Below are 68,500 nucleotides of genomic sequence, written 5' to 3'. Positions count from 1 at the left end.
AGTTGTTCACTGCGTGGCCTTGGCACTGAGCACCTCAGGGTGCCCCAGGAAGGAGGTGATGGCCTTTCCCACCTTGTAGTTTCCACTCTTTCACTGCAGCCGACAAGCAGTCTGCATAGACACCTTCAGACCAGGAGGACCTCCCCCAGCTCTCCGGCCTTGGCGCCCACCCATGACCCCTGCAAGGCCAGTCTCTGTGGCGCCGCCGCCCTGCCTGCCAGGCAGCACTAGTACTCCACGTGAGCAAGCTCCTGTCTCTCCCATTTGTCTATCATCCATATTTGTTATTTACCTATTGTTGGCGTTTATCACTCTGTTGTAATTTGTCAGTGCTCAGATATTTGTCACTGATCACCGTCACGCCTGCATGGATTGCTGCTAGACCTCAATGGTCTGTGAGTGGCCCTGTCTAATCACTGTGGTGTTCAGATTGTACAGGATTCCCTGGGGGGCTGTCAAGCTGCTCTGTCCTTGTGACACGCCCTGTTACTGTTAATTTGATTTTTTTTGCCACTTGAGCTAACATCTACTGCCAATCGTTTTTATTATTTTAATTTTTTTTCTTTTTCTTCTCCCCAGAGCCCCCCAGTGCATAGCTGTATATTCTAGTTGTAGGTCCTGGTTGTGCTGGGTGGGATGTTGCCTCAGCATGGCCTGATGAATGGTGCCACGTCCTTGCCCAGGATCCAAATTGGCAAAGCCCTGGGCTGCCGAAGCAGAGCGCGCAAACTTAACCACTCGGCCATGGAGCCGGCCCTTCATTGTTAACCTTCCTGGCACAAGGTGTCCCGCCCAGGCTCCTCCTGGGCCTCTCTGTCCTGGCCCTGGAATCAGCCGTGTCTTTGAGGGGCCCTGGCCCCTTTTGGTGGAGAATGGTTTTGAAGCCCAAGATCTGAGTGCAAAGCATGCTCGTTGCTGTTGAGATGCCTGTGCTTTTAGGCCTATCTGTGGACAGCTAGTGAGGACAGAGGTGTGTGCACACACTTGCACATGTATGAGAAATCACGACACCATCGTGATACCCCAATCCCACCCCATCTCCCTGGGCTATGTGCCTCCCTCCTTCCATGTCTGAATGTCCCGTCTTCCACAGTGAGAAGAAGCCCGACCCCAGCAATATCAGTGTATTTGCTCAAGACGTTCAGTAGTTTCAGAATTGCTTTGCCATGACTGCAGGAAACAGACAGACCCACGAGACAGAGGCAGGGTTGGTTTGCCTTCTTCACCCTGCGTCTGCGGCTGGAGGCTCACCGTCGAGTGCTGTGTTGATCAGTCCCTTGGGTGAGCGCCCTCTTCAGGTGGTGGTTTTTTCATTTGGAATACAGTTGAGTTCACTTCTTTCCGTCTGCTTTCAGTCTTAGGACCCGACTTCCCATCCTTTTTAGTTGGTAGGACGTGACCATGCTGCTGGAAATCAGAAGTGTCCCTGAAGCTGTGCTCAGGGAGGTCGCTCCCTCCTGTACGTCTCCCCTGTTTTTAGTAACTCACGTCATTGTTTTCTGGTTTATCCTTCATGTCTTTCTTTTTGTAAAGGTAAGTAAATACTTGTTTACTTTACTTCCCTTTCTTTCTTAGACAAAAGGCAGCATTCTATATATTCTCTATTGTACTTCGTTTGTTTCACTTCTGGAACATCTCCTGGAAATCACTCCATCTGTTCACAGAGATGTCTCTCGTTTTTTTGAATCACATAGTACGTCATTATGTGGATGACCATAATTTGTTCAGTCAATCTCCTGTGTCTGGGCATTTAGGTCGTTGCCAATATTTTCCAACTTCAAATAATGCTACAAGAAATAACCTTATGCATTTATATTTTCGTATTGTTTGAGGTATCTTTAGGGTAGATTCCTACAAGTGGAAATGCTGGGTCAAGGGTAAATGCATATTAGTTTTGCTAAGTATTGCCAAATTCCCCTCCACAGGGGTCGTTCCATTTCACACTTCCATGGAACCAACAGCATGTTAACCTTTTTCAATTTATAATCTGATGGGTGAGCAGTGCTGTCTCAGTATAGTTTTAAGCTTCATTTCCCTATGAGTGAAGTTGGATGTTTTCATAGGTATAAAGGCCTTCTGTTTTTGTGAACTGTCTGTTTGTATCTTTTGTCCATTTTGATGTTTAGTCATTTTCCTCTCACTTTAAAAATTCTTCAATTATTAGGGATATTTGCCCTTTGTCTCCAATACATATTGCAAGTAACTTCTCCCTGTTTGTCACTGGCCTTTGATTCTTCTTATAAAGTGCTTTTTCCATGCAGAAGTTTTCTCCATTCCGTGTCTTCAGTTTATCAGTCTTTTCTTCACTGCATCATAGTTGGGAGGCTTTTCCCACACTCAGGAGGTCAGCCCTGTGTTTTCTCTCAGTACCTGTGTTTCACTTTACATGTAGATCCCTGATCCATTTGGAGTTTTACTTTTCTATAAAGGGTGGGCCTGATTTTGTCTTTTTCCAAATGGCTGTCTGCTCACTAAGGGTCCATCTTTGCCTCAGAGATTTGAAGTCACAAACTGAACTTCTGCATTTCAAGTTTTGGCAGTTATTAATACAGCTGCTATAAACATCTGTGGGCAGATTTTTGTGTGGACATAAGTTCCTAGCTCCTTTTGATAAATACCAAGGAGAGCAATTGCTAGATCATATGGTAAGAGTATGTTTAGGTTTGTAAGAAACTGCCAAGCTGTCTTCCAAAGTGGCTGTTTTTGCGTTCCCACCAGCAATGAGAGAGTTCTGTTGCTCCACATCCTCGCCAGCATTTGATGTGGTCAGTGTTCCAGATTTAGGCCATTATACTAGGTGTGTAGTGGTATCTTATTTTAATTTGCAATTCTGTGATGACATATGATATGGAGAATCTTGTCATGTTTGTCATCTGAATGTCTTCTTTGGTGAGGTATGTGTTCAGGTCTTTAAGCCCATTTTTCAATCAGGTGGTTTGTTTTTTTAGTGTTGAGTTTAAAGAGTTCTTTGTATATTTTAGATAACAGGCCTTTATCAGATATGTCTTTTGCAAATATTTTCTCTCAGTCTGTGGCTTGTCTTCTCATTCTCTTCACATTGTCTTTCACAGAGCAGAAGTTTTTAATTTTAACAAAGTCTAGCTTATCAATTTTCTCTTTCACGCATCATGCCTTGGGTGGTGTATCTAAAAAGTCATCACTATACCCAACTTATCCAGATTTTCTCTTATATTATCTTCTAAGGGTTTTATAGTTTTGCATCTTACAGTTAGGTCTATGATCCGTTTTGAGTTCATTTTGGGGAAGGGTGTAAGGTCTATGTCTAGATTCATATTTTTGCATGTGGACATCCAGTTATTCCAGCTCCATTTGTTGAGGAGACTTTGTTCTATTGTATTGCCTTTGCTCCTCTGTCAAGGATCAGTTGACTTGTTCACGTGAGTCTGTTTCTGGCTCTCTCTCCTGTTCCATTGACCTGTTTGTCTGTTCTTTGCTAGAGCACACTGTCTTGATGACTATAGCTGTATAGTAAGTCTTGAAGTTGGGCAATGTCAGGCCTCTGAATTTCTTCTTCACCATTGTGTTGGCGTTCTGGGTCTCTCCCTCTCACAGAAGCTTTAGAACTGGTTTGCTGACATCCACAAATAACTTGCTGGGATTTGATTGAGATGCGTTGAGTTTATAGATCAAGTTGGTAAGAATGGACATCTTAACAGTATGTGGAATGTCTCCCCATTTGTTTAGTTCTTTGATTTCCCTCTTCAGAGTTTTGTTTGTTTCCTCTTATAAATCTTGTATATATTTTGTTAGATTTACACCTAAATATTTCACTTTTTTGGGTGCTACTGTAAATGTTATTATGTTTTTAATTTCAAATTCCAATTGTTCACTGCTGGTACATAGGCAAGCAATTTTTCCTGCATATTAACCTCATATCCTGCAGCCTTGCTCCAAGTGCTTATTAGTTCCAGGAGTTTATCAATTCTTTCAGAATTTCTACGTGGACGGTCATGTCATCTGCAAACAAGACAGTTTTATTTCTTCCTGCCCAATTTGTATACCTTTTTCCCCTTTTCTTGTCTTGTTGCATTAGCTAGAAAGAGAAGGGACATCCTTGCCTTATGCCTGATCTTAGTGGATCTTAGTGGAAAATTTCATGTTCTTCACCATTAAGTATAATGTTAGCTGTAGATTTTCTGTAGATATTCTTTATCAAGTTGAGGACATTCCCCTTTATTCCTAGTTTATTGAGTTTTTATCATGAATGCGTGTTGGATTTAGAAAAAGCATTAGATGCTTTTCTGCATCTTTTATTATGATCATGTGATTTTACTCTTTTAGCCTATTGATCTGACAGATTACGCTAAAGATTTTCTCATGTTGAACCAGCCTTACATACCTGGGGTAAATCTCAGTTGGTTATGGTGTATAATTCTTTTTATACATTGTTGGATTCAATTTACTAATATTTTGTTGAGGATATTTGCATCTATGTTCATGAAAGATATTGGTCTATAGTTTTCCTTTCTCGTATTGTCTTTGTCTGGATTTGGTATTAGGGTAGCGCTGGCCTCATAGAATGAGTTAGGAAGTATTCCCTCTGCTTCTATCCTCTGAAAGAGGTTGTAGGGAATTGGTATAATATCTCCTTGAATATTTGGTTTTTAATTCTTAATTCAATTTCCTTAATAGATTTAGGCCTATACAGATTGTCTGTTTCTTCTGGTGTTGACTTTTGGCAGATTGTGTATTTCAAGGAATTGGACCATTTCATTTATATTATCAAATTTATGTGCACAGAATTGTTCATAATATTCCTTTATGATCCTTTAATGCCCATGGGATCTGTAGTGATGTCTCCTCTTTCCTTTCTGTTGTTGGTAATTAATGTCTTTTCTCTCTCTCTCTTTTTTCCTTTGTTAGCCTGGTTAGAAGCTTATCAGTTTGATTAATCTTTTCAAAGAACCAGCTTTTGGTCTCATTGATTTTCTCTACTGATTTCCTGTTTTTGTTTTCATTGATTTCTGCTCTGATCCTTCTTTTCTTCTGTTTACTTTGGACCTAACGTGCTCTTCTTCTAGTTTCCTAAAGTGGAAACTTAGATTATTGACTTCAGACCTTTCCTCTTTTCTAATGTATGCATTCACTGCTGTAAAGTTCCCTTTAAGCATTGCTTTCACCTCATCCCACAAATATTGGTAGCTTGTGCTTTCATTTTCATTTTGTTCCAATTATTTTTAAATTTTTCTTGAGATTCTGCTTTGATCCATGTGTGATTTAGAAATGTGTTGTTTAATCACCATGTATTTGGGGACTTTCCAGTTTCTCTCTGTTATTGATTTCTAGTTTAACTTCATTGTGGTCTGAGAGCAGATGTTGTATGAATTATTCTTTTAAATGTGTTCAGGTGTGTTTTATGGCCTGGCTGTGGTCAGTCTTGGAGAGTGAGGGCTTCAAAAGGCTGTGTGTTCTGTTGCTGTGGCAGTCTAGAGATGTCAGTTATGTCCTGTTGATTGATGCTGCTGTTGAGTTCAGTGATGTCCTCACTGATTTGCTGCCTGCTGCATCTGTCCATTTCTGAGAGAGGGGTGTTGAGGTCTCCAGCTATAATGGTGGATTCATCTATTTCTCTTTATAATTCTATTAGGTTTTTTTTCTCATATAGTTTGGTGCCTTGTTTTTAGGTGCATACACATTAAGGATTGTTGTCTTCTTAGAGAATTGACCCCTTTATCATTATATGATAATACCCTTATTTATCTCTGATAACTTGCCTTACTGTGAAGTCCATCCTTTCTGGAATTCATATAGCTACTCCTGCTTCTTTTGATTAGTGTTAGCATGGTGTATTTTTCTCCATCCTTTTACTTTTAATCTATATGTGTCTTTACACTGAAAGTGAGTTTCTGTAGACGACATATAGTTGGGTCCTGTTTTTTGATCCATCTCTGGCTTTTTTTGTGTGTGTGTGAGGAAGATTAGTCCTGAGCTAGCATCTGCCACCAATACTCCACTTTTTGCTGCGGAAGATTGGTCCTGAGCTAACATCTACACCCATCTTCCTCTATTTTATATGTAGGATGCCTGCCACAGTATGGCTTAATAAGCAGTGTGTAGGTCCGCACCTGGGATCCAAACCTGCAAACCCCAGGCTGCTGAAGCAGAGTGCATGAACTTAACCACTGTGCCACCATGCCAGCCTCAGATCCATCTCTGGCTTTTAACTAAGAATTTTCTATGATTCCATTTTCTCTCTTTTTAGCATATCAGCTACACTTCTCTTTTGCTTTTTTCTGAAGTGGTTGTCCTAGAGTTTGCAATATTTATTTATAGCTAATCCAAGTCCATTTTCAAATAACACTATACCACTTCATGGGTAATGTGAGCACCTTATAATCCCAACAACAACAAAATAATCCTAATCCTGCCCTCCCATCCCTTGCATCATTGCTGGCATTCATTTCACGCACATATAAGCTTACAGAAGCATATATGTACATGTCATATATACATAAGCATACATAATTAGTGTACATTGTGTTATTTTGAACAAACTATTATCTGATCAACTAAGAATAAAAAAGTTAACTTCTTTCTTCTTCAGTGCTCTTCCTTGTTTTATGTAGATATGAGTTTCTGACCTATATTATTTTCCTTCTCTCTAAAGAACTTCCTTTAACAGTTTTTGCAAGGCAGTTTACTGGCCACAAATTCCCTCAATTTTTGTTTGTCTAAGAAAGTCTCTATTTCTCCTTCATTTTTAAGAATGATTCCACAAGGTGAAATTACAGAATTTATAGAATTCTAGGTTGGTGGGTTTTCTCTCTCAACACTTTAAATATCTCACTCTACTTTCTTCTTGCTTGCATGATTTCTGAGAAGTCGGATGTAATTCTTATCTTTGTTCTTTTACAGGTAAGGTGGGTTTTTTCCCTCTGGCTTCAGGATTTAAAATTTATCTTTGATTTTTCTGTAGTTTGAAAATGATATATAAAGGTGTGGGGGAGGGGGCTGGCCCTGTGGCTGAGTGGTTAAGTTCACGTGCTCCACTTTGGTGGCCCAGGGATTCGCTGGTTTGGATCCTGCGTGCGGACGTGGCACCACTCATCAAGCCATGCTGAGGTGGCGTCCCACATGCCACAACTAGAAGGGACCCACAACTAAATATATACAGTTATGTACTGGAGGCCTTTGGGGAGAAAAAGGAAAAATAAAATCTTTAAAAAAAAAAAGGTGTGCAGGGGCCGGCCCAGTGGCGCAGCAAAGTTCGCACGTTCCGCTTCTCGGCGGCCCAGGGTTCGCTGGTTCGGATCCCGGGTGCGGACATGGCACTGCTTGGCAGCCATGCTGTGGTAGGCGTCCCACGTATAAACTAGAGGAAGATGGGCACAGATGTTAGCTCAGAGCCAGGCTTCCTCAGCAAAAAGAGGAGTGGCAGCAGATCTTAGCTCAGGGCTAATCTTCCTCCAAAACAAACAAACAAACAAACAAAAAAGGTGTGCAGTATTTTTGGAATTTATCCTGCTTGATGTTCATGTTTCCTGGATCTGTGGATTGGTGCCTGGCATTAAGTTGGTGAAATTCTCAGTCATTATTTCAAATATTTCTTCTGTTTCTTCTTCTATTTCTTCTCCCTCAGGTATTCCATAATGTGTATGTTACACCTTTTGAAGTTGTCCCACAGTCCTTGGATATTCTGTTCTGTTTTTTTCCGTCTTTGTTCTCTTTGCTTTTCGACTTTCAGGGATTCTGTTGAGATATCCTCAAGCTCAGAGATTCTTTCCTTAGCCGTATCCAGTCTACTAATGAGCCCATCAAAGGCATTCCTCATTGCTGTTACGGTGTTTTCTATCTCTAGCGTTTCTTTTTGGTCCTTTCTTAGGATTTCCGTCTCTCTGCTTACATTGCCCATCTGTTCTTGCATGTTGCCTACTTTCTCCATTAGAGCCCTTGTTGTATTAACCATAGTTGTTTTAAATTCCTGGTGTGATTATTCCAACACCCCTGCCGTGTCTGGTTCTGATGCTTGCTCTGTCCCTTCAAACTGTGTTTTTGCCTTTTGATACACCTTGTAATTTTTTCTTGGACGTGATGTACCAGGTGAAAGGCACTGCTATAAATAGGTCTTGATAAAGCGTAGGGAGGGGAGATCTATAGTCCTGATTAGTCTCGGTTTTGCAGTGAGCCTGTATCGACTGTGAACGTCAACAGCGTTTCTCAGTTTTTTCCTTCCCCCTGAGCTGGGACAGAAGGCCCGACGGGACAGGAGTTGGGTCATTTCCCTTCCTCGAGGTCAGTTAGGCTCTGGTAACTGTTTCCCTGGAGGGCAGGCTTTGCTAGGAAGGACAGAGTGCTCCGGCTGTTTCCAAATGGTTCTTTTCCCCTCCCCCTGCTGGAAGCGTGAGGGAATTTTTCTGATATTTACTGTGGGCACCTGGTCGTGCTCCTGGAGGTAAGTCTCACAATATTGTGGGGGGCTCCTTTGGCCGGTTCACCCTGGAGTTTTTAACTCTCAGAGTTGTGCACTCTGAGCCTCCAGAAATTCGTCAACTACAGTTTAGGTTTTCCTGCCCCAGCACTGGTGCCTGTGGTGGTTCCTGCTCGTGAGTCTCTGCTCCAGTAATTCATGACTCTATTTGCCTGTCTGTCTCTCCAGCCCTGGGGACAAGTTTGCCCTGTGTCTTCCTCTCTCTTACAGATCCAAGAAGAGTTGCGGTTTTTCAGTTTTTTCTGCTTTTTACTTGTGGTTAGGATGGACTTGCAGCTTCCATGCTCCTTACATGCAGAACCCCAAACTGGAAGCCAATAATTGTTTTTTAAAAACATGTATGAGTCTCTCAAATCATGCAGAAAACAAAAAGTGGAGTTACAAACCCTGGTTACAATAATACTAGATTTGATAGCTGCCCTTGCATTTGCCTTTATTGGCACGTGTGTTTCCTCACATGGCTTCAGGTTACTGTCTTGTGTCCTTTGTCTCACCCTGCAGGACTGTGCCTTTCTTGCAGGGCTGGTCTAGTGGTCACATCTCTCTCAGATCTTGTCTATTTGGGAATGTCTTAATTTCTCCCTCACTTTCGAAGGACAGTTTTGCCAGATACAGGATTTTTGGTTGAAAGTTTTTTCTCTTAGCACTTTGAATATATCAGCCCTCTGCCTCCTGGCTCCTCAGGTTTATGAGAAATCTGCTGATAATCTTATTGATGATCCTTCGTATATGATGGGTCACTTCTCTCTTGATGCTTTCAAGATCCTCCCTTTGTCTTTTGACAGGTTGATTATATAATGTGTCTCCGTGTGAGTCTCTTTGAGTTCATCTTACTTGAAGTTCATTAAGCTTCTTAGATGTTTTTTTTTCCTGCTTTTTCTCCCCAAACTCCCCCAGTACATAGTTGTATATTTTAGTTGTGGGTCCTCCTAGTTGTGGCATGTGGGACACCACCTCAGTGTGACCTGATGAGCAGTGCCATGTCTGCGCCCAGGATCCAAACCGGTGATACCCTGGGCCACCGAAGTGGAGCACATGAACTTAACCACTTGGCCACGGGGCTGGCCCTAGCTTCTTAGACGTTTATATTCATGTCTTATATTAAATTTGGGAAGTTTATGGCCATTTTATCTTCACATATTCCCTCTGCCCCTTTCTCTCTTCTTCTGGGACACCACAATGCACATGTTGGTTGCTTGATGATGTCCCAGAGGTCCCTTAGGCTCTGGTTTGTTTTCCTTCAATCTTCTTTCTTTCTGATTTTCAGACTCAATAATTTCCATTGTCTTATCTTTAAGTTCTCTGATTCTTTCTTCTTTCTGTTCAGATCTGCCTTTGGATCCCACTAGTGAATTTTTCATTTCAGTGATTATACTTTTCAACTCCAAATTTCTTTCTAGGTTCTGTCTCCTTTTTGATATTTCCATTTTGATCATACATCATTTTCTTGACTTTGTCCATATCCTCCTTTAGTTCGTTGAGCATCTTTATGATGGTTGCTTTAAAGTCTTTGTCTAGATCTGCCATCAGGTCTTTTTCAGGGGCAGTTTATGTTGATGAATGAGCCATACTTTCCTGTTTCTTTGTGTGCCCTGTGAGTTTCTGTTGAAAACTGGATGTTGAATCTAGTAATGCAGTAACTCTGGAATCAGATTATCCTCCTTCTGCAGGGTTTGCTGTTTAATGTTTTTGGTTTTTTGACTCTTGTAGGCTGTCTCTGTGCCTGAGGTGTAGACTTAAGGTCTTCTCAGGTCTTTTCTGAGCCTTTCCCTGGGCATGCGTGTTACGTACTAAATTCCCCCTGTATATGCAGTTGCTTTTAAATGTCCTAGTCTTTAACGTCTGGCTCCTGAAAGGGGAAAAGCAAAAATTGAAGGGCAGGGGAGAAGGGCACTGGCCCTTTAAATCCCCGGGGGTGGGTGGGGGGAGGGTTACAACAGTGTGGGGGGTCCAACAATAGGGGCTGCCCCTCTGTCTGCACATCTAAGGTTGGAGGCAGTGACCAGCGGTCAGGACACAGTCCCTGGTATTTGGAGGACGGGGTCCTTTCTGTCTCCCCGGCACCCACACCCTGTGTGCAAGCTGCTCCAGGAACAGGTGCACAGCTGGCTGTCCCGGGCCTGTGGTGGGCGGAGGGGAGCTGCTGCTGTTACGTCGGAGATTCTGCCAGTGCGCTTGTTGTCTGAGCAGGGACCTGGGTTCCTAGTGCCTCCTACTCCACCATCTTCCCAGATCCTCTCTCATTTCATATGAATTTTTTTTAGTTCATCCTTTTATTTATATATATCTATTTTTTTGAGGTAACATTGGTTTATAACATTATATAAATTTCAGGTGTACATCATATTTCAATTTCTGTGTAGATTACATCATATTCACCACCCAAAGACTACCATCCATCCCCACACACATGTGTCTAACTACCCCTTTCACCCTCCGCCCTCCCCTCTTCCCCTCTGGTAAACTCCAGTCTCTGTTTCTCTGTTTGTTATTTTTATCTTTCACTTTTGAGTGGGATCATACGGTATTTGACTTTCTCCCTCTGACTTACTTCACTTAGCCTAATACCCTCAAGGTCCATCCATGTTGTTGCAAATGGCCGGATTTCATAGCTTCTTTTGGCTGAGTAGCAGTCCACTGTGTATGTCCACATCTTTACCCATTCGTCCCTTAATAGGCACCTAGGTTGCTTCCAAGTCTTGGCTATTGTGAATAATGCTGCAGTCAACATAGGGGTGCATATATTTTTATGCATTCATGTTTTCATGTTCTTTGGATAAATACCTAGCAGTGGAATAGCTGGATCATATGGTAGTTCTATTCTTAATTTTTTGAGGAATCTCCACACTGTTTTCCATAGCAGCTGCACCAGTTTGCATTCCCACTAGCAGAGTTATGAGGGTTCTCTTTTCTCCACACCCTCTCCAACACTTGTTATTTCTTGTCTTGTTAATTATAGCCATTCTGCTGGGTGTGGGATGATATCTCATTGTAGTTTTGATTTGTATTTCCCTAATGATTAGTGATGTTGAACATCTTTTCATGTGCCTGTTGGCCATCTGTATATCTTCTCTGGAAAATTGACATTAACTTTTAAAATGACTATCCCAAATGTCTTGCAGATTTTTCTATGCTACAGATTTGTCCTACTGTTATTTAACTCAGTCCTCTATTCCTGTATTTCTTGTAAACTGGAAATTAAGTCTAAAGGCTTAAATAAATTCAGGTTAAATTTTCCTGGCAAGACCTCATTTATGGACTGTACTTCCTGCTGCATCAAGCATGCATGAAAACACTTTCCTGTGGTGCCCAATGGTGAAGAATTTGATTCCATGATGAATGGTTATTGGCAAGTTCCCCCACGGGGAGAGTAGCTCGAAGATCTTCCCAAAAAATTCAGTTTAGAATGCATTAGGGAGGGCCCAGCAAGAGTCTGCCATGAAGGGGCAGGGAGGCCACTGTGGCCAGCAAGAGATGCCAGAGGCCACGTGGACCGAGCAGGGAGTTGCTCAGGAGGGCACCCTAGCACCCAGGTTTGGAGGTCATGCAGAGTAAGGAGGGTTTCCATGGGGTAAGGGGGGAGCAGGGTACAACGGCCTGGCATGGGAGGTCAGAGCCTGAGTGGGGTGAGAGGGCATCACGGGGGGCAGCATTGCATCCCCCCAGTAGACAAGGGGACCCATCAAATAAACGTATTAAAGAGAAGTAGAGATGGTCTGAGAAGGGAGCTGGAAACATGGAAAGGGAGAGAACTAGAATGAACCCTGTGGTGTTGGATCAGAGTTGGTGGTATGAAGTCGTGGTTTTGGTGGATCTAGATGTAGAAATATAAATGCACGTGTGCAGTGGGAGTCCACAGTCAGGAACACCCGAGCAGCAACAAGCACGCCCAGCGCCCAGACCTCGGTTTCCAGACACCACCTCCAAGAGAAGAACCAAAGTGCCTTGGAGAAATGCCTGATCCTGGGACAGGGCAGGGAAGACAGAAGATGAACCAGGAAGACACTTTCCCCCAGAAAGGAAAAAAGTCTCAGAATGATGGGGACTTGCCAAAGAGACACAAAGGCCAGACTGAGGGGCTCCCACTGGCCAAATCTGGGAAAATTTGAGCAAAATAATGATAGTAACAGACACTTCATAAATGAGACAAGAAACCCTGAGTTCACAGTGATATAAATGAATAAAGTGTTACAAGGAATGGGATGTTTACATTGTCTCAGAGCCTCCACACAAAGTACTTTTTAATTACAAAGGGGTAACAAGTAACTTGCAGTGAGAAGCCTGGTGGAGCCACCTTCCCCCAGCAATTGAAAAGAACGTCAGCAGTGGTAGCACAGGTTGACCCCATGTGCCACATGGCGGACACGGCGATGAGAATGAGCGTCACTTACGTGACGCATGACCTGAATCTCATCATGAGGAAGCACCACATAAGCCCCGCCTGACGGACACTCCACAGAATGAACAGCCTGTTTGCATGAGTGCCAAGGTCACGGAACACTGAGGAATGTTCCAGACTGAAGGGAACTGAAGGGGCATGTCAACTAAATGCGACATAAGCTGCAGGGCTGGATCCGTTGTTGCATTGCTGCCACATCTGGCACTCCTTGGACGAGTGCCTGGGCTGTCCTGTGTGAAGCAGAAGTGGCTGAGGGCCTCCAGCTGCAGCGGGCAGGGGCCTGGGGTCTACGTGGACTCTCTGACGGCACCCTCAGGTCTGCATTGTGGTCTGAGGCTCTCCCTGCCGTCTGCTTCCTCCCCACAAACCTTCCTGAGGGGCTGACCTGTCGAGATGAGTCCCCTGGTTGTGGTGGCTCTGCTGCGGTCACAGAAATGCTCTGGTGTGCAGGCTTGCGGGGGTCATGGGGCCTTGAGCCGGCCACTCACAAGTGATTCAGGAAGAAGGTTCTTTGTATTATACTTGCAACAATCCTGCAAGATTGAGATTGTTTTATGACAAAATTATTTTTAAAAACTAGTTTGGATACTCCAGATGTTATGAAAACCAGCTCATATACAGTTTTCATTAAACCTAGCTGTGCACAGGAACTTCCATTAGAACAGGCTGAACACGACGGCTTCTTCAAAACTCAGAGGATGGAGGGAAGGTGGCCCTGGCGGCAGCATTCCGTGCTGGTCAGGTGGCCCCGACTTCCTCGCTGTCTTGTCAGCCACTGACACTTCCGTGCCGTCTTCGCTGCAGGCTCGGTCCTAGTGATTCAGCTGTGGCACGAGGAGTAGGAGCCCAATGCCATTTTTGTAGAGGTCAGTATTAAACAAAACAATGCACTATTTAAGTACAAATGTACTTATAATAAAGCTATTTGCCAAATTGAGCTATAAATTCAATTCCATTTCAATCGAAATACTGTAAGAATTTTTCAGGGAACTTGGCAACTGATTTTGAAATTTTCAGGGGACAAAGTGCCAAGATAGATATTGAAAGGACAAGGGGAGGCATACCTGAACTGCAGTGCTTTCAAAGTCAGGGCACTGTGCGAGGCAGAGGGACAAACAGGACAGAGTGGACGGAGGGTCCAGAGGTGACCCAGACCTGCATCAGGGGCCGTGAGCCCAGCAGGACGGGGTCATGTGACCTCTCCTCAGGAATATGCTGGCGATGTCCTCTGGGACCCATTGCAGCCAGACAGGTGTGTGCTGGGCTGCTCTGGAAAAGCTTTTACTCCTGAGGAGGAGCTGTAGCCACAGATGTTCCTACTCATGGGTCTGTGGCAGCCATTTGGAAACTGAGAGGGAGAAGTCAAGAGGATCAGAGAAAATCAAGGCCCAGAGCCCTGTGGTCACGGAGCCACCATGCTCTCTGGTACACAAGACACACACATGCCTCTAATTCTTTTTTTTTTAACTTTACTATTATTATTATTATTTTCAAAGATTGGCACCTAGGCTAACAACTGTTGCCAATCTTCCTTTTTTTTTTTTTAAGGATTGGCACCTGGGCTAACAACTGTTGCCAATCTTTTTTTTCTTTTCCACTTTATTTCCCAACATCCCGCCCGCCCCTCACCCCCCGGGTACATAGTTGTATATCTTAGTTGCAGGTCCTTCCAGTTGTGGGACGTGGGACACCGCCTCAATGTGGCCTGACGAGCGGTGCCATGTCTGCGCCCAGGATCCGAACCCTGGGCTGCCACAGCGGAATGCGCGAACCCAACCGCTCGGCCATGGAGCCAGCCCCTGCCTCTAATTCTTGAGTAGCGTCATCGGGTCTTGTCTGGTCTGTGCAGACAGCGTGTGAAAAGCAGAGCAACATTTGTGGAAGAGGCCCACACAGGAATCATGGCCAGCTCCCTGTGGAGGCGGTGGGCAGCCTCGGGAGGACTGAGCCCATCCCCAGGCACAGCGCTGAGCGCCAAGCAGGACAGGGCTGCTCCCACGAGGCCTGGCACGGGTGCTCGCCTGAAAACTCATCTCACCAGGCTGCCAGTGGGACCAATGCTGAGTGAGTGCAATACCATTTACCTAAGGCCTCTTTTATAGTGATTAGTTTCATAATTAAAATTCATTAAATTTATAAATAGAAGAAATTCCTTTAAATGTTTAAAGAAAACAATTTTTGAATTAGTAACCTCAATAAACTGAATGTTAATTGTGTAGCCCCAAGTAACCACACATGCTTTTCCTCAAGGGCACAAGTGACAATGCCATTTGAAATGTTAACAGAGCTACAGAAGGGCCCCCGGAGGCCAAGGAGCAGGTGGAAGCAGGCATGCACTTGGGAGATGGCGTTTGGGGCAGGAGTTAACTGGGGCTGGCCTGGTGGTCAGAACCAGGACACATTTGCCCACCAAGGCTCACTGGCCTTGCTGCTGAGGTGAGTGAGCAAATCTCTCACTACGGTTGTTTTTCTCCTTTCAGTTCTTTCGCATCAGCCTCATTTTGGTGCTGTGCTCTTCGGGGCGTCTAGGGAATTTAGGATTATTATATCTTCCCTTCAACTGATCACTTTATCACTGAGATGTCCCTCTCTCTAGGAATGGCTCCTGCCCAGACACTGCCTTGCCTGCTGTTAGCAGCCGTGCCAGCTCTGTCCCCTCACATCGCCTGTCCTCAGCGTGCAGGAGAGGATCTTGTAAAGGAACTGGGTTTTGTCATTTTATCCAACCTGACAATCTCTTCCAATTAGAGTATGCGTTCCACTTACATTTAATCGCTGATACACTTGGGTTTAAATCTACCGTTTTACTGTGTCTTCTTTTTGTCCCACCTATTTGGTTCCTTCTTACCTTCTCTTGGATTAATGAAAGTATTTGTTAGTCCATTTCCCTCCTTATTACTTTCTTAAACATTTTTATTGCTTTTACTGTTTATCTTAGAGATTACATGCATCTGACTTTTTAGAGTTTACTTTAAATTCAAATTTTTACCACTTATGGGACAGTGCAAGGGGCCTATAATCCTTTACTTCATGTACCGTCCCTCCCACCTTGTGTGCTAAAGTCTATGTATTTTAAGCCTACTTGTATGTTAAACCCTAAAAGATCTTGTTTAAACAGCCAGTATTCATTTTGATTTCCCCATTTTTTACCCTTCCTAGAAATGTTCCTCCTTCCTTCTTGCACCATCATACTTCCGTCTGGGACTGTTTTCCTTCTGTCTGGAGAACTCCCTCAGGGTGTATTTTTAGGGAAGGCGTGATGGTGACAAATTCCTTCAGTTTTGTTTTGTCTGAAAACGTCATTTCATGCTCATTTTTGAGGAATCTTTACTGAGCATACAAATTTGGATTGGCAATTATCTTCTTTTAGCACTTTATAGGCGCCATTCTACTGTTAGACCTTCCACTGCTTCTGTTACCGTCAGCTGCCAGCTGATTGTCCCTCTGAAGGTGAGAGTGTCTTTCTTCCTCTGCTTCTCAGGTCTCCTGTCTTCGGTTTTCAGCACTTCACTGTGATGTGCTGAGGTGGAGGTTTCAAGTTTGTTACTTCTAATTTATCCTGCTTGGGGTCCAGAGATTCTCACAGCGATGGGGGTTGTCCGCTGTCAGTGTAGGAAAGCCCTGCACGTCCTCTCTCTCCCCTCGCCTCTGCTCATTCTTGCTGTTCCTCCAGGACTCAGCGACCGGTGTCAGACCTCCCAATAGCTCACATCTCTCAGGTGCCCTTCCCCACGTTCCATCCATTCTTCTCTCTGTACTTGAGTCTAGATGTTTTCTGCTGATGTCTTCCTGTCTAGCAGTCATCTCGTCTAACGCGATAGTAGATCTATTAATTCTTAATTTGTCATTGTATTTTCCAGTTTTAGACGTTCTGTTTACAAATTCTTCCCATCATTTTTCTTGAATGTCCATCGTGGTTGAAGTCCATGTCTGAACACTGGCCTCTGCATCACCTCTGAGTGTTTCTGTTGTCTCCTCTCTTACCTTTCAGTCTTTGGTCCTATTTTTTTAGTGTGTCTGGTACTTCTTATTAAGAGTCAGTCTGTATGTCTGTGAAGTGACAGAGCTCTGGATCTTTCCACTGAAAGGGAACTTAATTCTGCTGTGGGCAGAAAGATGGAAAGGGCTGGCCCTCAATACCGTTGAGGGTTGAGATGACACAGCTGTTTCAGGCTCTGAGATGGCTGGTCCGTCTCACTTGCCCTTCAGAAGCACCCCTGGAAACCTGGGGTTATCTCATGGGCCGGCTGGCACTGAAGCTGTCTGTCCCCTGCACAGGGTGTCTGCTTAGCTATTCAGCCTCCCGCCCTGGGCACAAGCATCTCTCAGGATCTGGCAGCTGCCTCCAGCAAAAGCTGCATAAGATACGGGCCCCTCTTGAGGCCCCCTCTTCTCCAAGATCTTGGCTCCTGGAGTCCTAGCCGATGTCACTCTTGTCTCTCCCTAGCCCAATGCCACTGCTGCCAGCTCTGGCTGCCACCTTCTGCACACCAGCAAATGTTCCAACAGGAAAAAGTTGTGAAATAGAGGACCTGGCTTTATGCAAGTCTCTTCTCGCTGGGATTGTTTCTTCAAAGCCTTGGATGCTCTCTGATCTCTTCAGTAAGCTTGTTTTAAAAATGTATTTTCTCTGGCCTTGATGGTTCTTGGGGCAGGGTTGGTCTGATCCCAGCTGCTGCCTCATAGTCAGAAGTGGAAGGGAAGGGAATTTTAACTTTAAATGAAGTCCAATGTTTTATTAATATACAACATTTATTCACTGAAATGAGACAGTTCCTGAGGCTTATACAAATGGCATTTTATTATGAGAATGACCAGAGAAATTAAGCCGCCTGCCCAAAACATCACCCAGTGGCAGGGAACTAAACAGCTCATGATTCAGGTGTGACTGGAGAGTTACGTCGGAAATGGCTGAGAGAAGATGCGTGTTCTAGCTGCACCCACAGCCCCCTCAGTCAGGCAAATGTTTGCCTAAGTTCTGGCAATGAGAAGTATCACATACCGCTGTCAACGCTGCTCCTCATTTCTTCCTGCAGGGCTGGCCGCAACCCCAGAATAGAGGTGGTTTGACTTTCTGCAGTGCCCAGTGGTGCCTGGTCTCCACAAACGCCTGCCAGCCACACGAGCAGGACGCATGAGGTGCCGACAGCCTCCTCGTGTTCGTGACTCTCGTGGGGCCATGTCTCCTGAGTCCCCTCTACACGATGACTGTTACAGAGCCCCTCAAATGGAAAACAACAGCCTGAGGCCAAAAGTTTTAGAAAATGGAACAGAAAGGGTGGCTAGCTCAGAGACCAGAAAACTTGTTCTTTAAAGGGCCAGAGAGTAAACATTTTCAGCTGTTTGGCCTATTGTCTCTGTCACAACTACTCAATTCCGCTACGGCAGCTTGGAAGCAACTGTGGACTATGTGTGAACAAATGGGCACCGCTGTGTTCAAGAAAACTTCACTTAGAAAACAAGCAGGAGGCTGGTTTGACCCTCAGGCTGTCGTCTGCCACCTTAGCCCAGACCATGGGCTCTGATGAGCAGGGACTGTGTCTGTTTCAATCACTGCTCTGGGCAGCAGCCAGCCCAGGCCCTGGGGAAAGGAGGGCCACCCAGTGAGTGAAGGACAGGATACATTCTGCCAGTTAGTTTGTGCTGACTTATTTTAGGGGGAAAATTCATGAAGCTCAGTAGCTCCCAGTCCTTAGGATGTTACCTTTCAAAATAGAATCCTAAGAAAAGGAGGACTGCAAGGTGGCCACGGGCCACATCAGGGCCAGTCCCAGCTTGTGCAGGGGACAGTAACAAGGAGTAGCAGGGCTGTGAGCAAGGTACCCCAGAGCTCTGGGAGGGAATGGGCTGGCCAAATTCCTGGGCCACACTGCTGTCCCCACAGATCACTGGCCTTAAACGTGATGAACCTCCCCTTACTATGGAAACCTGACTAAATCAAAGTCTTAAAGTGTGAACAGAGAGAGGTAGGAAAGTGTATCAAACTTGTCCCAGATTCCTAACGGTCCCTGGTGTGAACCAGGTGGCTACCACCACAACCCAGTGAGCATGCACAGAGCCTCATGTGGCCCTCAGAATCCCAAGGACTGCCCTGCTCGATCCTGACTCCAGTCCTCCCAGAGTCCTACTCTCTCGGGCCCTGGAACTCGCAGGCAGTCCCAGCTCGCCATCTGTAAACTAGAGGCAGGAGAACAGCTGTCGTTCTGAAATTAATGACTCTCAGTCTCAGCCCCGCCTCTAGGTGTACAGGCATACAAAACCTGCAAAGAAACATTCCACATGTCAGCCAAGCCGAGCGCTCAGAGGAGAGCACAGGGTCCCCAGGGCCTCGGTGCTGTGTGCTGGGCCCCACCAGGAAGCGGTCCAGGGCCTTGCCCCACCAGGTCTCGTGGAGGTAGAACTGTTGCTAGCCCCCAGATAAAACATTAGAAGGATTCTCCTTTCAGGAAAGCCATGTGCTTCAATACCTGAACTTTGTAACAGCTACTCTGCACTTTGGAGTCACTTCCTGGAGCTTGGTTAGATCCTGGATGGGGAAGACTGATGAAGGGCTGAATTCCAAATTGGTGAAGTTTCAAGTCTTTACACATAGTATCACTTTGAACACACATTTATAGAAATTCGCATGTTGAGAGTCATGGCGGAAACCATGTCAGCATAATTCACTAGTACATCCCTGATCAGTGCTCCTGGGGCATCCACAACAGAGGCTGGTCTCAGGAGAAGAGGCACACAGGCACCGAGGAGAGGCATAGGAAAGGGTGTGCACGTATGCAGAGGCCACACGGCCAACCACGTGGCTGCCTGCTGGGAAGTCCTCGTCACTGTCATTACCAGTATCAGAAATGCTGTTGTAAGAATTACATCTCCGCTTTTCCCATGTCCTGTCTGGGGCTAAGGTGAAAATTCAAAGGCTGCCTGAATGTGGTTTCTAAATATACTGGCCCCCAAAGAGTATGATGGCTTTATTATCCTAAGAATAAAAGCCAGTGTCCTCCAGCAGTAGAAAATTACAAATAAAAAGTTTAATTTCAGAAACTGAGTTCACCATTTATAAATACACTAAAACATAGTCAATGCAAATTCAGGTTAATAATAGGTACAGTATTTTAACAAAATGACAACTTTTCTAAAAGGTCATAGGCAAATGAGTGACTTGTTTCACCCAGAATATTTCATTGGTTTGAAATAAGAAAACAAACCCTTTCCTAGACACTGAAGCAAAAACTTTGAAGACATATTATTGTTAAAAAATCTGACAACTGATACTTCATTCTGATGTCCTTGGGAGTCTAAAATACCCCAGTGATGGCTGAATCTTCCCTATTATAAAAAAAAAATCTAAACACCTAAGGCTATTCTTATAGCTGTAATATAACAATCTTCTTCCCTGTTAATGAGCCATCTCTTCCAAAAAGAATTTTGTACATGATTTGATCAAATCGGGGGTCAGTGCACAAATTTCAAAAGAAACTTCATAGTGTAGACACACTAAGTCAGGGACTTGGAGATCTAATCGACAGGAGGGCTGTAAACGTGTCATGTTGTGCACCGGCCCGACAATAGGCAACGAGCTCATCATAAACACCTGGGGGCCCCCATGTAAAACCTGAATGCAAAACACGAAATGGAAAAGTTCTCTTTACGAAATCACTATATAACTGACATACATGATACAGCTAAGTGTAGTTTTGTCTTCAAATGCCACGTCTCTGTCGCAGTAAACAGTTATCTTCCAGAATATTCTCTGTACTCCTTGACATACTTTAGAGCCTGCAGTTAAAAACTGCTCAGTCAGGATGGCTTGAGCTCCACCTCCTATTTACAGATTTTATTTGACAGCCACAAAAGCTGTTTTGTTGCAAGTAAAGCAATTTTTAACTAAAATACAGTACCTGATTTGTGGTTTTTACATAATTGAATAAAAAGCCTACTGAATAAAACTGTTTACATCTTCTCTGCCATTCTAGCAAAACAAATTACTAACGCCTAACTTTTAAAAAAACTTTACAATTATGAATTAAAACCTAATCATCGTATTCATAATTGACGAGACAGGCTATTTCTAGTGGACTTCTTAAAAAACACACCGTGATACCTGGCCTGAAGGACTAGGAGTAAGGCACATGGAGACACTACGGCGAGAGCTGGAAATGAAACTCAACGTGGACCTGAGAGTGCCTGGTCTGCTGTCCTACAGGGCCCCGACCGGAGCAAGCCACCAGCCCCGGGACAAAGAGCTGGTGCCTGATAAGCAACAATATCTTTAGTCTCGTGGCTCCACTGTGAGTTTCAATACTGAAAGTATATTAAGGGAAGATTCACTTTCAAAAAGATAAGTTTTTCAAAATGTTCCATCATGAGCCTGGACTGGCCAAAGCTACCATTCTCGGTGGGTGTGTTGAACAGCTTTTCTGAAGGGACGATACTTGGGGGACAGCCCAAAAACCTGACAGCTAGAGTTGAGAGGGCCGGCCAGGACGACTTCTTTAGGTTCCAGTAGGTGAGTGGGTCACAGCTGTGTTCAAGCACCTCCTCCTCCAGATACGCAAGCACCATGTCCTCGGGTACCTTCGTCTTTTCTCTTGGGGCTTTCCTTTTCATCTTGGCCATGAGTGACCACAGGTTCTCCTCAACGGAGTCTTTTGACGGGGAGCCTGGATCACACCCATTAGAGACAGGCGTGTCCTCTGAGGTAGAAGTCAACATTTCTAGTTCCCTGATTAAATCTTGCTTGTACTGCTCCGCCTCCTCCTCGGAGAACAGGGAGGCTTTGTAACGAGGGTCCAACAGTGTAGCAAAGATGTACCTGGGGTCATGGAGCGTGGAGGACAGTCGGCTCACCATGGCTTCCTTCAAAGACTTCAGCATGGTGTCGATGCCCATCGTTTCCTCAAACAGCATTTCGATCTTCCTGTTGAGGATGTGGATCATGGGGATGACCTGGCTGAGTGTGGACATGTGGGTGCTCATCTCCCGACTCGCAGCATCAAAGGGTTTCAGCGCATGACACACAGACTGCATGACTTCCCACTGGTCACAACTAATCAGTTCTCTGAAGTTACACTCGATTGACATCTCATTAACTGCCCTTTTCTGTTCAATGAGTCGTTCAAGCATATGAAACGATGTGTTCCATTTGGATGGGACATCTTGGATAAGATGGTGTGGTGGCAGCTCGTACTCCTTCTGCAGCTCTGCTAGTTTCTCTTTTGCTTTGGGTGACCGATGCACCCGCTCACATATTTTCCGTGCGATGCTAAGTAAATTCTGGACCATTCTCTGGCTTTTAATGGCCTCACTGACAATGAGATTAACTGTGTGACTGAAGCACTGCACGCTCGAGTGCTCCCCTTCATTCAGTGTCTTTCCTATGCTTGCATTGTCGGTGACCGTGATGCCAATCTGAAGGCCAGTGGATGTCACCCAGGCCTCCCACCAACATTCCAGCTGCTTCTGAATGCTGTTGCCGCTGTAGTCGCAGTCAATCTGTGACACATCTAAAAGTGCTGAGCAGTGGTGGTCCTCACAGTGCGGCCGGACCGACGACTCAAAGGTGACCCAGTGAGCAGTGAGTGTCAGGTACTCACGGGTCTGGTTACTCATCCATATGCCAGATGTGAAGTGGATCACGCCACTCTCAGCTTCCTTAAGATGTGACAGAATTATCTGTTTCACATTATCATACATACCTGGGATAGCTGTCCTAGAGAAGTAAGAAGGTGAGGGTAAAGAGTACTGAGGTTTCAAGTATTCGAGCAGCCTGTTAAAGCCAACATTGTCTACAAAAGAATATGGCTGAAGGTCAAGTGCAATCATTTCGGCTATGAGACTTGTTATTTTTTTGGCAACTGGATGAGAATCATAAAACTTCTCACTGGTGTCATCAAAGGAGGAAGCTCCTGATAATTCTGTGCTCAGGGGCACCCGGATGCCTGGAGAGGCGGGCAGCGCCGTCTGGGGGACATCAGTCTTGAGCACGCCGCTGTGGAACCTCTGTAAATGCCTTAGGAGACAACTGGTGCCCAGGTTACTCGGCTTCTTGCCCCTGCTTATTGTCCGGCCACAGTGCAGGCACACGACTTTAGTGGGGTCTGCGGAGCAGATAGAAAAGTGATTCCACAACTTTGAGGTCTTTTTGCTATTAACAGGAAATATAACTTGATTGTTTTTTGTAACCATTGTTGGCAAGTCAGTTAATTTGGAGGAGGAACTTTCTGCAGAAGCCAAAGTGGCATAGGGAGAATTTGCCAAACTGGTCCCCAGAAAGCCCTTCTGGTTCCCAACAACTTCCGGGTGGCGTCTGTAGAGATGTCTCATCAAACAGCTGGTGCCCACGTCCCCCTGCTTCCCCCTACTGATGACACAACTGCAGTGTCTGCACACTGCCTTGAGACTATCCATGGGGGCTAATGAAAAGTGATGCCAAACTTCTGACTTCAGTCTCTTCATGACCTTTTTGTTCTGCTGGAATACAGCACCAGATTCAAATATGCTGGGGCTCAACCCCTCCCTCTGCTGCTTCTCAGGAGAGGACACCAACGAGGCCTCACCGACGTCATCAGAGGACGACAACACGGACGCATCTTCCATAAGCGCATCTCTGGGATTCAAGTGCGATTGCAGGTCCTCCGTCAGCCGATCGGGGGAGGAGGATGCTGAAGGGGACTCTTGGACCAGCTTCCCTGGAGACGATGACACGGAGTTCGGGTCTCCCTCAGGAGGAGGGAGGGCAGGCAGCAGGGTAGGGGGAGCGGAGTACAGGGGTGGTATGCCTGTGCCCCCGCCGTTCTCCTGCAGCACAATGGAGCGGTGTGCCCTCCACATGTGCCTGATCAGGCAGCTGGTGCCCAGATCCTTCCCGTTCTTCCCTCGGCTGAACTCGTTCATGCAGTGGATGCAGACAGCTTTGGAGCTGTCCAGGGGCGAAAGGTAGAAGTGCTTCCAGACAGCAGACCTTCTTCTGGACCCAGACGCACCCTTTGGGAGCGGGAGGCTTTTCTCTGCTCCATTCTCTGCAGTTTCCTCATAATGGAGAGTGGAGAGGTGGGGAGGTGGCCCCACCAGGGCTTCTTCCCTGCTATGCTTCTCAGAGATGGACAGGTCAGAGGAGACTTCTTCAGAAGAAACTACAGACACAGATTCCTCTGTTACTTGATCAGCAGACGGGATCTTAGATGCCATCTTTTGGACCAGTTTGATGGGTGAAAGCATGGTGCCCAGGTCTCCAACGTCTGCAGGCTGGGGCGGGGGCCGCGGTGAAGGGGAAGAGAGTGAGGACAGGGCTGACACACTTCCATTTTCTTGAATGAGCACAGTAGGGTGTGCTCTCCTCACGTGTCTCATGAGACAACTTGTGCTCAGATCCTTTTCATTTTTTCCTCTACTGAACTCTTTCATACAGTACATACATATTGCTTTAGTGCTATCCCGAGGAGAGATAAAAAAATGTTTCCAAGCTGGAGACTTCTTCCTGGAGCTTATGTTCCGGCTGGAAAGGAGGCTCTGCGTCACAGCCTCCATTGCAACATCATACAGTGTACTACTGTACTGTGAGAACAGGGACCCATAGTCATCCTCACTGTCAGCTGAGAAGTACTTCCCAGGGGGCTTACAGCTATGGCTCGTTTCCCTGATTTCTGCCTGTTCATCACCACTGTCAGCTTGTTTCCCGTCCTCTTGCTCATTTTTAAAGTCCATTCTTTCCAAACTGTGATCAGGAATCTGCTCATCATCTTCCTCTTCTATTTTAAAATTTATTTTATCGGAAACAAAATCATCATCCCCTTTGGGACAAGCTTCCTGGTTATTCTCCATGACTGACCATAACTATTGTAGCTGCTTCATCACATTGATATCTTATGTCGGTAAGAAACTGATCCAAATGCTCATTTGTGCCCCTACATGAACCTTATCTTCAGTTTTTCCAAAACAATTCTATCTTTCAGGATGTTTATCAATATGGCTAATCATAAATCTTACTGAAAAGCAGAATATGGAACTCATGAGCACATCATCTAGGGCGTGGATCACTGCTTCCCAGGAGTTCTGCTATTAAATACTTCATGGTGTGGACAGAAATTTACACAGTGGAGACCTGCTTCTTGTCTTAGGAACAGGATTGCTGTCATCTTGATAGCATAATGATCCTTTTGCATTACCTATAAAAGATGAAATCAAGTTAAGCATTGAACTAAATCATACGTTTCAAATCTATACTGTCATGGATATACTGGCCTCAATATGCATAGAAAAAATTCCATAATGGTACAGTAAAATAGAAAAAGTTGTTCCTTGACGTTTTTACAATCCACTTACACAATGAAAATACCCTAAAACTGCAAAATAAAGACAGGAATTTAAATTCAAATGGCCTATTAATAAAGGATTGGGGGAACATAAAAAAAAACCCTACAATGGTATAAAAAGGTCAGTTTGGTCTAGAATTTACACCTCCAACCTTCAAGGGCTACTTGTAGCTGCTATAATCAGCAAAGAAGAATTCCCTGAAGTCCATTTTCATTCTACTTTGCTATAAGAACTGACACATAAAATAAGAAATTTAAAAAACCTACAGCTGACCTATGAATCAATTCACAGACTAAAAACTGAATATCATAAAGAAAATGATGATTCCCTGCATCTAAGGTGGAGGAAAGTCCTGCGAGAGGAGAGCAGCCTCCAGCCAGTTTCTCCGGGACACTCCCTGGGCGACTTGGTGCTGTGCAGGTGCTGGGGTGCAACAGCGAGGAAATGGCCGCAGGGACGTTAGGATTTTAACTGTGACAAATGCTGGCAGCCAGGATAAATGATGTTAGGAAGGCAGGTGAGAGCAGGACAGGACCCAGAACAGGAGCAGGAGGGGTCAGCATATAATGACTGAGCTGAAATGTGAAGGATGATGAAGATGGGTGGGGGAGTGGAGCAGTTAATTAAAAAGTATTTAAGAAAAACCAACAAAAAACCATTCTTGGCAATACGGCAGCATAAACACTAGGAAGAACATGCTTACTATAATAAAACCTTCAACAAACTTCCTTCTTTTTTTTTTTCTTTTCCACCATCCCGAGGTTTAATATAAATACAACCAGCACAGAAAAACTCAAACTACACATAAACCAAATCAGAACGCCAAGTGGTGGGGACAAAAGAGAGGTTTCTGACCCTTTTGCTCAGCAAGCCCCCAAAGAAAAGCCACCAGAGGACAAATCAGGAAACAGAAGGTCCACGCAGGGTGCGGGAGGAGAGGCCACAGTCCTTCACCACAACTCAGCCAAAGCTGAGCTGCCCCAGGTGCCCTGGGCCTGCCCACCTGGGAGGCTGTGCCAGCTGAAGGCAGGGCTCACGCTCCTCCCCTGTGGGATCAGATGGTAGCTGCCCAGGCCTGCTGAGCTGGGGTAGGACACAGGCTCTGCCTATGCGTTCAGGCTGCCCATGGAGAGGACGGGGGTCACTACTTACCCCAGTGCCTGCATCGCCTCAGCAGACTGCAGACGGCTGGCCCCAGACTGGCTCAGTGCCTCCAGCAGCTGTGCAGACACAGCATCCTTGGCCACCTCATGCCAGTCCTGCCTATCCGGGGCCAGCACAGCCCAGATAGGCATCTGAAGGGCACAAGATGCCCAAACACGTGGTGAGGAACACTGGCTGCCCAGCTTCATGTGTTGGCACAACAGCTGCAGGGTAGCCTGAGCCTTGGGACTCCAGCTCGTCCCTGGCCAGGGCCAATCTGCTGCCCTCACACAGTAGGCACAGTCGCGAGGGACCCACAAGCTGCTGGCAGAGTTGCTGTCTCAGGTCTGGCTTGAGCCACTCCATGCCAGCTGTCCTCCACAGAGGCATGACTGCCCTTTTTGGCCATGGGGGTGGCCTGGGCTGGGCAGCAATAGCCCCTCCTGCAGGCTGGGACTCAGCGGGCATGGAGTGGTGGGTAGGTGTGCCATGGACCATGGCAGCCCAAGCCCAGGACAGCAGCATCGGCAGGTGCTCAGACAAGAGCAGGACAGACACCACCCTGGTCAACACTTCTGCCCCAGGCAGCCATGTGTCCCCTGCCTGTCCCTCTGTCCTGCCCCCAGCGCCACCTTGTCTCCCGGATTTGCCCTCTCACAAGCAGCTCATACTCCCACCTGGCCTGCACGGCTCTCCACCTTTACTCTCTAACACATTACTGGGCACACAAAGAGCAGAGTGGGGCCCGAGATAGGAGGGGGCTGAGCTGTGCCCAGCTGTGCAAACCAAGGCTGTCCATGGGCAATGCCTGATGGCGGGCCACACCAGCCAGGTGAGCCACCATCGAGAGCAGGAGCCAAAGCAGGGAGGCCACCCAGAATTTAGGCCACACAGTGCATTTCTCCCTATGAGAGGAGGCACTGCCAATAAGAACGCTGGACAACAGGCTTCCTCGGAGCCTCCCTGGGGCCCAGCAGGATGTATGGTCGTCCTATCAAAGTCTTCCTGGCTTAACAAAAACGGCTAGCTGTCACCAGAAGCAAATGCAGGTTGTTCTGGAAAGAAAGCATTCCAAACAATGAATTCCACAAAGTTCAGCCAAATACTCAAAATTAAAAATTAGTATGTAAACAAAATATCACTGAACACACAGGAAACAGGACACGAGGCGTGAGAGTCGGCAAAAGCAGCAGATTTAGAGCACCAAGGACTTCATCCACTGGAATGACGACACACAGGACACAAAATAATTAGATACAGGGCCAGCCCCAGTGGCCTAGTGGTTAAGTTTGGCATGCTCTGCTCTGGCGGCCCGGGTTCGATTCCCAGGCACGGACATGCACCACAGATCAGTGGCCATGCTGTGGCGGCAGCTCACATACAAAAGAGAGGAAGACTGGCAACAGATGTTAGCTCAGGGCAAATCTTCCTCAGCAAAAACGAACAAACAAACAAAAATTTAGATATAATTGTGTTTCTAAAACATTATACATAATAACATATTTCATACATATAACCAGGCAGTTTATTTAAAAAATAAAATAGAAAATAAAGAAAAATGAGCAAAAAAGAAGAGACTATAAAAGTGAGAAGCTAGATTTGGAAAGGAATTTTTAAAAATTAGAATTAAAAATATACATAAATCCAAACCACGATGAGACACCCACTAGGATGACTATAATAAAAAAACAGACAGTAAGTGTTGACAAGGATTTGGAGAAATGGGAACCCTCATGCACTCCTAGTGGGAACGTAAGACGGTGCAACCACTTTGGAAGTCAGTCTGGCAGCTCCTCAAAACGTTACACGTAGAGTTACCACACAACCTGGGAATTCTACTTCTATGTATATACCCAAGAGAAATGAAAATGCGTGTTCACTCAACAACTTGTACACGAATAGCAACATTACTAACATCAGATAGAAAGTGGAAACAACCCAAATGTCCATCTACTGATGAACGGATAAAAAATATGATCCATTCCTACGACGGCAGGTCACATGCAGCCATTAAAAGGAATGAAGTACTAATTCAAGCCATCGCATGGATGAAGCTTTACAAACCTCAAAAACATCAAGCTAAATGAAAGAAGCCAGACACAAAAGATCACATACTGTATGACTGACTTCAAATGAAAGGTCCAAAATGGGCAGATCCATGGAGACAGAGCAGATCAGTGGCTGCTCCTGTGCTCGGCACCCTTCCAGACCTCGCCCTATGCACCTCTTCATTCGGCTGTTCATCTGTGTTCTTTTCCATATCCTTTATTCTATAATAAACCAGTAAATGTAAGTAAGTGTTCCCCTGAGTTCTGTGAGCCGCTCCAGCAAATTACTGAACCTGAGGAGGGGGTTGTGGGAACCCTGATTTACAGCTGGTCGGCTGGAAGTACAGGTGACAACTGAGGCTGGTGTCTGAGTGGGGGCAGTCTTGAGGGACTAAGCTCTTAACCTGTGGTATCTGACACTGTCTCCAAGTAGATGGTGTCAGAACTGAAGTGAATTGTGGGACACCCAGGTGGTGTTGGAGAACTGGTCAGTGTGGGGGAAAAACCCCACATGTTTGGTGGCCAAAAGTGAAGTATTCTGTGAGTAGAGTATAAGAACAAAGGAGAAACAGGAGAGATTTTTCCCAGACACCCAAATAAAGCTGTTTTTTTAAGGAAGGCAGAGATTGTCAGATTGGATGAGAAAGCAAGACTAACTACATGCTGCCTGCGAGAGACACACTTCAAACATAAAGACACCAGCAGGTTAATGCAAAAGGACGGAAAAGCTGCACCACGCTAACTCTAACCAATAGAGAGCTGGAGGGGCTATATCACCATCAGACGAAGACTTAAGAATTGCACACCAGGGACACAAGGGACATGACAGAGAGTGACAAAGAGGTCAATCCACCAAGTGTGCACACATCTGCCAACAGCCCTTCAAGTATATGAAGCAAAACTGAGGGAACGAAAGGGAGAGCAAAACAATTCACAATTACAGATGGGGGTCTCAACACACCTCTTCAATAGTTAATTCAAGAGGGAGACAGAAAACCAGTGAAGATAACAGAAGATTTAAAAACACTATTATTAAACTTGACCAAATTGACATTTACCGAACAGTCCAACCAACACCACCAGAATACATATTATTTACAGGTGCATACAAAACACTCACCAAGATAGATTATTCTCTGGACAATAAAACAAATCTCAATAAATTTAAAAGAACTGAAATAAAACACAGGATAGTCTCTGACAATAGGGAACTGAATGGGAAATCAACAACAGAATGAGACCTGGAAAAATCCAAAATATTTTCAAATAAATAACTCTTCTATATCAAGCCAAGGGTCAAAGAAAAAACTCACAAGGAAAAGTAAAGTAAATTTAATCCCAAAGTAAACAGGGGTGAAAAGATATGAAATCAGTGAAATGGGAAAAAAAAAGAGAGAGAGAAAACAAAATCAATGATACTAAACACTGGTTCTTTGGAAAGATCAATAAAACTGACAAACTTCTACAGATTGGTCAGAGAAACAAATGGAGAAGACAGAAACTACCACACTGGGAATGAAGGAGGCGGGGATCACTATAGATCTGACAGATGTAAGAGGATATAGTAAGGAAATAGTCTGAATAACTTTACCACCATAAATTCAGCAACTTAGATGAAATGGACAAATTCCTGGCAAGACACACATTACAGAAAAGAATACTGTAATACTAACTAAAGAAGAGAGAACATAAATTTAATTAAAAAATTAAACTTGTAGTTAAAAAACCCTCTCAAAGAAACTTTCAGGCCCAGATGGCTTCACTGGTGAATTCTACCAAACATTAAAGGAAGAAAAACTACCCATGAAACACAAACTCTTCCAGAAAAGAAAAGAAGAAACTTTCCAATTCTTTTCATGAGGCAGCAAAACCAGCAAAGACATTACAAGGAAAGAAACAGATCTATTTCCCTGGAACCACAGAAAAGTCTTAACAAAATTTAGCAAGTTCTTGACAAATATTCAGCAAATCAAATTCAGCACTATATATAAAAAAATACACCATGAGTAAGTTGGGTTTATCACAAGAATAAAAGTTTGGTTTCACATTTAAAAAATCAATCAATATAATTCACCATATTAAGAGAATGAAGAAGTAAAACCATATGGCCATGTCATTCAATATATGAAGACATTTAACAACACACTTCTATCCCTATTCATGACACACTGTCACAAAGCAGGAACAGAAGAAACTCTCCTCAACCTTACGAGGGGCATTCAGGAACACCTGCAGCTAACACCACACGGAACAGTGAGAATGAGTGCTCCCCGTAAGCTCTGCAACAAGGCAAGAAGACCCACGTGCCCTCCCACTTCCATCCAACACTGTCCTGGAGGGTCCCAGGGCAGCAGGCAGACTGGAAAGGAAAAAGCACAACTGCTTGTACTCACAGAAGATGGCCATTGATGTGATAAAGGTCTGAAGGCCTCTACAGAAAGGTACTAGACCTCAGTGAGTTTGGGAAGGTCAGAGGATTCAAGGTCATTGTCTCTGGATGTCCCAGCCCTCTTTGCTGCTCCTCCCCATTGGCAGCATGCCACCTCATTCCTCAGCCCTCATCTTCTCGTTTTTGAACAACCTTGCCCTGTGCCCCTCTCCATGCTACAAGGTGGGCCCTTCATCTCTCTGGGTCTGGAAGAACCCAGCTCTGCTCTCTTCAAGGCTAACGTCTCATTCTAGGTTGATTCTGACTTTCTCTGAAGACTCTCTTGGGGAAGAGCGTGGGGTGGTAAGGATGGTAAGAGCCAATATGTACTGAGTACGTACTGTGGGCCATCTTCTGAGTGTTTGACCTGTATTATCTCTAAACCATGTGACAATCTCTTGCAGAAGGTTTAGTATGACTTTTCTCCTTGTACACATGAGGAAACTGAGGCACAGAGAGGGTAAGAAACCTGTCCAGGGCACACGGGTATGAAGTGGTAGAAGTGAGCACTGGAAGCACTGGGGGAGGGAGAGGGGAAGAAAAGAGTAGTAAGGAAGGGGAGATGTAATGGCTGTGAAATTCCCAGTACTGAGGAAAGACTTCTGACCACAGATTCAAGAACCCCTACAGATCCAAGTAAGATTTTTTTTAAAAAAGAGCTGCAAACAAAAGATAAAGCAGGGGCCAGCCCAGTGATACAGCAGTTAAGTTCACACATTCCACTTCAGCAGCCCAGGATTTGCCGGTTCGGATCCAGGGTGCAAACCTACACACCACTTATCAAGCCATGGTGTGGCAGGTGTCCCACATATAAAGTGGAGGAAGACAGACATGGATGGTAGCTCAGGGCCAATCTTCCTCAGCAAAAAGAGGAGGATTGGCAGCAAATGTTAACTCAGGGCCAATCTTCCTCAAAAAAAACAAAAAAGAGAGAGAGAGAGATAAAGCAGATAAAAATTACAAGGGACAGAGGAACATACTGAAACACCAGAGGAATGAAATCAGTAAAATCCAGATTATGAGATTTTCTGTGGGATGAACCCAGTTTCTTTAACGAAAAAATTCTGCTTACATCTTGATTTGAATTAGCAAACTGTTTAAGAACATTTTTTAGAAAATGTGGGAAATTTGGATACTGAGTTAATATTTGACATTAAGTAATTGCTGTTAGTTTTTTAAGGTGTGATAAAGGTATTGTGGATATAACTTTTGACAGAATCCCATCTTTCCAAGTTACTTACTGAAATATATCCAGACGAAATATGATTTCTGGTATTTCCTTCAAAAATAATTGAGTGAGGGGCCGGCCCTGTGGCTCAGTGGTTAAGTTCGCGTACTCCGCCTTTGGAGGCCCAGGGTTTCGCTGATTTGGATCCTGGGCGCGGACATGGCACCACTCATCAGGCCATGCTGAGGTGGCATCCCACATGCCACAACTAGAAGGACCCACAACTAAAAAAAACATACAACTATGAACTGGGGGGCTTAGGGGAGAAGAAGCAGGGGAGGAAAAAAAGAAAAAGACTGGAAACAGTTGTTAGCTCAGGTGCCAATCTTTAAAAAAGAAACTGAGCGAGGGCTACAGAAAAAACAGGAATGGCTGTGAGCTGGTAAGTGCTGAAGGTGGGTGTTGAGTGCATGGGGTCCACTATGCTAGTCTTCCTAAAGTACATTAGAATACTTCTGGAAGAATTATGTTAAGAAAAAACACTTAGACACACTGCTGACTTTTCAAGAGAAGCCCTGCCAATTGGGAGCCATAAACACACACACATACTGCCATGCATATGCATATGTGAATAAAAACCATGAGTTCACACTGATACCTCCAATCTCAAGCCAACATCACAGGATCATTCTAGCATCCCTTTTTCCACATTTGTAACTTCCTTCTCCAACAGCAAGAAATCTGGCTCCCACTGTCCTTATAAGACCCAATCGCTTGCTCAACCCTACAACACCCAGAAAGCGGCGTTAGAGCCCTCACCCAGAGCACCAAGGGAAGCAAGCTCTCTAACCAGAGACAGTAGTTTGTGAATTTTTGTCTTTGGGCTTGAGGGTGTGTAAGCGAGCACTGTGTCCAAGAGTTTCTTTGGTCAATTTTCTCTCTTAAGCGTAGTTATTTTATTCATTTGAAACAGTTATATTCCTTTGTTTTTCTTGGTAACACAGCACAGAACTAGAAGAGCAAAACCACAATCATATGGACGAGAGCAACAAGGCAAAATTAATGAGGTATTTCCTTAACTTCAAAATATAAGCAGAGAGGACAAACCAAGAATAAACACAAGGCCCGTGTGGACGCAGATCTGCACAGATGGAAAAAGAAGGCAGCCCTGGGCATGTAATATACTAATAATCCCAAAGTAGCCAACAGGTACTCACTGTAAGTCCCAAGGACCACGCTCTGAAATTGGGACTTTCCTGACTGCAATAAGGCAGACGCGTGTCAGGGGTCCAAGGTAAGATCCAAAGAGGCTGGAGCAAAACAACCCAGACAAAACTTCCTTCCAGGGCAAAGACCCACATTAAAGAGAAACTGGTGGGAAAAGACTCTAAACCGAGCAGCTCAGGGACAAAAGAAACAAAGAAAAGGAAGGGTGGAGAAGGGAGAAGGACACAAAACCCCAGGACCTCAGAAAGCAGCCCACTGTCCCAGAATGGCAGGGTGAGGACCCCCGAGAATGCACTGTGCCAGAGCAGCAAAGAAGGGGCTGGCAAGTTGTCAGTATCAAACTGTGCAGAATTCTGGGAATTAACCAAAGGCTTGCAACAGTCTGAGGAGCATTTATTTAAGAAAAACTATTGGACCTTTGTAACAACAGCAGGTTGTGGCAGTTGAACTCCCATCCTCCTTTCCCCACGAGAGCCATGAAACCAGCAGCCCCACACCACGGTAGGTGTGAAAATCAGCAACCTTGCAGCCACCAGAGGGGGCAGACCAGGTCTGCGGCCCCTCAAAAAGTCCCACTGTCTATGGCATTGTCACTATTTGACCTTTGTCACAGGTCCCTGGAAAAGCCCCATTCACAGGGCATGGCTGCTATTTGACCTGACTCAGATCTTGCTTTGTGGGAAAAGCCCTATACCCAGGATGTTTGCTGAAAACCAATATCTGCACTTTTTTTTACATCCCAGCTGCCTATAGCTGCAATACCAGCTGGGGCAAGCAAAAGCCTGGCCAAAGGTTTAAAAGGAAGATCTGGAGAATAAGATGTCTATGGGGAATGCTGAAAAGCTCTGACAAATTCCCAAGGATGTAGAAGGACACGCATGTCCAGAACTGCACAGCCCAGGAAAGACCTGAGGGGCTACCCCAATCTCTCATGTCTGGCTGGCCCTGGTGCCCTGTGTAAGAAGAAGGCAAAGGCAAAGTGCTGGAAGACGAAGGCCTGTCCCAGCATTGCGTGTGTGTGCACTCACACAGAGCCTCTTGGCAAAGATGGCAGACAGATTTGTTCCAGGCATGTAAGGAAACCTCTGACCAATCATTAACTGACCACCAAGCTAACCAAGCAGAGGCCTCAGCAGCCACACACTACAAGCAATACAGACTTTTCAGAATTAGTCCAGGCAAGCTGCAAAAGAGACAAACAGGCAAAAAACAAAACCCCAGCAACAACAAAAACTCAAGAGGGAGGGGAATCTGATGTCCAGTTTTCAACAGAAACAAAAACGTTACAAGACAGGTAAAAAGGCAGGAAAGTATGGCCCATACACAGCTAAAAAAATGTCAAAAGAAACTGTCCCTAAGGGAGCCCAGATGTTGGACTTCGTAGACAAAGTCTTTATATCAGCTATTACAAATATGTTGAAAGAACTAAAGGAAATCATGACAAGGTCTCACCAAATAAATATCAATATACAGAGAAAAATTATAACAGAGAACCAAGCAGGAATTATGGAGTTGAAATGCATAACTAAAATTCACTAGAAGGGCAATAACTGGCAGAAGAAAGAATCAACCAACTTGAAGATGGGTCAAGTAGAACAACCAGACAGAAAATCAGCAAGGATACAGAAGACTTGAACAACACTGTCAACCAACTCGAACAGACAGACAGCTATACAACACTACAACACTCCATCCAACAGCAGCACAACACACTCAGGCGCACAGTGAAACATCCCACAGTACAGACCAGACGGCAGGCCATAAAACAAGTGTTAACAAATTTAAAAAGACAAACTATGCCAGGATGCCCTTCAACCACAAAGGAGTTAGATTATAAAACAATAACAGAATGGAATTTGAGAAATCAATAAATATTTGGAAATAAAAAACATATTTCTAAATAATCCATGGGTCAAAAAGAAATTACAAGGAAAATTAGAAAGTATCTTCAGCGGTTGGCCTGGAGGCGCAACAGTTAAGTTCGCATGTTCTGCTTTGGTGGCCCAGGATTTGCCGGTTCCGATCCCAGGTGCAGACATGGCACCACTTGGCAAGCCATGCTGTGGCAGGCATCCCTATAAAGTAGAGGAAGATCGGCAAGGATGTTAGCTCAGGGCCAGTCTTCCTCAGCAAAAAGAGGAGGATTGGCAGCAGTTAGCTCAGGGCTAATCTTCCTCAAAAAAAAAAAAAAAAAAAAGAATATTTTCATCTGAACGAAAATAAAAACACAACACACCAGAATTTCTGAGATGCAGCTAAAGTGGTGCTCTGAGAGAAATTTATAGCTTTAAATACCTACATTAGATAAGAAGAAAGATCTCAAATCAATAATGTAAGCATTCACCTTAAAAAAAAAAACCTAGAAAAACAAAACAAACCAAGGCAGAATAAAAGGAAAAAGTAAAAATTAGAGTGGGTATTAACGAAACAGAAACAAAAAAGTAATGCAGAACATCAATGAAACCAAAAGTTGGTTCTTTGAAAAGATCAACAAAAGTGAAAAATCCTTAGCCAGATTAACCAAGAAAAAAAGAAGACACAGACTGCAAAAATGTGGGAACATTACCACTGATTCCTCAGAAATGCAATGGAATATAAGAGAATACAATGAATAACTTTCTACCAACAAATTTAACATCTTACGTGAAATGGGAAAATTCCTAGAAAGTAATAAATTACCAAAAGTGACTCAAGAAGAAATAGAAAATCAGAACAGACCTATAATAACTAAAGAAACTGAATTAATAACCTAAAATCTTTCCACAAAGAAAAACGTAGGCCCAGATGGCTTCGCTGGTGAATTTTACCAAACATTTACAGAAAAAAATAATACCAATACTCCACAAACTTTTTGAAAACAGAGGAGGATGGAATACTTTCCAGCCTATTCTAAGAGGCCAGTATCATCTGGCTACTGAAGTCAGACAAAGAAATAGCAAGAAAAGAAGACTAAAGATTGATATTCCTAGATACATAAAGGAAGCCACCATATTTTTAATAGTACATCAAGACTGCAGAAGAGAAAGCACCATGAAGTTAGACAAAGTTCTCTTGGGTCATGAAGCCTTCTTAAATTTCAAAAAAACTAGTATCATATAAAAATAAATGTGGCAGATGGAATAATGGGCCCTTGAAGAAGTCCATGTCCTAATCCTCAGACCTGTGAATGTTAGGTTACATGGCAAAGGGGATTTATTAATAAGGTTGCAGAGGCAACTATGCAACAATTATGCAATAATAGGAAGATTATACTGGATTATCTTAAAAGTGGAAGAAAGAGGCCAGAAGAGAAACAGAGTGAACAGGACTTCAGAAGAATGACCAGAGAGATGCGGTGCTGCTGGCTTTGAAGATGGAGGAAGGGGGATCCCACAAGCGGGTGTAAGGCAAGTGTAAAAGGCAAGGAAACAGATACCGTGAGGACCTCCAGAAAGAAAAGCAGCCTGCCAATAACCTGATTTTAGCCCAATGAGACCCATTGTAGATTTCTGACCTCCAAATTTATGCTGTTTCAGTCACTAAGTTTGTAATAATTTGTTAAAGAAGCACTAGAAAACTCATCCAACAAGGAGGAGAAAAGGATGAAGGTCAACTCCCACAAAACGACAGGATAAAAAGTAATACAGGGCAGAAAAACATCTCTATAGATAATGAAAGCACACCAGAAAAACACAACCTCAACTTACACAGTGACTACAAGTTATTTCAAAAGCTAAAGATATTAAGAAAATAACACAAAAGAACAACATAAATCAAAATAGAACACACTGAAATGAGATTATGGATCCTAAGAAAATACCAGAAAAATAAAATATCATTTGAGGAATAGAGACTAAGCTAGAAGCAACATAAGAACAAACAGACTCTACAAATGATTGCTTGAGATAAACAGAAGAGGAAAATACTTTTTTTTTTTAATGAAAAAGAAATGAAGGGATAAAAAAGACTCAAGAGAAACTGACCAATTTAAGTGATAGGTAAAGAAGATCCAACATATGGCTAATCAGAGCGCCCCCAACAAAAGAGGAGACGAAGCGAGAGAAGAGAATCCTAAAACTTGAAAACCTTTCCAGGAATAAAAATTGTGAAACTACATATTGAAAGAGCATACTATATAGCTGAGAAGACCCATCCTTAACAATTAACACTGAGGTATATGCTAGTAAAACTGTTGGACTTAAAGAAAAAGAAATGCCATTCAAACAAAAAACAAAGTCACTTATAAGGGAAAGAAAATAAAACTGTCATGTGTCTGAAAGCAGTGTTTTATGCTAGAAGACAGCAGAATAACATATTCAAGGAAAGAAAGTGTGAGCCAAGGATTTTATATCCAGTCAAACTATCAAGTATAAAGGATGCAAAAAAACTATTATCAATATGCAAGAATTCAGGAAATGTTTTTCCATGAGTCCTTCCTGAGAAGTGTACTAGAGAACAAACTTAAACCAAAAAGTCTAGAGAAACACTGACGTAAGGTCCAGGTGTGCACATTTAATATCCATTTTCTTGTAGAACTAAGACCGAATGAGGGTTTACGGGAGAGAATATATAGGTAATGGCTCCGTGCTCTACAATGCAGAGCCTGTGTAACTATGAAGAAGAATGGGAGGATAACGGGAAATCCTATGCAAAAAATATTTTACCTGTTTTCAGTTATAATACAGGTGGTAGTAGAACTGCCATTGCTATTCCAAGCTTGGGATGTGTGTAGAGAGAGGTAAGGCAGATGAGTAATTAGTGACAGTCTAACACTCTCGTTTCCTCTGTCCTTGAGAACCAGGATTCTCAGTGTGGAAAGGAGACAGACTTGTGATTAAAAAGGTCAAATAGGGGCCGGCCCTGTGGCCAAGTGGTTAAGTTCGTGCACTCTGCTTTAGGCGCCAAGGGTTTCACTGGTTTGAATCCTGGACACAGACACGGCACTAGTCATCAGGCCACTTTGAGGCAGCATCCCACATGTCACAACTAGAAGGACCCACAACTAAAATATACAGGTATGTACTGGGGGGATTCGGGGAGAAAAAAGAAAAATACAATCGTTTTTTTCTTTTTTTTAAGACTGTGTTTTACTTTTTTAAAGATTTTATTTTTTCCTTTTTCTCCCCAAAGCCCCCCAGTACATAGTTGTATATTCTTCGTTGTGGGTCCTTCTAGTTGTGGCATGTGGGACGCTGCCTCAGCGTGGTTTGATGAACAGTGCCATGTCCGCACCCAGGATTCGAACCAACGAAACACTGGGCCGCCTGCAGTGGAGCACGCGAACTTAACCACTCGGCCACGGGGCCAGCCCCAAAAAATAAAATCTTAAAAAAAAAAGGTCAAATAGACATCCTACAGTCAGTGAACAGAATATATACTCTAGCTCTGTTCACTGCAAAGACCTAGAAACACTGACCAACCCAACCGCAATGAGCATATCTAACATCCAGACTGTGGTTTTGAAACGTCATTTCCCATTACAAAAAGACCAGGGCTTCTTGAAGGAACGGCTTATTCCACGTCTGGGGCAGGAGGAATGCACGCTGGGCCTAGAACAGCCTGGCATACCAGGTAGCAAGGAACCTTTGAGAGGGCCCTGGGACTGTGCCAAAGGCTCTAGGAGCCAACTTGTAAAGGCTCCCACTATCCAAAAATGAGATGATCCGAACACAAACAGGGATCATAACAACAATACATCAAAACTCAAACATGTTTAAATCTATGAGTTCATAATACCAAAATAAAATCCACAATTATTACTTTGAGAACTGATACAAGGAAAGAATCAAGCACTTAGCTTCAGTTTCCCACGTGAACTACCACACTAGATCACCAAACAGCAGATAGGGACAGGTCTCTCAGAGCAGCAGTCCAGCTCACAGACAAAGCGGCAGTACCTGAGCCAGAACGTCACCACTCCTAACTCTCTACGGATGAATGGACATAGGTGTGTGCATCGTCGGCTGCCAACATCAAAACAGAGAGACACAGCACATTAGGTGTCTCCTGATGGAACAAAACAACACTCCCGTGAAAGCGTTACCACAACTCAAACCTGAATCTCATGAAGCCTCCAGAACCAGTACTGACTCCCAGCAACCAAGGACAGAGGAACACATTAAAGCACACCTGAGGCCCACGATCAGCCCCACCGAGACTGTGAGAACACCAGTCCGACCACCTGGCTTCCTCACAGATAACCTCCACAGGCAGGGGGTGACCCACAGACGAGAGACTAAAATGTCATCAAACACCAGGTAAACGAGCTACAACTTAGAGCTGCACAATTCAGGCAGAAACCCATGAAGAAAAGCAACAAGTACTAATTGCCGCAGAAGTGAGCTCAGCAGTTCCTTTTGTCGGGAGGGAGGTGTGACTGAGACAGGACACGCAGGACTCTGGGGAGCCGGAAAATTTTATTTCTTAACCCAAATGATGGTTACAAAAGTGTCCACCTTATAATAACTCATCAAGCTATACGCTCATTTTACGCAGTTTCTCTATCTGTGCTATACTCTAAAATAAAAAAGCCTTAAAAAAACAAACCTTAAGAAACAACAAAGAAAAAAAATAAATTAATTAAAAAAATAAAATAAAATAAAATAAATATTAAAAACAGGAAGAAAAAAGAAGAAGAAAAAAAAAAGAAACCACAACAAGAAGGGCATTATGGTATTGGTGCCAGGGGCTCACAGACCAAGGCTCCGACTGGAGAGTCCAGGAATAGACCTGCACACAGTGTCTGCACACACTTGCTTTTTTATGCCGGAGATGCTGCAGAACAGTGAAGAAGGAAGATCTTTTAAATAAATGGTGTCAGGACAATTAGATCTCTTTATGGAAAAAATGACACTTGACCCCTAGCTCCTGCCATCCTCCAAATCAACTCCAGGTGGATGGTAGCGCTAAAGGCAAAACAATAAAGAATATAAGAAAATATCCATATAACCTTGATTTAGAGCAAAACAGGACTAACCACCGAGGGAAGGTGGATAAAATCAGGCCACATTAAAATTAAGGAACTTGAAAAAAAGAAACTGTTCTTCAAGGAACACCATTAACTGAGTAAAAAAAGTAAGCCTCAGATAAGGAGAAGATTTAGGAAAAAAGGCAAAAGAGTTACGAGCAGGTACTTCACCGCTCGCTCTCTCGCTCGCTCTCTCGCTCGCTCTCTCGCTCTCTCGCTCGCTCTCTCCCCCCCCCCACACCAATTGCTGGGGAAGATCTGCAGCAGAGGAGTGCAACCACACGGGAAAACATCTGCCACTGCCTAATAAGACTACACCCCACAACTAGTATCACCCCATGATTCCACTCACAGGTACATGCCCAACAGAAATGCTCGTGTACATGCAGCAAAAGACAACTGTGACAACATTCATCACAGTATTCATAAAGGTAAGAAATCGGTATTGACCAGAGATACCTCTTGTGACGTGTTCATGCAATGGAACATCATACAGCAAAGAAAATGAAGAAACTATCATTATTCTCAAGAAATATGACAGTGACCAAGAGAAGCCAGACACAAAAGAACACACATCATGGGATCCCCCTTACATGAATTACGGTGGCAGAAATGCAGAGAACGGTTAAGAGAAGGGCGCAGGAATAGGAGAGCACAGGGGCAATCTCCCACCTCTTCACCTGGTGATGGGAACATCAGTCTGTCTCCAGATGACAATTTACTGAGATGTGCATTTCTTTGCATGTGTGTTATTTGCCACAGTAAAAGAGGTAAAAAGATGGAAATCATCTACATGTCCTCCAGTGGCTGCCATCTGAGTGCTCCTATGGTGCATCTGTTCTGAGGCTTTAGATGCAGTCCTGTAACCCAGGGACCACCCAGCAGGAGGGAGACACTGCCACTGCTGCCTTCAGTGCAGAAGAGAGGGTGGGCCGAACGGCTCTGGTGGAAAGGTGCACCCACACACATAACGTGTGTCTAGAAGGGCAATTACGAAAGTTTCACTTTCAACTTCATAGGTTTCTCTACTGCTTGACTATTTCTGCACATTTTATTTGATAACCATAAACAGCAAAGATGTTTCTATCTTAGGAAAAATCCTGTCACTTGCTCTAGGAGTTTATTACTAAAGAAAAGAATTTTTTCTTACTATTTCAGCATCAATTTAAAAAAAGCATGTCAGCTTTGGTTTTCAAACCACAAAAGGATTATGTTCTTGTGACATTTTTGCTAATTTTACAATATGTGTGAAGAACTTGTTTTTTGCCACCTACCGCCAAACTCTGGAGATGGTACTGTGGCCCTGAAAGATGAGGGTTACCTTTTACAGGGCATGTGGATGGCACGTGGAACCAGGTATTCCATGGTTCAGATGCTATTCTCCAGCAAACAAAAGTTAGTTAAAAAATAAAACCAAACAGCATGAATATAAAATAGGGTAATCAACGACAACAAGTACAACACAGAATCCTTCCAGAACAAATCTAGTCACTGCTTCCACTGTTGTCACTGCTGCTCAAAGGACAGAAGGGAAGCCCAGCTCACTTGGCCCCACCCATCTCTTCACAGCCAGAGGGCCACTCTGATGCCAGGCACTACAGCAATTAAGAAATTACCATTACACTCAAACACTGAGCAGCAATCTAAATTACGACTAGAAATTGAAGGGAGAGGAGGATGAGAGGTAGAAAGGAGGCATCCAAAACCAAAATTTTCTGGAATTTATTCTACACTTTTTAGTTTCAAAGACAAAAATAGATAAAAGTAAACGCAGCTAACTGGAGGAGCCCTTCCATAAACTAGAAAACAAAATGTATGGAGTATTCTCAACCTTAGACACGTGTTCTGACTTGCTAGAGAATGTACTGCTAATTTTTACTTAAAAAATTACAGAAATCACCTTCCAAATTACAGTCCTGCACTGCATAAAGACATTTTGGTCAACGACAGACCACATATATGATGGTGGTCCCATAAGATTAGTACCATGGGAGGCCAGCCCGGCGGCATTGTGGTTAAGTTCATGAGCTCCACTTCGGTGGCCTGAGGTTTGTGGGTTCAGATTCTAGTTGTGGACCTACACATCATTCATCAAGCTACGCTGTGGCAGCATCCCATATACAAAATAGAGGAAGACTGGCACAGATGTTAGCTCAGGGCCAATCTTCCTCACCAAAAAAAAAAAAAAAAAAAAAAGGAGAGAGAGAGAGAGATTAGTACCACACAGCCTAGATGTGTTGGAGGCAATACCATCTAGGTTTGAGTAAGTACCTCTATGATGCTCATGCAACAACAAAATCGCCTAATGATGCGTTTCTCATAAGGTATCCCCATTGTTAAGGGACATGTGACTGTGCTATGATGCAGAGTTAGGTGTCAGAGTGTGAATTCTCACAGCAGGGTTTTCCAGTTCTCATCCTACAGTGCTTGATCAGACTGAGTAACTTACTAACATAATAATCAACTTTCATTTAATGATCGCAAATGCTTTGACTACCAAATACATCCAATTTGGTATAGTATATTTTTCCATTTTTCACATTCAAATTGAAGCATATTAAATGAAAACTACTCTAAGATATAAGGTCCCCCTGGATCAGACTGGCAGAGGCCCAAACACTTGGTAGCACCTTCTGCCGGTGAGGCTGTGAAGGGTGCTGATGGCATGCAAACTGGGGACCACATCCACAGAGGGGAATTCGGAAACACTATCAAAACGACACTGACCTGTGGACCCAGTGATCCCACTTCTAGAAACAGGGCCTGAAGATGGCCCTCATCAGATACAAACAGCACCTGCCCACAGTCAGTCACTGCGGCCACATCCATCAACGAGGATGGGTGCTCAGATGTGTCGGGTAAAAAGGCAGCCAACACAGCGTGAATAGTGCTTGCTACCTTTTATGAGACAGAAGGGAAAACAAGGGGAGTTACAAATATGTCTCTATGTGTGTGCTTTTTTTTGCAGGATAAAGCAGAAATAAAAATGGTTGCCTCTAAAAAGTGGAGGAGATAGGGATGGAAGTGAGATTTCTAATCAAATCTTTTATGTAATTTTGACTTTTGAGCCATGTAATAATTTTGTACATAAAAAGAAAATAAAAAAAGAAAATTCCAAATCTGAAACAAATAAACCTAATTGTATACTGATTGGGCAATATAACTGCAGATAAAAGAATATTCCTCAAGGGGCTTTATAACACAGTACTTTAACTTCATCCTAAGCAGAATATACACTAAGGACAAAAAGAACTTAAAAACACCTTAAACTTTGCTAAGTAGTTTCATCAGTAGTAGTAGTAACACAATATAGTAATTTTACAGTCCATTTTATGTACATTTTAGCATAAAATAAATATGCCAATGACACTAAGAATCAAGATTTTCAGGATAAGAAAAAGATACAAATTTTAAAAAATCAAAGAAAGTAAGTAAAACCACATAATTTTAAATTTGTACTGAAAATAATCAGCGCGAACTGAAGATGTTTTAAGAATTTATTTCTTAGCTCTGCCCACCAGACAGGTGCTTACAGCAGCAATAACATATGAACACAATGAACACATCTAATTCCGAGACTTCAGTTTCTACCTTTCTGCACTAAAAGGAACCAAAGCACTGTGGAGGAATGGCTGAGGGCAGGCCTGGGAGAGAAAGGGGAAAGTGCCAGAAAGGAAGTGCTTCCAGGACGATGCTGCCTGAGAAGGACCAGGAGCCACCCTTGTGGGGAGCCCAAGTGGTCATAGTTATAACAATGTGAACATCAAAAAACAATAACAAAACACTTTAATAGATTACAATATAATGAATAAATGAAAATCCATTAGTCTGCACATTCAAAAAGGAAAAATAGAAACATTTGCCACAACTCAGGTGAATATTACAACCCACGGCTTCCCCTGAAAAGTGGTAATAAAGGGAGAGACTTCAGCATTTGTCCTGTCTTCTTAGGACATAATGGATGAGGGAAACATAGATAAAACAAAGAAAGAAAGAAAACAGCATTAGAAAGTCGGCTTCAGTCCCAGTAGGACAGCCTCTGAGGACCGTGCACTAAGCAGCACACGTCACCACCTGCATGAAAACATGCGCCTGAATCCATCAGCCTCTTCATGTGAGATCACAGGGCGTATATAGGGAGCAGAGGAACATGCTAAATGACACAGCACGAAAACAGCAAACAAGTCCAGAACATGGGATGTTTGCAAGACAACTGGCCTGGTGTCTTCAAAAAGTCAATGTCATGGGAAAAAACTGAGGCAGGCAAGTGGGGTACGGTGCAGAGTATTCCAGAATAACGGAGACTAAAGACATAACCACTAATGCAATGAGCTAGACTAGACTGGTTTGGGAAAAGCAGCTACTAAAGTCAACTGGGGGACAATTGGGGGATGTGACTGTGGATTTGGCCCCTCGATGACACAGATTATTGTTACGTTTCTTAGACGTTATCGATGACAGTATTGTTGGTTATAGAGAAGAATCCCCTTTTGCCTTTTCTTCAGAGAAAAGAGCACTTAGAGGTGATGTGCTGTGAAATCTGCAATTTCCTTTGAAAAAGTGTGGCAAGCCCCAGATAGGTGCAAGGTGGCAATCACAGCTGTGACAAGTGCTCCATCCTGGGGCAGGCACAGAGGGGCCATGACCGTGCTTTCAACTCTCTGGTCAGTTAGGAACTTCACAATACAACCTTGAAAACCCTGAAGCATATTTGTTTCCAACTCAAAGTACACATGCTCTCAGTTAGCTGTCAAGTGACCCAGGGGATCAGAGAGCGGCAGCTGACACTCTTGCCTGGTTCACACTTGGGGATGACGGTCTTCCCCAAGGCTATAAATTAAGAAGTGGTCTACAGCTGAGAGTAACTTGAACGTATTCTGAGGATACATAACCACAACACATTCTAGGGGTGGCAACAGCATCAACTCCTCAAAGCCAGAAATTCCAGCGACAGCTACTGTGCTTGTGCAAAGAAACACTATAATCAAGTCCTGGCTAAAGTGAGATGGAGAACCCAAAGCTAAAAGCTAGAGACGGCTGCTAAGGGTTAAACTTCCAAAGCCCAGAACCAGCGCTGTTTCCATGCAATGTGGTCAGACGCCGTGATAAGGCTACCTTGGAAACAAAGCACATTCCAAAGCGAGCAAACAGCACAGTAAGGTCAGCTGGTCCCTGTTCTGTCCCTGAAATGTTCTGGGTCACAGACCAGGGCTATTTGGGTTGTTCTGCTCACTTTTCTGTGGGTCCCCCTTACCCAACACCAGTACTCTCGCCGCCTACCTTTTCTCCTGGGGTACAGGGCAATCCCACCCGTGACAAGTCTGAAATGGCTGCTGTGGCTGGAAGCTGCTGGAAGAGTCTTTAAAGCATCCTTTTCCTTATAGGATGTGGAACATGGCCTCTGTGACAGAGCAACTGGAACTCTCCCTGAACAGCACACAGCTCCCAGTGCTGCTCCCTCCACAGCAAGCAGACCACAGGTGAGGCTCAGTCGGTGGTGCCCTCAGATGAAAACTCAGCTCCTCACCATTTATATCTGCGGGGGGGGTGGGGGGGGGGCGGCGAAGTAGGAAAGAGCGAGTGCAGGGCCACAAGGCCAAGGGACTGGGACCTCCCCAGCCAGATCAAGGACACACAGAGAGTGTCCAGTGGGCCATCGGGGGACACCCGAACCCCACCCGACCCCCAGGCCAGTGTCAGCTCTTTCTACAGTCTGCAGACTTTGCTGGAAAACAGCTGGGACACAAATGCTGAAAGGCCTTCACCCGAATGAGAGGGAAACCAAGCAGAGAAGACACCTTATCAGGAGCATGAGGAGCTAAGGAGGGGCTCTACCGACAGGACACAGGCTCCAGCAGAGGGACCAGCCTCTCCACCACACTGGTGCTTCTCACTCGGGGCCTCCACCCTGTCACCCCCAGACCATCCAGGGCTGGACTCAACGTTCTCTCCCTCTAGAAGAAGAGGTATTCCCAGAGCACACTTCTCACACAGGAACTGCCCATCATGTCTGCCCGTGCCTGCCTGTATCTTTTCCTTGGAGCATTTATTGGGCCTTTTTCGCTGGCTGACATTCATTCCCACCACCACTACGTAGGTCCTCTGAGGAAATCCAGGGCAAGGCCTTCTTTTAAAAACCACCATTGCCCCCAGCAGGTAGAATAGTGCCTCGCGCAGAGAAGAGAGGTGAGAATACCTCATGGAGAGTCAAGCATCTGTCTCTCCTGCTCCCCTCTGCCTCAGAAAAAGGGGGCATGAGAAGAAAAGATTTTATTTCTAGCAATGCCTTGCAGAATTGGAACTACTGAAAGTACACAGCAAATAAATAGCAAGGAAGTGATCTGAGATATTCTAGAATGAAGGAAAATCCAGGTAACGAAAAGCGGGGTGAGGTAGAAGGGCAGGAAACACAGAGATGCATAAAGGGCCAAGGCCCTGGAAGTGTGCGGGACTGAAATCTGCTGCAATCCAGACACTTCAGAGGCCAGAACTGAGGCTGCGGGACGGTAAGGGCCAGAGGCACACTCTGACTTTTCACGCAGCTGAGTTCAGTAAAACACAAAATGTGAACATGAACAATAGATTCCTATAGCCTACGTCCTCTAGTCCTGAGATTTAAATAGAAATTTAAAAATCAAATTGTAATTAGAACAACGACAGTCTCTTGACCCTATGAAACTGCATGTTTTGTGCAGAGAAGCTCAGCAGGAAACAGAACGCCAGTGACGGAGAGTCGGATGGGCCTCAAACCCACTATCAGAGGCTCCTTGCCCCGCACCAGCTGCTATGCCCAACGGTCACTCACCTGCTTCCCTCCCCTGAGAGGCAATCATCAATCATCATACCAAACGAGGAGAAAAGAGACAAGAGTTCAGAGACTGAAGGAGCTGAAGCCAGCAAAGAAAAAACCCAAATACCAAGTGAAGAGAAGGACTGCACTGACCATGATCACCACTCTTCGTGCTGCAACAGCTCCGTCTCCCAGCTCCGGTCACTCTCCAAATTCTACGCCGGACAGGGATCTGAAATACAGACACACACGTCTCCTTCACTAAATAAATACTGCCTGTCAGCTCCTTTGCACAGACACAGAATTCAATCAACGATCCTACTAATTTACTTAAAACCTTTCTCCAAGGTGTTAGGAACATTCTTTGCACAGCTTGAGTTACTTACAAACCTCTTCATGTGGATGCGATGGCGTGAAAGAACAGAGTTTTCACATCCAAAGACTTCAGGAATTAACCAGAACAAACAGTGAGTGTGTGGGAGGGGAGCACTGTCAAGTAATCACATGTCAAGTGGACTACAAGTCTGAGTTTTCTTCCAATAAAAGGACTGTGTCCTTTGAAACTTTTGAAGATTCACAGAATATCTCTTAACGTGTGCTGGATCTTTTCCAGAGAAAATGTAACTTATGACAGCCAGATATAATCTGTTTAAGGATTACAGGAAGTACACATCCCTGCATGGACAGCCCACGGGAAACCCTCAGAGTATGGAGTCCAGCGCCTGTAAGCTGTTTCCTCTCACAAGATAACTCTGTTTAGTAATAGAAATTAATTCCTAATTGAAAGTTGGCTTATTCATAACACTTTTTAAAAAACTCCAACTAAACCCTTCCTAGTCCCCTAATTTTATCACCATGATATAGAGAAAACATGAAAAACTAGTATTCCAATATAAAAAGTCAGGAGGATGCCCTTGCTTTAGGAACCTGGCCTCATGAAAGTATGAAGTGGATTTCTAAAACTATGCACTTGATCTCATCAGAGAGAACTTCAAAATAACTTCCCCTTTTTACACACACACACACACACACACACACACACACACACACACACACGAGCATGCCGAGGGAGGCCTCTCCTGCCGGCTCACCTGGGCGGGCACCTGTGTCAAAGTCGCCCAAAACACCGAGAGAGGACCAGGAGAGCCGACAGGGCCCGCAACCCTCTTAAGCAACGGAGGTGGTGTGGGTCACGGAAACAGGACAAAAGACACACAAATGACTCCAAGTTTACTTGGGTCTAGGAAAATAGCAGCTGGAAAAATACTCGAAATTATGCTGTGTAGTGAGTCGTATCTTTATTAATTAAATTGGAATGGTCACACCCAAACACACACAGTAACTAAAAAGCTTGGAAAGCACGTAGTAACACTGAACCCGTCTCATCCGCTCCCTAAGACACATTTAAACAGGCCCTCGGCTGTCTCTTCCTGGATATGCCGCTGAAAACCAAGCACAGCTAGAGGAAACCCCAACGACACAGTTTGCAAGGCAGCTCGCTGTGCTGGCGGAGGGGCACCTGCCCCGGCTCCGGGCTGCCCGCGCCTGCCAGCGACCCCCGCGGACCCCTCCTCGGGGACGACCGCCGTGGCCTCGGCCCGGCCCGGACCCCGGGCCACGCTCGCGTGCGCGCACAGACGCACGCGCGGCCAGCGCGCACTCACACCGGCGGCCACACTCCCGCTCGCCAAGCCGCTCCGGCCGGCACCACGGCCCGCGGGGCCGCACCAACTTTTTACCACTTTAGGTGTTTCCTCCACAAAATCCTACCGCCCGGACAACGCGCCTCGGGGGCGACCGTCCGGCCGGGCCCCGGGCGCCAGCTGTCAGCGGGGTCGGGGGCCGGGGGCGCGGGGTCCGCCGTGGCCGCGCGGGGTCTAGGCCACGGAGGCCGCGCCCGGCCCCCGGCCCCCGACCCGGTAAGGGCAGTACCGCGGGCCCCGGCTCGGCCCCTCGGCCCCGACCCCGGCCTGACCCTCATTCCCCAACCCCTTCCCCGGCCCGGCGCTCCGACCCCGGCCCCTCGACGCCGACCCCGACCCCGACCGGAACCCCCAGCCCGGCCCCCGGCCCCGGCCCGGCCCGGGCCCGACGGCGCGCCAGGACGGCCGGGCCCGGGGCGCGAGCTCGCGGCTGAGGCAGAGCCGGCTCGGCCGCCGCCGCGTACTCACCGCGGGCGCCGGGCTCGGGGCGGCGCGGCTCCCGCCCGGCTGCGGACGACGGACGGCGCGGGCGGACGCGCTCCCATTCATTAGCCGCGGCTTTGTCTGCCCCCGCCGCCCCTCCCGCCGCCGCCGCTGCCGCCGCCGCCGCCGCCGCCGCCGCCCGCAGCCCGCCTGCCCGCGACGCCGCCGGACGCTGCGCCCCTCCCAGGGCCCCGCGCGGCGCGGGGCGGGGCTGGGGGCGGGGCCGGCGTGCGCAAGCGCAGAGTCCGCACGCCCGCCCCGCCCCAGGGCCCGGCCTGGCGGGCAGCAGGAGGCGCCGCGGCGCTCCCGTCAGGGTGGGCCCGGGACGACCACGCAGGCGCAGTTCCCGCCCCCGCGCTGGGGGGAGGAGGGGCCGGACCAATCACGCAGGCGCAATCCCAGCCCCCGTGCTGGGCGGACCGACCACTCAGGTGCAGAGTCTGTGCGCCGGCCCCGCCCCCGTGCTGGGCAGAGCCGACCACGCAGGCGCAGTCCCCGCTCGCCAGCCCCGCCCGCGGGTCCGACCCAGGGGGCGGCAGGGTCCGGACGCGCTGGCTGGGCGGGGCCGGCCGTGGCGGTGTCTCTGGCGGCTGTGCAGTTGGCGGTGGCCGGCTGCGAGTTTCCGGGCGGCCGCGCACGTGCCTGGGCGCAGAGGGCGGCTGCGCCGCCGATGGGCCCTCGGCTCGGCCGGCAGGTGTGCGCAGGTGCCGGCAGGTGCGCCGAGCGGGGCCCGATTGCGCGTTCCCGGCCCCGGGCCCGACACCCAGCCCGCCGCGGGGGCCGCGAGCGCGGGGAGGGGAGCGGACGCGGGGCCGACTTGCCCCTCCGCCCACGGCCGCGTCACGCGGGCGCCCTGAGCCCGGCTGACCTGAGACGGCGCCGAGGTCCTCCTTCACGCAGAGCGCTCCAAGGCTGCGGCGGCAGCGTGCAGGGTGCGCTTAAGCCCTTAAGTCTAAGGCGATAAGTGCTTCCATGCGCGGCCTCGTTCACTGTAGAACAGGGATTAAGCTTAACTCCTGTGGGGGCGGAGGAAAAGAGCGACCCTCACCCCGCAGTGGCCAGCACCAGGGAGGCGTCTAGGTGGCGGGCTGTGGCCCAGCGGCAGCAGGCGCCTATGGCTGCTTTCACAATGCACTGGCCGAGCTCAGGAGCTGCAACAGGGACCGTATGACCCGCGAAGCTAGGAATGTTCACTGTCTAGTCCTTTACAGAAAAAGTTGTCAACTCCTGCTCTTGATGAACAAACCTCTTCAGATCTCTGCCCAAATGTCATCCTATTGAGGCTCTCCCTCACCATTCTCTATAAAGTTGCACCCCATTCCCTTTACCGGCTCTTCTGCTTTCATGCTTCTCTGCAATTTACTCATTCATTCGTGATCAGCCTCCCCAGCTAGAATTAACAATCCAGAAGAGCAGGGCCTTCTCTCTCGTGTGCACTGATGGATTATACACAGTGCCAAGAAGAGCAAACACTCTTTAAGTCTTGGTGGAATAGGTTGATTGAGTCTCCGCAATTGCCAGGCATGGAGGTAGGTGTGGACATAAAAGATTGCCCTAGCAGAATGGCGACAACTCTTCCCGGAGGGACTTACCAGGTCCACCTCCCTCCTTCCTCCTCCCTCCTGTACCTTCTGTATCCTGCAGGTCAGCCAGGTGTGGCCTGCTCTGAACCTTCCCAGGAAGGATTTTGTTCTGTACATAGGGTGGCCATATAACTTAATGCCCAAATGGGACATTAGGTCATGAAATGGGGATGCTACCAATCATGAAGCTGGCACCAGCATAAACTGGGACTGTCGTGGCAAGTCAGGGCGCTTGGTGGACCTATCTAACAGCTGTGATCCATTCATTTAACAAATGTTTGAAGAGCACTTCCTGAGTGCCCAAGGCACTGCACCTTTTTTTTTTTTTCACGTGAACCAACGTTTAGGCTCCTGGGTTTTATTTGAGTTCTGAGTACAAACCTGGAGTCCCAGAAAAGCGAAGGGGGAGGGGGGGGGGTTGTCTTCAGAGTCAGCAGCACCAAGTACAAGGCACAGTGTGTAGTCCACTCAGTCAACACGGGGATTGAAGAGTGACCGAGCACTCTGCTCCAAGGTCACTGAGGCTATTGAGGCAGAGGACTGACCTATAGCACCCTCCACCGGCTGAGTGGTCCTCTGTGACTGCAGGCAGCACTGCGTCCCTTGGAGAGGTTTCACTCCATGTGCAGCTTCCCAGCCCTGTGACATTGGGCATTTCTTCGTTTCTCAGATGTGAATTAAGATTCCAAGCCCACCTAAGGGGACATGGGGTCGACAGTGTCACACGTAGAAGCAGCTGAGTCCCCTGGCCCTGGTGACCACTTGGTCACCGGGGCAGCGCAGCAGGGTCCTGAGGGCTGGGCCTGAAGCAAGAGTGACTGTATCTGTATGTGGTGTCCTCCCCATAGTGGTTTGGGGTGGACACCTGCCAGTCTCCTGCTGAAGATGCCATGGCTGAGTCCAGTGGTTACCTTCTTCTGGAACAAGAGAACAGCCAAAATAATTGAAGCAGACAAAGCACACGCAAGGACCAAGCATAGACAAACCCGGAGAATAAGCCAGGAGAGCTGCTTTTATAGAGAAAAAGGGGGAGGGCGGGGCTGTCCTTAAAGAAAGTCCATTGGGGAAGAGTAACAGTTCAGGGGGCAACAGCTTCTCATTGGCTGAGCTGTGGCGTTTCTCATTGGCTGAGCTGGGCATTTCTCATTGGCTGGGCTGTGACGTTTCTCGTTGGCTGGGCTGTGGCGTTTCTCATTGGCTGGGCTGTGGCGTTTCTCATTGGCTGAGCTGTGGCGTTTCTCATTGGCTGAGCTGTTACCGGGCTGGGAGAGAAATCTCCCTTTGGTACCAGAGTGGTGTTACTTGGGGTGGAAGATACAAGCGTTTGTCTTTTCGTGTTTGGAGTAACTGATGTGTGATGGGGCTGAGAGCTCCCCCTGCAGGCCTTCCCCATCCAGTTTAGTTAAGGTTTCTTTTGTTAATTTCCACCGGCATTTGCAGGACAGACGGAAAACAGGCGTGGGGGGGGGGGGGGGGGAGTTTGGGGTGGGTGGGGGTCGGAGGGCGAGGGGGCGTTGTGCAAGCTGTGTTCAGGGGGAAAGGTTTCCTTGATGATCTGGGTGCAAGTTCCCCCTGATGGCACTTGGCCCAGAGACACTGCCAGGATGCACACAGGCCACACACTCCTGGGAGGCCTCTGTGGGGCAGGTGGGGCAGGGTGGGCAGCAAACACATACCAAGCCTGGTAGGGTTGGGCCCCGATACCAGGTGAACCCATACATTCCTCACTTGGGCTCCCCTACAACTGGGTGCCCCCGCACCAGGGTACCACTGCACCCGGGTACCTCCCACCTGGAGTCCTCCCATCCGGGTATCTCTGGTATCTCCATCATTGCGGTTCCCAGGACCTCCCAGGCCTCCTGGGGTAGGCGGGGCCTAGAGTGGAGGCTCTAGTTCTCCCAGGCCCAGCGAAGAGGAAGTGCCTCTGTGGCTTCCACTTCTGAAACGTTTTCGCTTTGTCACTGTGCTGTTAGAGGCAAGACTCCAGCTCCTGCTGAGGATGTGCGACGGTGTCCTGGCCGTGTTCCTCCGGAGGCTCGTGGCTGGAGTGGCCTTCCTCCTTTGTGGCAGACGAGCTACGAGGGCCTGCACTCAACCGCTTCCGGAACGCCTGCCACGGGGCCCTGGGACCTCAGAGCTGCAGCAGATGGTCATCTTCTCGGTGCAGGAGGTGACGTTGATGTCGTGGTGCCTGGAGAGTGACGCGGCCAGCGGCAGGCAGGTGCAGGGGCCCCCAGCACAGGGTAGCCGAGCCGTGAACACTGGCCCAGCTGCCTAACTGATGGCAGGGCAGACCCCACAGTGTGGCCAGGGCCACCGCCAAGCCCCAGGCCCAGCCCTGCTGCTGAGATCTCTGGAGGCCTCCTTGTCCCCACCTGAACGGTCGGAATGATGGTGGTACCGCCTCCTCCGGGCGAGGGAGGGTGTGCGCAGTGCAAGGCAGGCGGGAGGAGCTGCCTTGCCAGAGCCCTGGTGCGACCTGACCCTCTGTTGCGCGGGCCGGAGGATCCCGTCCGGGTGGAGGCCCGAGGTGGAAGCACCCAGCCTATGGAAGGTGAGGACTCTGAAGGAGTCGGGAACAAACCCTGGGGGCTTGGCTGGAGCTTGGCCCCTTCCTGGCGTGCAGAGGAGAGGTTGGAAGGTGAACTGGGGTGACTGTGTTAAGAAGACCACTCGGGGTGCTGGAGAGGCAGTGAGGTGACCATCTATGTCGGCTCGGGAGATGCTCCAGAGGGCCTTAGGAGAGAAAATGGCATGATTTGGTGAGGGATTAAGGTGGACAGAGATGCAGGCAGGGTCCCTAGCAAGCGGTGAGGACCTCAGGTGAGATGGGGTATGTGGGAAGAGAGCTGCACTTACCTTCTTCCTGGCAGGGAAAAGTGGCAGCAGTAGGTGCCACGAGGAAATCTCAAGCCTGGCAGGGGAGACAGGGGCTGTGGGGCAGCGATGGGGTGCTCGGGGTGCTCGGGAGGGAGTAGGCAGGAAGTCTTCAGATGCAAGGCCCTGGGGCAGGAGCAAATGGCTGCCCATGGGAATGGTGGAATGGTGGAATGGTGAGACCAGGAGGAGGGGCTGCTAAGGGTCATGGGCATGGGTCCAGGGAGGAAGAGAGGTGATGACAGAATGATCCCGAGGGAGAGAGAGAGCCAAGGAAATCCCAGGAGGCATCCTTGCTGGCAGTAGGTAGGACCCACCAGGACGTGGGGAGGAGCCCAGGTGGGAGCAGGCCCTGACTGAGGCAGAGGGCTCACGTGGGCTCACACGCAGGCCTGCCTGTGGCAGCTGGTTTTCTTTTATTTTTGGAGGTGGCAGTGGCATCAGAGTTTGTAATTGTAACTAGGACTGCCAGCTTTAGCAGATAGAGGTACAAGTATTCTATGGGGCAGCCTCATACTAAAACATTATTTGTTTATCTGGATTTAAAAGTTAACTGGGTGTACTGTATTTTACCTGGCAATCCTGATTGTAACAGGAATACTCTTCCCTATTAACAGTCCAGCCAACACCAAAATAAAGAAAAACTGAGAACTATCTATGATCACACTAAATGGATAACTTTGAAAACAATGAGATGTCTATCTCACTCAGGTTTTATATACAAGCCTGTAGATTAAAAAAAAAAAGGTTTTACTGTATGTATTCTTTTTTAATTAGCTGTTTTCGCTTAATAAAATACCTAGGTGTCCCCACCACCGATTATGGCTGCACAGTGCCGTTCTGAATGGCCGCTTGATATCACACAGCAGGGTGGACGCACAGCCCTGTGGAAGGGTCCCAGCTGTGTCCAGCGCCCTGTCATAAACAATTCTCAGAGAAGCATGACTGCTCTTATGCCTTTGCAGACCCGTCTGTTATTTCCTCACAAAAAATTCCTAGAGGTGGAATTTTCTTAATTGAAAATTTTATGGAAGTAATCATAGGTTCACAGGCAATTCTAAGAAATAATACAGAAGGATCCCTTGTACATGTTAGCTCATTTTTCCCAATGGCAACTAACATTTTATAAAATGACAGCAGAAGATTGCAACCAGGATATTGACGCCAATACAATCCACTGATCTGGTTCCAATTTCCCCGGGGTTTTACTTTTGTTCATGTTTTATCACCAATGCAGTTTATCACCCTTGTTGGTTTTTGCATCCAGTCAAGATACTGGAGAGTTCCAACAAGCATTGCTCCAGGGGGTCCTTTTGTAACCACATCTACTTCCCTCCTGCCCCTGCCCTGTCATGAATCCCTGGCAACCACTAATCTGTTCACCATTCCTCAAATTTTGTCATTTTAGTGTTCCACAAATGGAATCATGTAGTAAGTAACCTTTGGGATCGGCTATTTTTGCTCAGCGTAACTCCCTGGAGATCCAACCAAGTAGTTGCCTGTATCAGTAATTTGCTTCTTTGTATTGGTCAGTAGTGTTCCATGGTGTGGATGGACCACACTTTGTTTAACCACTCCCCTAATAAAGAACGTCTGGGTTGATTCCAGTTTTAGTGCATTACTAATAAAGATGCTATGAACACTTGTGTACGGCTTTTGGTGTAAAGAGAAGTCTTTATTTCTCTGGGATAAATGCCCAGGAGTGCAATGACTGGGTCATAAGGTAGTTGCATAAGGTAGTTGGAGAAATTGCCAAACTGTTTCCAGAGAGGTGGCACCATTTTACATCCCCACTAGCAGTGTATGAGGGATCCAGTTTCTCCACACCCTCACCAGCATTTGTTGGTCACACTTTTTATTTTCATTGTTGTAATAGGTGTGATACCTCATGGTGTTTTAGTTTGCCTTTCCCTAGTGGCTAATGATGTCGAACATCTTTGCATATGCTTATTTGACGTCTGCATGTGCTCTTTATTAAAATGTCTCTTCATATCTTTTGCCAATTTTTTAAGTGGATTACTGATTTTCTTACTGTTGAGTTTTGAGAGTGTTTGTACATTCTATACGCCAGCCCTCTGTCAGCTAGGTGGTTTGCAAATATTTCCTCCCAGTCTGCAGCTTGTCTTGTCATTCTCTTAACAGGGTGGTTTGCAAAGCAAAAGTTATTAATTTTGATGAGGCCTAGTTTATCAGTATTTTATGTCTCTTGCTTTTGGTGTCGAGTTAGGAACTTTTTGCCTAGCTCTAGATCCCGAAGATTTTCTCCTACGTTTTTTTCTAAAAGCTTTATAGTTTTAAGTTCGTGATCCATTTCAAGTTAGATTTTGTATAAGACGTGAAACCCTTAGGTTGAGGTTCTCCTCTTCCTCCTCCCTGTCTTCTCCTCCTCTTCCCCTCCCCGTTGTCTCCCTGTCCTCCTCCTCCTTCTTGCCTGTGGGTGTCTAATTGCTCCAGCACGATTTGTTGAAAAGGCTGCCTTTCCTCCATTGAAATGCTTTTGCACATTTATCAAAAATCAGTTGGACGTATTTGTGTGGGTCTAGTTTGAGTTTTGTATTTTGTTCCATTGACCTGTGTGTGTATCCCTCTGCCAACACCACAGTCTTCTTTTTTTTTTAAAGATTTTATTTTTCCTTTTTCTCCCCCAAGTCCCCGGGTACATAGTTGTGTATTTTTAGTTGTGGGTCATTCTAGTTGTGGCATGTGGGATGCCACCTCAGCATGGCCTGATGAGTGGTGCCATGTCCGCGCCCAGGATTTGAACCAGAGAAATCCTGGGCCACCGAAGCAGAGCACGTGCGAACTTAACTACTCGGCCGTGGGGCGGACCCCCAATACCACAGTCTTGATTACCATAGCTATAATAAGTCTTGAAATTGGGTAGACTGATTCCTCCCTCTTTATTCTCCTTTTCAAAATCATTTTAGCTATTGTAGGTCCTTTGCCATTCCATATACATTTGAGAATAATCTTGTGTGTATGTACAAAAGAACTTGCTAGGATTTTGATAGGAATTGTGTTAAACTTGTTTATCAAGTTGGAGAGAACTGGCATTTTTACTATTTTGAATTTTCTAACATGAAAATGGTACCTCTCTCCATTTGTTTAGATCTTTGATTTCTTTCATCAGCATTTTATTATTTTCAGCATAGTCTGTACATATTTTGTTAGATTTACACCTATTTCATTTTATTTTGAATTATTGTAAATGGTGTTGTATTTTTAATTTCAGTGTCCTGTGTTCATTGCTAGTATGTAGAAATACAACTGATTTTTAAAAAATGTTTGTGTCGTATCCTGAGACCTTGCTGAGCTCACTTATTAGTCTTAGGAATTTTGTTGGTAGATTCCTTGGGATATTCTGTGTAGATAATCATTTAATCTGCAAATAGAGATGGCTTTATTTCTTCCTTTTGGAAATAACTGCATTTTCCCTCTTTTCTTGTCTTACTACACTGGCTAATAGTTCCAGCACTATGGTGATTAAGAGTGATGAGAGTAACACACTTACCTTGTTCCTCATCTTTGGGGGAAAGCATTCAGTCTTTTACCATTAAGTATAATGTTATCTCTATGTTATTTGTGGATGATCTTCATCAAGTTGATGTCATTACCCTCTATTGCTACTTTACTGAGAGTTTTTATTATGAATTGCTGTTGAATTTTGTCAAATGCCTTTTCTGTAACAATTGATGTCATGAAGTTTTTTTTTTTTTTGAAGATTTTATTTTTCCTTCTTCTCCCAAAGCCCCCTGGTACGTAGTTGTATTTTTTTAGTTGTGGGTCCTTTTAGTTGTGGCATGTGGGATGCCACCTCAGCGTGGCTTGATTAGCGGTGCCATGTCCACACCCAGGATTTGAACTGGCAAAACCCTAGGCCACCGAAGCAGAGCTTGCGAACTTAACCACTCAGCGACAGGGCTGGTCCCTGATGTCATGAAGGTTTTATACTTCAAACTGTTAATATGATGGATCACATTGATTACTTAATTTTTTTTTTTAGCCCTGAGCTAATATCTGCTGCCAATCCTCCTCTTTTTGCTGAGGAAGACTGGCCCTGAGCTAACATCCGTGCCCATCTTCCTCTGCTTTGCCAAGCGGTGCCGTGTCTGCATCCGGGATCCGAACTGGCAAACCCTGGGCTGCCTAAGTGGAATGTGCGAACTTAACCGCTGCGCCACCGGGCGGGCCCCACATTAATTTAATTTTGAATGTTGAACCAGCCTTGCGGTCTTGCAATAAACCCTACTTGGTCATTGTGTATAATTCTTTTTGCATATTTCTGAATTCTATTTATTAATCCTTTGTTACAGATTTTTGTGTCTATATTCATGAGAGATATTGGTCTGTAGTTTTCTATTTTGATTCTGTCTTTATTTGGTTTTGGTATCAGGATAACACTAGTTTCATAAAATGAGCTGGGCAGTGTTCTCTTCTGTTTTCTGAAAAAGATTGTGTAGAACTGGTGTTAATTCTTGTTTAAACATTTGGAAAAATCTCTGCTAAAACCATCTGGGCCTGGAGATTTCTTTTTTTTAAGTTTTAAAATTATGAATTCAACTTATTTAATAGCTATATGGCTCTTTAAATTGTCTATTTTATTTGGGGGTAGCTGTGGTAATTTGTGTTTTTCAAGAGATTGGTCCATTTCATCTAAATTGTCAAATTTGTGTGTCCAGAGTTGTTCATAATATTTGCTTATTATCCCTTTGATGTCTGTGGGGCCCATCGTGATATCCACTGTTACATTCCTGATATTGGTAATTTGTCTTTTCTTTTCCTTCTTGTTTGTATAGGGTTCTCTAAAGAAACAGAACCAATAGGATGTGTATATATGTATATATGATGTGTGTGTATATATGTACATATGCGTGTACAGTAAGGATATTTATCATAAGCAATTGGCTCATGAGATTGTGGAGGCTTGCTGAGTCCAAAATCTGATGAGGGAGGCCAGCAGGCTGGAGGCTCAGGAAAGAATCAAAGTTCAAGTCCAGAGGTGGTCTGCTGTCGAACCAGGAAGAACTGATGTTGCAAATGAAGTCAGAAGGCAGTCTGCTGGAGAATTCTTTCCTGCTTGGGGAGGTCAGCCTTTTGTTCTATTCAGGCCTTCAGCTGATTGGATGAGGCTCATCTGCATTATGGACGGCAATCTGCTTTACTCAAAGCCCACCAATTTAAATGTAAATATCATCTAAAAACACCCTCACAGAAATATCCAGAGTAACGTTTGACCCAAATATCTGGGCACTGTGGCCCAGGCAAGTTGACACATAAATTTAGCCATCACAATTCTCTTATTACCCTTTTGATGTCTGTAGCTTCTGGAGTGATATCTCCTGCTTCATTCTTGTTATTGGTGATTTGTCTTTTCTCTTTTTTCTCCTTTGTAAGTATTCCCTCAGGTTTGTGAATTTTATTGATCTTTTGAAAGAACTAGCTCTTGTTTTATTGTTTTTCTGTTTTCAATTTCATTGATTTCTGCTCTTATTTGTGTTATTTTCTTCCTTCTGCTTGCCTTGGGCTTAATTTGCTTTCCTTTTTTTTTTCTTTTTGTAGGTTCTTAAAGTGGGAGCTTAGGTTATTGATTTGAGACTTTCCCTCTTTTCTCAGATATAGATTTCCCTCTCAGCACTGTTTTAGTTGTGTCCCAGAAATTTTGATATATTGTATTTCTATTTTATTCAACTCAATGCATTTTAAATCCCCTTGAGCCTTCCTCTTTGACCTCTGGATTCTTTAGAAGCTTATTGTTTAGTTTCCAAGCATTTGGAGATTTTCCTGTGGTCTTTCTGCTATTGCTTTCTAGTTTGGTTCTATTATGATCAGAGAACATAGTCTGTATGATTTCAATCCTTTTAACTTTGTTGACTTTTGCTCTGTGACGCAGGATATGGGCCATCTTTGTTGATGTTCCGTGGGTGCTTGTGCAGGATGTGTATGCTGCTGTTGTTTGTAGCGTGTTCTATGCGTGTTGTTTAGATCCTCTTGGTTGATGATGGTGTCAGGCTCTTCTAGATCTTTGCTGACTCGCTGTCTAGCAGTTCTGTCAGTTGCAGAGAGTAGGGTGTAGGAGTCCCTAACTATAATTGTAGATTTGTGTATTTTTCCTTTCAGCTCTATTATTTTTTGCTTTCTATATTTTTAAACTCTGTTGTTTGGGGCATACACGTTTAGTGTCATGATGTCTTCCAGAGGATTGATCATTTTATGGTTGTGCAATGTTCCTCTTTGTTCCCAGTAATTTTCTTTGCTCTATCTTTACTTCATCTGATTTTATTTATAATAAATAACATAATATATAATTACATCATATTGTAATATCTAATAAATGATATACTATGGCCACTTCTACACTTTTTTACTGATATTTGCATTATGTATGTTTTTTCATTCTTTTATTTTTAACCTACCTATGTCATTATGTTTGAAGTGAGTTTGCTATAGACAACCTATTGTTGGGTCGTTTTTTTTTTTTTAATCCACTCTGACAATCTGTGTGTTTTAGTCAGTGTATTTAGAACATTTACATTTAAATTTTTGATATATTAGGACTTATTATTTATTTATTTATGACTTCCTCTTTTTCTGCTTGTTTCCTCTCTTTCTCATTCCTCTCTCTCTTTTCTTGCTTTCCTGTGGGATACTTGAACATTGTTTAGAATTCCATTTTGATTTTTTGTAGTGTTTTTGAGTCTGACATTTTGTATAATTGTCTCAGTGGTTCTCTGGGTGTTCTAGTAAACAAACATAAGTTATCACAGTCTGTGGATATTGTTTTAGCACTTGGAGTGAAGTATAAAAAACTTACTTCCATTTAACTCCCTTTACCATCCCCCTTTTTCTTTTTTTTTGCTTGAGGAAGACCAGCTCTGAGCTCACATCTGTGTCAGTCTTCCTCTATTTTGTATGTGGGCTGCCTCCACAACACAGCTGACGAGTGGAGTGGGTCCACACTCAGGATCTGAACCCATGAACCCACGCTGCTGAAGCAGAGTGTGCAGAACTTTAACCACTTGGCCCTGGGGCCAACCCTCTACTATCCTCTTTTAAAAAATTAAAAAATATAATTTTCCAAAGTATTTCCTATATATACATTTAATACCACATCAAATAATGTTATAAGTTTTGCTTCTACCACCCAATATGACTTAAGAAACTCAGGATGAGAAAGATAATCCTGTTGGTATTATCCCATGGTAAAGAAATCCCATGGTGTTTTACCCATTCCATTGTTCTTCTTTTCTTTTCTAAAGTTCTCGGCCTTCTCTTATCATTTCTTCTCTATTTGGAGAAATCCCTTTATCTGTTCTTTACGGGTAGTTCTGCTAGTGATACCTTCTTTAATTTTCCTTTGTCTGAGAATTTTTTTATTTCCCCTTCATTCCTGAAGCATATTTTTACTAGATATAGAATTCTTTCTTTGCAGCCCTTGAAAAATGTGCTGCTTCCTTCTGGCCTCCGTGGTTCTGATGAGAAATCCACTGTTGTTCCAGTCGGTCTTCCCTTAGATGCAATGTGTTGTTTCTCTCTGTCTGCTTTCAAGATTTTTTTCTTTGTCATTAGTTTTCAGAAATTATCATGTGTGGCATAGATTTCTTTGAGTTTATCATTCACTCCGCTTCTTGAATGTGTAGGTTTATGTCATTTGCCAAATTTGGAAAGTTTCTGCCATTAGTTCTTCAAATATTTTTTCAGCCTCATACTCTTTCTTCTCTCCTTCTGGGATACAATGACACAAATGTTTCATTTATATTTTTATAGCCCCACAGATCCCTGAGGCTTTGTTATTTTTTTCCCCCTTCAGACTATTTTCTCTCTGTTGTTCAGATTGGGTCATTTCTACTGTTCTGTCTTCTAGTTCATGGATTCTTTCTTCTGTCACATTTATTGTGTTATTGTGTCCATTCAGTGAGTTTTGTATTTTGGTGTATTGTATTTTTCAGTTCTATAATTTCCATTTGGTTTTTTTTAATAACTTGTTTCTTTGCTAAGATGTTCTATATTTTCACCCATTTCGAGATAATTTGTACTTGCTGTTGAAGCATTTTTGTGATGGCTGCTTTACAGTCCCTGTCAGGTAATTCCAACATCTGATTCATCTCAATGTTGGTATCTGTTGATTGTTTCTCATTCAAGTTATGAATTTCCTGGTTCATGGTGTGACAAGTGATTTTTTTAAAATTGTAATCTGAGCAGTTTGGGTGTTGTGTTAGGAGACTCTGAATCCTGTTTAAGCCTGTGTGGTAGCAGGCAGTCATCCTGTTCAGGCGCAGCATGTCCTGGCCTCCTTTTGTGAGTTGTACTTCCAATGATCATTGTTTTCAGAGCCCTTACATTTCTGTCCTGTCTGTTTTGTTTATCTGGCCTACTGGAGCTTCCACTTAATTTTGCTGGTGCTGAGCCAGCCCTGGTGGCCTACTGGTTAAAGTTTGGTGTGCTTGTCTGTCAGTAGCCATGCTGTGGCAGCAGCTCACATAGCAGAACTAGAACAACCTACAACTAGAATATATAACTATGTACTGGGGCTGTGGGGAGGAAAAAACAAAAAAAGAGAGAGGAAGATTGGCAACAGATGTTAGCTCAGAACGAATCTTTCTCAGCAAAAAAAAAAAAAATCTTATTGATGCTGCCTATGGGAACAGAGGTAATTCTCCAGGCTGCCCAGAGCCAGTAGGTGGGGAGTGAGTGAGGTTGGACCCATGGGAAGGAGAATGCTTCCAGAGATCTGGTGCCATCAGGGTTCCTGCTCAATCTCTGCCAATTCCCCCATGGGAGGATGGTTAGCCTTCCCACAGCTGCTCAGTGGGAGGGTGGGGATATACTGGGCCTGGGCTGCCTTCTACTGCTGGGTGGAGGATGAGAGATGCCAGGTTGCTGTGTTTTTCCTCAGTCCTAGGTCCCCAGCTAGCCTACTTTTCTTTTCCCACCAGAGTCCCATAATTGTCTGCGCTATTATTTCCCAGTTTTTAAAGTTATAGTTAGTTGGAGAAGCAGGGAGAGATGAGTCTAGCCCATTTATTCCTGAACTAGAAGTCTCTGGTGTTATTTTTTATTTTTATTGATGTAATTTTTTATTCAATGTATTTTTAAAACAGCTCCATTGAGATATAATTCATATACCATACAATTCACTCACTTAAAATGTATAATTCAGTGGTTTTTAGTATATGCATGGGATTGTACAATCCTTCTCACAGTCAATTTTAGAACATTTTCATCATCCCCAAAGAAACCCCATACCCATTTGCAGTCACTTTCCATTTCCTCCTCCCCAGCCTCTGGCAACCACTAACCTGCTCTGTTTCTCTATAGATTTGCCTATCATGGGTGTTTCATATGAATGGAATCATACAATATGTGGCGTTTGTCTTCTTTCACTTTGCATATTATTTTCAAGATTTATCCATGTTGTAGCACATTTTAATACTTCATTCCTTTATATCACCACATAATATTCCATTTGTGGATATACCACATTTTATTTATCCATTCATTAGTTGATGGACATTTGGTTTGTTTTAACGTTTTGGCTATTATGAATAATACTGCTATGAATCTTCATGTACAAGTTTCTGTGTGGACATGTATTTTCATTTCTCTTGGGTATATACCTAGGAGTAGAAATCTAGGGTCATATGGTAACCCTATGTTTAACATTTTGAACTGCCCAACTGTTTTCCAAAGCAGCTGCACCATTTTACATTCCCACCAGCAATGCAAGAGAGTTTCAATTTCTCCACATCTTCACCAACACTTGTTACTATCTGACTTTTTGATTCTAGCCATCCTAGTAGGTATTAAGTGGTATCTCATTGTGGTTTTGATTAGCATTTCCCTGATGGCTAATGATGTTGAGCATCTTTTCATGTGCTCACTGACTATTTGTATATCATCTTTGGAGAAGTGTCTATTCAAGTCCATTGCCCATTTTTTATTTGGTTATTTTTTGGTTGTTGAGTTGAGGCCTTTGGATTTTATTCTGAGAGATGGGAACCCACTGGGAGGTTCTAAGCACGAGTGTGGCAGTATCAGTTGGGCTGCTGGGTAGAGAACAAAATACAGAGGTACAAGGGTGAATCAGAGAGACCAGTTAGGATACTGAGATAATCCAGATGAGAGATGACAGTGACTGGCCCTGGGTAGTAACAGAGGTGGTGACACGGGCTGGGTCTGGACACATTTTGAAGGGGGACCAACAGGATTTGCTGATGGATCAGTTGGAGATGAAGGCCAGAAGCTGAGTATCAGTTGTGTTAAGTTTGAGGTGCCTATTAGACATTTCAGAGGAGATACTGAGGAGGTAGCTAGATATAGGAGCTGTCAAAGCATAATTTTCAAAAACTTAAAAATATGACTCTACATAAATACAGCTCTAAAATGAAGATGTGTCAAAGATTTATTTAAATCATTAATGAGGAAACTGGCATGATGGTGAGGGTGGTTCGAAAGATTGGAGAGAGAGGGAAGTATTTGAAGTGGCTGGAGAAAAGCTTGCTAATTTAGATTGAAAACTGGTTAATGTTCTACAGGGCCATAAAACTGCAACCTTTTCTAACTGTAATCTTTTCTACTAGACAGAAATAATTTTTATAACTTACTACTGGGCAAAATACATTTGCATTGCTGTCAGACAAGAATCATTTTACCTAGTCATCCATTTTCTACAAGTTAAAGTCTACTTTTACTGAGTTGTAAAAAAATCATTGTTGTTGTTACTGTTGTCAGGTGGATTCCGACTCCTAGTGACCCTGTGTACAGCAGAGCAGAAGCCTGCCTAGTCTTTTTGCACCATTCCTAGAGGTTTTTTTTTTTTTTTTTTTTAGGACGATTAACCCTGAGCTAACATCTGCTGCCAATCCTCCTCTTTTTGCTGAGGAAGATTGGCCCTGAGCTAACATCCACGCCTCTCTTCCTCCACTTTATATGTGGGATGCCTACCACAGCATGGCTTGCCAAGGCGTGTCATGTCCACACCTGGGATCCGAACCAGCGAACCCCGGGCCACCGAAGTGGAACATGCGAACTTAACCGCTGTGCCACCGGGCTGGCCCCTCCTAGAGTTTTCATGGCAAATTTTTTGGGAAATAAGTGGCCAGGTCCTTATTCTTAGTCTGTCTTAGTCTGGAAGCTCCACTGAAACCTGTCTACCATGGATGACCCTGCTGGTATTTGAAATCCCGGTGGCATGGCTTTCAGCATCACAGCAACACAAAGCCACCACAGTATGACAACCAACAGATGGATGGTATGGTTACCTGACCTGGAAATAAATCTGGGCCAGGGCAGTGAGAGTACCAAATCCCTTTTTTTTTTTTTTTGCAGGGAAAGATTCACCCTGAGCTAACATCTGTTGCCAATCTTCCTTTTTTTTTTTCTCCCCAAAGCCCCAGTGCATGGTTATATATCCTGGTTGTAAGTCCTTCTATGTGAACCACCACCACAGCATGGCAACTGACAGACAGGTGGTGTGGCTCTGCAACTAGGAAACAAACTCGGGCCGTTGAAGCAGTGAGAGCGCCAATCTTTAACCACTAGACCATCAGGGCTGGCTTGAGGGCACCAAATCTAAACCACTGGACCACCGGGGCTGGCCAAAAAATCATAATCAATAGTAAATAGCAAGTTAAATAGTTTTACACCCAAGAAAATTCCAAATCTCTTGGCAGGTGTGCTAGACAACACTTGGCTTCCCATGGAAAGGACCCACCACCATCCTTTTGCCTATTCATAAGTTTTGGAAAATTTTTATTAGTCTCCTGCCGCCGCGCCCCCCCCCCCCCCCCCCGCCCCCTTATGAGGAGAAATAGTCTCCAAAGGTTATTCTTGACCACAGAAAGCTGGTCTTATTGTGTTTGGACCTGATTCATCTACACAGGTGCTGTAAGAAGTGGTAATTAACATGTACAGGCCTCCTTGTTGGGCCAGCACGTCTAAGCCATATGGCATTACCCAACAACCAAGTCCGGAAAATCAACTTCTGTCTAGAGATGTCATCATAAGGAATGTAGGCATGAGCCTCTATTATGCCTGAGATTTAAATTTCTCTTATTTGCTCTTCTAGTCCTGGGTTAGGAAACCAAATCAAACTAATCTTCCTCTGGTTTGCCTGCAGTACCTGTGCATGTAGGGAAGTTTCTATCTTCTCAAGGTCTGTGGTGTCTGCCACAGTTCTTGTTTTCCTTACTACTTGTAAGACAGAGCCCTGGTATGCCATAGTACAGGTACCTGACCAGTATCGGTTTGAGGGCTGTGTGGGCATTGGTTCAACACAGCTGTCACAAGCCTTTTTCTAAGGTAGGTGGGTCATATTGAATCACATGAGATGTAATCTCAAATATGACACCCACATAAAGCCTTGGTTGCACAATCAATTTGTCTAATTATATCCTGGTAAAAAGGAAGACTGATTTCTATTGAAACTATGCAAATAACTAGATTTCTGTTAAAAGAGAAGAGTCAGTAAAACTACTTTTTCTGAATTATGAAGTGAGAAAATATCATTTGAAGAATGTTTTGTTTGTGAAAATTAAAGGTTGGAGATAGATCAAGAAGGAAAAAGGATTTTTTTTTTGGTGAGGAAGATTGGCCCTGAGCTAACATCTGTTCCCAATCTTCCTCTACTTTGTATATGGAATGCCGCGATGGCATGGCTTGATGAGCGGTGTGTAGGTCCACACCTGGGATCCAAAACAGCAAACCGCAGGCTGCCAGAGCAGAGCATGTGAACTTAACCATTAAGCCACTGGGCAGCCCCAGATGAAGGATTTTATCTTACTTCTGCCAGACTTCTTCTATCTTCTGCAATAGAACATTAAAAAAATAACACTAGTACCCTTATCCTTGCCCTTTGTTGGGTCGAGACTTCAGCCACAGATCTAATGGTGTGGAGGTGGAGGTGTGGAGTGGGAGGGGGCAGTGATGTTTCTAGAGCTGAGCTTTTGGCTGGTACATCTAATGGAAGGGGCAGTGGTTGATGTGTCTGGGGCCAAGTTTCTGGCTGGTATAGGCCTGACACACAGTGAGGACTGAGCTACGATGAGGTGAATGCATAGAGGTTTGCTCAAACTCATTGTTGAAAAAGAGTTATATCGAAAGTGGAAAGGATAGAATGAACTCTGTTGGACTGGAATTGGAGCTATCAGTATGAACTCAAGGTTTGCTAATAGATATTGAAAAAATATAGGGGTGTGTGTACATACTTACACATATTTTTCCTAGCTCTCTCTGCTGAGTGTAAATGGAATCCACTTTATATTAACAACCTTCTGTGATTTGTTTCTCCCATTCAGCATTATGTGTCTGAGATTCAGCCATGTGGCTAAGTGGTGCAATTCATTTGTTTTAGTAGCTGTGTGCTATTCCATTGTGCAGACGTATCTCACTTTATTCATTTTATTGTCCATGGACAGGTAAGATTTTTCCCCAGTATTTTTTCTATTAAAAACAGTGCTGCTTTGAACATTCACGAACATGTTGCCTGAAGAACAAGTGTAGGTTTCTCTGGCATACAGCTAGGCATGGAATGTACCTAGGAATATATACTGGCTTGCCTAGAGCTGGTAGTGGGTATGCACATTATGGCAGCTTGCATTTTCCCAACGTGGCTACAACAACTTCTCCTGTACCACATGCTTCTCTTAAAATGTGACTTTGAAACTTCTCTCCACAGGAAGTAGGGGTCGATGTCCACCCATCTCTGGAATCTGGACAGGCTTGTGTAGATGCTGTGTGACTTCTGAGGCTACGATATGAAAAGCGATACAGGTCCCTCCTAGTTCTCTTGGGACTCTTGCTCTTGGAAGCTGGCCACCATCCCACAAAGAAGTCCCCAAAGCCCTCAGCCCACAGCCTGAACCAGCTTACCAGCCACATGACTGCACTGTCTTGGAACAGCCTTTCCAGCCTCCAGTGGAGATGCCCCAGCTGGTGCAGCATGGACTAGACCAACTATGTCTACCGAATCCACCCCAAACAGCAGATCTGCGAGCAGGAGGAATGATTGTTGTTTTGAGCTACGAAGTTTCGGGGGTGGTTTGTTGTGCAGCAATACACACACATGTCCAGCTTCATTGGGTGATGCCATCTTATTTACCAAGATAATGGTACCACTTGACATCCTGGGCAACAGTGTATGAGTGTTTCCGTTGACCCACCTTCTTGCCATCACTGCGTTTTGTCAGACTTCAACATTTGTGCTTATTTGGTGTGGTTTTAGTTTGCATTTCCAATTACTAGTGAGGTTATTGACCCTTTCCATGTTCTTCTTTGCAAGGAGCCTAATTATGGGTTTTGCCTGTCATTCTGTTGGCTTGTCTTTTTCTAATGGATTTGAAAGGGTTCTTTATATATTCTGGAGACTAATCATTTGCAAGGTATATGTGTTGCAAATATCTTCTGGTTTTCACTTTTTGTTCTTTATTCTCCTTATGGTCTTTTGAGGAACAAAAATTCTATGATACATATTTTCTATTCTTTTTATTTTCAATCTCTGACATTTTTAGGTGTATTTCTTGTAAGCAGTATTTGATATTTATATTCCAATCTCAGAGTCTCTGTTTTTTAATAGATGAATTTAATTCAATCATGTCTCTGATTACTCAAACATTTGAATTATTCCTGTTGCCTCTTACTATGTTCCTTATTTATCATGCATTTATCTTTTTCTCTTTCCTGCTTTTTGTTGGCACTGTCAGTTTTTCTTCCTTTCAGTTTTCCCCAGCTGTTTTCAAAGTTGTAAATTCCATTTCCATTTTTCTAGTGGAAACTTTGATATTTTAACATTTTAAATTTTTTTCTATTGATTCTAAATCCTCTAGCAATACAACTTTTGCGTGCTTTTACTTCCTGCTTCCCCCTCCCCTTGCCATGTGCCATGTTGAGTTTACCTGGGATTTTCTCTCAGGTTATTATTCGATTTTAACAGTCCAAACTGGTTTCTTTGCTG

The 68,500-nt window shown here is 44.9% G+C and overlaps 1 protein-coding gene and 1 non-coding gene across 5 annotated transcripts; one reads left to right on the top strand and one right to left on the bottom strand.

Annotated features, from left to right (window-relative positions):
• Nucleotides 1-19,851: 19,851 nt before the first annotated feature.
• Nucleotides 19,852-49,264, bottom strand: ZBED4 (zinc finger BED-type containing 4). 2 transcript variants are annotated; one of them, XM_023631002.2, is made up of 3 exons: nucleotides 49,079-49,264; nucleotides 47,061-47,139; nucleotides 19,852-25,009 (listed from the first exon to the last, which is right to left on the bottom strand). In XM_023631002.2, the coding sequence occupies exon 3, from the start codon at nucleotides 24,663-24,665 to the stop codon at nucleotides 21,141-21,143; it is 3,525 nt and encodes a 1,174-aa protein (XP_023486770.2). In that variant the 5' UTR covers nucleotides 24,666-25,009; nucleotides 47,061-47,139; nucleotides 49,079-49,264; the 3' UTR covers nucleotides 19,852-21,140.
• Nucleotides 49,265-49,559: 295 nt separating this feature from the next.
• Nucleotides 49,560-67,768, top strand: LOC111771059 (uncharacterized). 3 transcript variants are annotated; one of them, XR_011433584.1, is made up of 3 exons: nucleotides 49,560-49,787; nucleotides 52,650-53,230; nucleotides 67,226-67,768. It is a non-coding gene; the product is annotated as an uncharacterized protein (transcript). The 3 variants fall into 3 exon arrangements; XR_011433585.1 differs by having other exon boundaries at nucleotides 49,604-49,797; XR_011433583.1 differs by lacking the exon at nucleotides 49,560-49,787 and having other exon boundaries at nucleotides 52,530-53,230.
• Nucleotides 67,769-68,500: the final 732 nt, after the last annotated feature.

Source organism: Equus caballus, chromosome 28, assembly GCF_041296265.1.
Source record: "Equus caballus isolate H_3958 breed thoroughbred chromosome 28, TB-T2T, whole genome shotgun sequence".
Classification (NCBI taxonomy): Eukaryota; Metazoa; Chordata; class Mammalia; order Perissodactyla; family Equidae; genus Equus; species Equus caballus.
Note: the sequence above shows the minus strand (reverse complement) of the source record. Positions and strands in the feature narration are given on the sequence as shown.

Coding starts and splice junctions, on each gene's coding strand:
- ZBED4 (XM_023631002.2), bottom strand. CDS start 24,665: ATGGAGAATAACCAGGAAGCTTGTCCCAAAGGGGATGATGATTTTGTT.